At 49.0% G+C, this 70,729-nt stretch overlaps 1 protein-coding gene across 2 annotated transcripts; it reads left to right on the forward strand.

Annotated features, from left to right (window-relative positions):
- Positions 1–13,954: 13,954 nt before the first annotated feature.
- On the forward strand, positions 13,955–31,526 carry GATA3 (GATA binding protein 3). 2 transcript variants are annotated; one of them, XM_068987528.1, is made up of 5 exons: positions 13,955–14,195; positions 16,508–17,044; positions 22,056–22,201; positions 26,481–26,606; positions 31,242–31,526. In XM_068987528.1, exons 1-5 carry the CDS (start codon positions 13,955–13,957, stop codon positions 31,524–31,526), a joined length of 1,335 nt encoding a protein of 444 aa, XP_068843629.1. The 2 variants fall into 2 exon arrangements, with proteins under 2 accessions (XP_068843629.1, XP_068843630.1); XM_068987529.1 differs by having other exon boundaries at positions 22,059–22,201.
- Positions 31,527–70,729: the final 39,203 nt, after the last annotated feature.

The raw sequence follows: 70,729 nt of genomic DNA on the forward strand, positions 1-70,729 counted from the left end.
CTCTAAGTGGCGGCACGTTCTTAGAAAGACTGGAGATTCCACCAGTGATTATTTCTTCCTACGGGGTCTCCTTTTTCTTCATCCAGCAGGTGAAGTTCCTATCTGTGTGGCCATCGCTGAGATCGGGGACACAGTGTTTCCATTATCTGTTAGTCATTTACTGATCCATCTTCCACCGCCACATGCCCAGCGACTTCCCTTTATGTTTAAAATCCAATCAAATGCCTTAGCTTGTGGGGTTGTGGTCCAACCCACCACGGAACTGAAAGCAGCCGATGCTGGTGCCAATTAGAATGGCATGGTTGCCTCCAGGAAGAACCCCAGACCCAGCGCAGTCCCCAGGCCCTGGAGCCACACAGAACACTTCTAGTTCAGCCTCTGAATCCAACTCCAGGAAGGAGGATCACCTGCCTTGGGTTAAGGGGCTAAAAGGCCGGTGGTATGTGCTGGGGGTGCGTTGGGGTGGCGAAGAGACAGGGGTGCAGGCACAGGTGAGCTGCCCCTGAGTGCCCTCTGTATGTGCCAGGGAGCTGGGTTCCTGCCTGCTGGTCCTGGGTACTCACCAAGCAAGGACATGTCAATAAAAAGTCTCACTTTTGAGTTCTGAAACCTTGGGAGAGAAGTCACCCTCTCCCTTTGGACTTGTTAAGATGGAGCCTCTCCCAAGCACCTGGGGATCCGAGGCCCCTCAGCTTTTAACACTGGCAGTTGCCCCCTGAATAAGGGAGGGTCTTTTTTTTTCTGTCTCTCGTGGGCAGAAGTACACACACACACACACACACACACACACACACACACACAAGCACAGAGACCTGAACCACAAATCAGCAAGCCAGGGTGGCAGCTTTTAAAATTCAGGAAGTGACTTGTAGCTTCATTAAAGTCACGTCTTTACCGTGTGCATGGGCCAGTGTCCTCGAATCCCAAATTAATCTTGAGCCCCTCTGGATAAGTGGCCAGCGTCTTTCCTTCACTTTGTTTTCTTCTCAGGATAAATTCTATCCTCTCTTCACCCCGGTGCCCACTCCCCCCAGCATCAAATCTCCCCCCAGCATCAAATCTCCCCCAACCATCCTGGAATAATTCTCTCCTGGATTCCTAATTAGCAGCATTTTCCACTGCTAAGTCCATCAAGATGACAAGAAATGCCCAGCTGGCATTTCTTCTCAGAATCTTGCCCCTTACTGGACATTGAATTCAAAATCGGTTATATTTTAATTAAGTCCCCCCCTTTTTTTTTAAGCCCCAGTGTCTTTGGCAGTCGAGTGTCCTTATATTAAACCTTCTTTTGCTAAAGGTAGAATTAGGGCGATGTGCAAGCGATCAGGTTTCTTAGTCCCTTAACCAGAAAGTCACTTTAGACTGGAGACAAGCAAGTGCCCGCGTCAGCAGAAAAGGAACGCGGGCAGGGGCCGTCAGATCGGCCGGAACCGGGCGGAGGGTCACAGGCGCGCCCCGGGGACCGGGTGACGAGGGTGTGGGTGCTAGGGGTGACGGGGAGAGCGCGAGCCTGGAGTCGGGGGGCGGGTGCAGGGCCGAGATCCAGATGCCAAAGGTAAAAGGCTGGCAGGTTGGAGGTGACTCTGTGATGGGGAAGGGAGGAGATGGAGGGAGGAGACCCTCGGAAGGGCGCAGAAGCTAGAGGGGGGTGCAGAAACAGGCGAGTAGCCCCTGGTGCACGGCGAGATGGGGGGCACAGCTGACATCCGAGTTAAGGAGACAGATGTCGCCATCTGGGTGGCCGATGACCCTCCCGGGCCGGGGGGTCTTGTTGCCCACAAGGCAGGAGTGAGGAGGAGCGAGTGGCCGGGGAACCCTTAAGGGCTCCACCCTCCCTCGGCCGCCCTCCGGGCACAGCCCGCGGCTCCTTGACTCACGCCGGAGCAACAGGTTGGGGGAAGGAGTGACCTCTCCCTGACGCCCTCGAAACGCGCAGCCGTGCCGACTCCGCGCCTCGGCGCCAGAGAACGTGGCTCTGCCGCTGGGTGGCGGCAGGCAGGAGGGCCAGGGCCGCCGGCGGGGGAGGGGCTGAGCCGTGACGCGAGGTGGACCTCGGAGCTTCCTCGGGGGCAGGGGGGCTCCCGGCTCGTCTCCTGGCCATCTGGGCAAACGATAAGATACCCCGCGCCCGTCCCGCATGTAGCTTAAACCTGGACCCCGGAGGATGCTGAGCGAGGCGCAAAGTGGGGCGTGCTGTGTCCAGGTCCGGGGGCCTTGAGCGGCTGCAGGCAGGCTAGGATCCGAGGCGCAGGCAGCTGCCCTTCCCGGATCCGGCCGCCGGCCGCCGGCCGCCGGGGCAGCGCTGGGCACCTGCCCGCCTCGGCGCCGCCCCACCTCTGCCCACTCGTTCTGGCCCCGCTGACCAATGGCCTTGTCCTCGCCGCGGGGGTACAGCCACCCATGAACACTTGGAACCGTCAGATCGTGCCACTCCCTCCTACCGAACTGGTTCCAGCCCAAGAAACTTCTTGACTTCCTGGCCCAGCGGTGGACACATTTTCTTTTTTATTTCTCCCCAAAGATTGATTTATTTTTAAAGTCAGTCTCCATATTCCTATTGTATAAATATTGTGAAGGGAAAACTCTACCTGTCAAAACAAATGGACGCTGACCTTTCTACCCCAATGTTTATGGAGTTTCGTTTTACTCTTGCAGAAATTTTATTCATGGCAGACTCCCTCTGTGGATTATTTTGATCTCCACCCCCCCTCTCCCTGCAGAAGTAGGGATGGTACAGGCGGGCGGGGGGCTTCTGAGGCTGAGGGCGGGAGTTTGTTCCCTCTGGTGGGGTAGACGAATAAGATCATTTTCCTTCTAACATTTTATCTTCAGAGTGACCTCTGATTCTTGCTCCTTTCCTAGAAGGTTAATTTCTCCCAGAAGTCTTTTTGGAAAGAGTTGGGACCCCTCGGGAGACTCTCCCCAAACTTCTACTTAGTGTGTACACGAGTGTCGCTACTTCGCATGTTTTTATGGCCTCCATGAAGAGCTAAGCGGTAGCCAGTGAGCCCAGGGTGAAGTCACTGACCTTCCGGCTTCTCCTAACTTTCACTGGCCAGCTGTGGCTAGAGGTGCTGGGCCGTGGATTGCATTCATTTTTGAATCGTCAGCCGATACCGAGCCGGGTGGAACAGCCGGATGGAGGGGTGGCAGGAAGGATCTGGGAGGCTGAGACCATGGCCTAAATGTGGCCATGAGGGTTACCTCTAGATGCTTTCACTGAGTCTCCAATTCCAAAGTGGGAGGGAAACTCTTCGAAAGCTTTTCCATCTATGGTTGCTGGTGACCCACTCAACACTACTAGTGACATTTACAGTGTTAATTCCAGCCCCGCCAGAGACAGTGGACTTTGTAGGCACCAGGGGGCTGGTCACATTTCAAACAGTCTTTCCTCATTCCCCCAACTCTGCCGGTGTCACTTACTCCTGGTGTGCCGGGTGCGTGTTTGCAGAAGGGGGGTGAAATTCATTCCTCCCTCAGCCTTCCTCTCTCCCTCCCTCCCTCCCTTTCCCTCTTCGCAACCCGGAAGAGCTCTGCTCTCTACAGTGAGCAGGAGGCGGGGGAGGGGGTTCCTAGGAAGGATGCACATCACCCTGGTTTTAGTTCTCGCTGGAAGCCTGCGTGAGATGCCGTAAGCAGCTGGGGCGGCGAGGACCGCGGCAGCGACAACAGTGGTCAGGTCTGCCTGTCATTTCTGCCTTCAGATCTCTAGCAAGTCAGGAAAAATAAAAAAATAAAAAACAGCTGGCCGCCGAGAGCAAGCTACCCAGGTTAGTGAATATCATTATCTTCTGTCTCTCGCTCTGCATGGGCTTTCCCTGCTCCACGTGGAGAGAATTAACAGGCGGTCTCCCCTCCAGAAGGACAGCTGCCCCTGGAAGAAAATGAACTAGACCCCAGTCCTTGTTGTTCTTTCTGGTCCCTGGAAATCTTTGACTTTCTGCAATGACCTTGGGAGAGTATGGTGTGTGCATGTGTGCCTGTCCATGTTTGGAGGAAAGAGCCAGTAGAACTAGGCATGTGGAGAAAAAATTAAACAGAAAAATAGGAGAGGATGGTAAGGCTCGGGAAGGGCTGAATAGGTTTTCCTCTTCAGGGAGGGCAGAGGGTTGAGGAAAGAACCAGTCTGAATGAGCAGCTCAGCCTTCTCCCCAAGGTGGCTGTGGAGTGTCAACTTCATGTGTATTTCCCTCCGCCCACAAGTGCCTGATTAGGCTCATTGTCTCTGAATACAATTAAAGAAACAGCTGTGGCTGTGGGTTGAAAGTTGGAGCCCAGATGTGTGAGCATCTGACATCGCCTGGGGAGCTAGTGGCTGGCAGGCACCTTTGATTCCAGAAGCACTCTAAGGTGGGTGAGAAAACCGTTCCCCTGGGTGCTAGGGAACTGGGGAATGGCAGGGGCGGAGGGAACTAGGATTCTACTTTCTCCAGGGACATTGGACCAGCATACCTCCAAGAAGTCACTCGTTGGGAAGCAGTTCCCAATGAAGACAGATAACGTTAAAATGCAAGAGAAGTTGCATTCTCAGAAAGTATCTGAACAGGAGAGTATCTGAGCACAAGAGTTGCTTTTATTCACCTCTCCTTCCTCTCAGACACTGTGGGGTGCTTGGGAAGTGGACATGGGTAAGTCTGTCCTGAGCAGGGATGGAAAGCAGTCTAACCTTCAGGATCTCCGCTCCGCTGGGTTCCCAGCTCCCCTGTGCTTTTTGTCTTCTTGCGTCACCCACATTCACTCGAGTGCTGGGGTTCTGGGTGGGGGTTGAGAAACTTTAAAGGGACAAATAATAATAAAGTAACAGTTGTAGCCCTTTCATCCCTTAGTGCTCGTGGCTGAAAAGATGTGGAGAGGGCGGCTGTCGTTGCATGACAGGCTTGAGGTAGGGGGGTACCAGCCAGGCTGGTAGAGTCAACACAGGAAGGGTCCTGGTTAGCAGATGTTTGCAGGAACAAATGGCTGGTCGTGGGGAGTAGGCTCACCATTAAACCTTTAAAATGTGTGGTCCTGAGGAAATGAATTGCTTGCTGCCCATCTGAATCTGGGGTGGGATTCAGTGCCCAGGGCAGACAAATGAAGACCCAGGTGGGAGTAGGGTCTTAGGGGCCCCCATACCAATTTCCTGGGACCAGGCAGGAGGCCCAGCCCTCAGCGTTGTCCCACCAGGCCTCAGGTTCCTAGCTGGAGAAGTCAGCTGGGGTATGAGAATCTGGCTGAATGGCTCTCTGGACACAAGCCCCGCACCCCACACTGCCCCTCCATGTGCATCCTCCCATCTACACTAGAATCTCCACCAGTCCTGGGGAATCAGAATTGGGGTTGGTCTTTTCCTGCCAAAAGCCGGAGACTGGGAAGCTGCCTTTTTGCTTTATTTGATGTGGCCATCCTGTCTTTTGCCAACGATATATGAGGTGTGGGTGAGTCCGGGGGTGCAGCGAAGAAAGGGGAGTGGGTGCCTCTAGGGCACATCAGCGGAGCCTCTCTAAGGCGACGCCCAGCAGCGCAGGGCCACCCAGAGAGGTCGGGAATGCGGCAGGTACGCAGGGAGCCGGGTGGCTGAGAGCCGCTTTCTCGGAGGTTAAGGCAGTACATGCCGGAAACCGCAGGAGGTCCTGAGAAGGCCGTGGGGCTGAATCCGAAGGCCCAGCACTGTCCCGCAGCCGGCTATTCTAACCATTTCTGGGCTGCGTTCAGGTGTGATCTCCTAGTCCGAAGCCTTTCGCGCAGAAAAGTGCATTCCTTTCGTGGTACGTCTTTGTGTGCGGACCAAATATTTCTGATCAACTCTTTTTCTTAACGGGGGGGGGGGGGAGTAACTAGAGATCGCTTTACCCACCGCAGGGAGCGGGCCACAGGAGCCCCAGATGTGAAGTCCGAGCCTCCCTTTTTGCTTCGGGCAGCTGGGACTAGAGGTGGTGGTGGCGATGCGGCTGTTGGAAGGACCGGAAAGAAACGTGGCCCAAGGCGCTGGAGCGGAGTTCTCCCTGGGTGTCCGTCGCTGCGGGTGCGCTGGTACACGTGTGCGGTTGCTGTTTTGTTTTATATAACAAATTGCTTGGGGGCCGCGAGGTGACAGGCAGCGGAGAGCCGAGCGCGGGCCGGCCGGGAGGGGAGAGGCGGCGGCTGGGCGAAGTGTGAACCCCTGAGAGCCGGGGAGCTCCCGAGATTTTACCCGTTGGTCTCCAGCGTGTCCAAGGAAGACACGGACACTTGGTGCATTTAGAACCTCGCCTCTGCTGTCTCCTGGTCGGCACAGATTACCTTTCTCCATTTCCCTGTCCGGGTCATGACTTCCCTAGCCCTCAAAGCGCACTGTCATTGTTCAGCAATCGACACCCCAGTTTTCTGGCTACTCTAGGAAAGTAAAAAACACAGTAGCCCCAAGAGAAAGCCCTTCTCTTCCTGAAATGTCAAAATGAAGTGGTCGGAGGAGAGTTGGCCCGGCTAGCGCTGGGTTCGAGGCTGGCCTGGGGCTTCTAAAGGTGCCGGGCGGTGAGGCAGCCACAACAAAGCAGGACACTGGGAAGTGAAGGGAGATGGAGCTGGCGCCCCCACAAATGTGAAGGCCTGGAGTTGACGTGAGTGGATCCCTCACCGCTGACTCCTTCCTCGCCTGCGGCGGCTGCTCCCTTCCCTGGGTGTCTTGAAGGCTTCAGCCATGACCTGGGGACGCCACATTGTGAGAGCTTGGGTTTAGGCGGTGTGGACTGCTTTAGGAAGTCGATGGTGTTGCTGGGTGGGACACGCGGCCTGAGCCCGCAGACACACCTCGGGGACCTTCAGGAGCAGCCCCCATCCTTTCCCTTCTCTCTTGGTTCCACCTGTCTTCTAGGCCCCTAAAGCCAGGAGGGAGGGAGAGGTTGGAGGTGCCCCCTTCCTGCAGGGTGACTCGCAGTCCTTTCGATCCACCCCATCAAGGGGAAATCTTTCTCACTCATCCAGCCCCCCGGGGCTCCCCCTGTGGCCAACCCCTCTGACGTGCATTGGTAAACTCGAAAAGAGAAATCCCCTCTTCTCTCCCTCCCCAACCCCCCTTTCCTCTATACCCTTACCCACCCAATTTTTATCTAGCTACCATCAGGGTTTTTTCTCGACCGGGGAGAAAAGGGTAGCTGCAAATGGAGGGCCAGGATCCTCGAAGCTGGAGGGCCCGGCCTGGCGCTGGGGGCGGATTCTGGGGTGGCGGGGGGGGGGGGGGGGGGGAGGGTAACCTCCTGGCTTATCTCCTCTCCGACTTCTCTGATCGCCCATCCTGTCCCAGGCGGGTTTCCTTCGAGTTTTAAACGGTGATAGATGAATAAGCGAGAAAAAAAAAAAAAAAAAAAACCACATACCATCCCCAAAGCCCTGGCTCATTTTCCAGGGCTTCCTGGGCCTGGGCGGGTGGGCGTGGGAGCCTGGAGGAGCAGTGCGCGAGCCGCGAGCGCTTTTCGCCTGCGTTCGCCCGAGTTTCCCCCTTGCTGCTTCTACTTCGAGCGTCTTTCCTTTGCCAGTCTGTTTTGGGATCCCCTTTATCCTGCGTCCCTGCTGACTAGCTGTATTTCATTTGAGCAGCTCCGTCAGCATTGCCCACCGCCTGCTTCTCTCCATCATCCTGTGATCCCACTGCCCACTTTCTGCATTTCAATTCATGCGGGAAAGAGAAAGGGGGCTTGAGAGGCGGGGGAGCTGCAGAGATGTCTTGTAATATGTGTTTATCCTGCGCTGTCTCGGACGCGGCGCCCGAGCGGGCTCCCCCGCCGTTTCGCTCGCGCAGCCGGGCCTGGCGGTGGCGCCTTGAGCCGTGTCCCCCGCGTAACCCTCTCGCCCGGCAGCCGGCAAGCTGTTTATACAGCTTTACCTGTGCTATTCTCGTATCCAGTAGAAATCCTCGCTCGGCCACGGTAACCTAATCCGAGGGCCGAGGCAGGGAAGGGGGTGGCGAGGCGTGCTCGGTGAAGAGCGAGGTGCGTACGCGCGAGAAGGGGGTTCTCTCCTTTGCCCCTCCTCCCCCGAAGGGGAAGGAAACTGGGATGGTTCGGGTGATCGAGAGGGGGGTCCGAAGGCTAAGAAGGAAGGAGGCCGTTTTCCACGTCCCTGTCCTGTTTGCTTTTCTCCCTCTAACAGGCAATCGGGGACCCAAGCCGGACGCGTGCAGCCTGTGGGCGCGGCGGTTCCGGCGGCGCCCCGCGGGGCTAGCGAGACCCGGAACGGGATTCTCCCAGTCCAGGACTAGGGTGAAAGCTCTCACTCCGCTTTCAACTTGCCCCTGGAGAACTCCCACATCTAAGACTAGACTGGCAAGGCAGGGAGCCGGCACTTAACCAGATCTTCCCTCCAGGGCCAGCCACTTCTTCCAAAGCGCCGCAGCCAGCGCACGGAATCGAATTAAACGCCTCTTGGCGCTTATTGTCTCTCGCTAATTGCTCCAACAATGGCCACTATAAAAATGGAGACACCCAATTGAAGGCCTTGCCGGACTGCGCCGGTCTCCCGGCGACGAACTGGCCACCGGCCTGGGGCTTGCAGACCGCCTGGACGCGAACGGGACTGGTGCAGGGCGCTGGCGCCAGCCTCGGCACCTCTGGCCTCCACTTCCTCCCCAGACGCACAACGATCGCGGTCGGTTCACACCATTTTTATTGACCGATCGCAGCCCAGGAAGATTGATCGAGCTGTAAGGGACTTCTCCTCCCCCAGCCCCAGCTCGCCAGGGCCTAGGGGCCGCCCTGCAGTTTTTGGCCTTTGCTGTGGCTCTGCGCCCTCCCTGCCCCCCAGCCCCGCAGGTTCCCGGCTTCATTTCTGTCTTCAACGGCGCGGCCGGGTCCGCCCAAGCCGGCGCCGCGGCTCCGGGGGGAGGGACGCGGCGGCGCGTCCGGGCTCCGCTTCTTTCTCTCGCTTGCAAATATTTGCTGCCTCTCTGGAAATCCGACTATTTCGCGCGCGCTCCGCTTGCAAAGTCCTTAAGTAAACACGCTCAAATGACCGCCCCAGGCGGCCCGAGGCACGCTCACTCCCCCTGCACGGGATTAGTAACTTTATGACTTCGACCCCGAGGCTCGGCTTTTCTGGTTACCCTCGGCGGTCCGCGCGCGGGCACCCGGGGCCGCTCTCCAGACACCTCGGCCCCGCGGAGCTCGCCTGGACGCGCCTGTCGCCAGGCTCGGGTGGGTGACGCTGGCCACGTGGATCTCCGCTCTCTGGGTCCTGCGACCCCAGGGGTGAGCCTGAGGACGGGGGTGGGGGAGGCGCACGCTCCTCCTCTCTACGCCATGGGCTCTGGCTCCTTTGCGGGATTGGGTTCCCCACTTGCATCCGATGAGAGCATCTGAGCTCCCGGGAGGGCGGGTGGGAGGGACCTCAGCTGGGGGGCATGTGTTTGGGAGTGTATGTGTGTGTGTGTGGGGTCCCCGCTTACCCCGATCGAGGAGAGAAAGGAAGGCTCCATTTCTTACCCTTTCCCCAAGAGGGCACACACACCCCGCTCAACTTGACGCCTGAAACAGCCACCTCGAGGCCTGGCGTTTCAGATAGGCCAACCGGCTCCCGCCGCCCCACGCTCAGCCCGGGTACAGGTTCCGGGCGACCGGGGATGGACGGTAGCCACGCCGTCGCCTTCTCGGCTCCGGGATGCTCGCCCCAGGGGTCCCAGGCATCCAGACATCGGCCAGCCTCTAGTTCTGGAGAGGGAGGCCTAACGCTCTGCAGGAGCCCAGGGCCCTGTTGCGGCGGCGGCGGCGGCGGCAGCATCCTTTCAGGTCTCCACCTCGCTTCCCTGACCGGAGCTCCGCCGGCCGCTCCAGGAGAGGAGAGGAGGGACGGGGGCTCTCTAGACCGGTCCGGGCCGGGGTCCTGGATAGAAGCCCGGGAGGGGGAGCAGGGGGCGATTCAGATCTGCAGGAGGGCGCTGAGGCGCTTCCGCAGGAGGCTGCGATTAGCTTTGCGGGCTAGGGCAGAGGGGGGCTCAGTACCACCTTTTCTTTCCTTCACCGGGCCTCGAGCCCCCACGCTCCCCCCGCCCGCCCTCAGAGGAGGAAGCCCTGCCTGCATTTGCCCGCGAGGCAGGTCAGGCAGGCGCCGGGCCTGGCCTAGACTCCCGCAGCCGGCTCTCCGCCTCAGGCCACGCGCCGCAGCCTCTCTCCGGCCTGGCTCCCTTCCCCCTTCCTTCCGCGTGGGTCCCGGGGCCGACCTCGGCCCTCCTTGCTCGGTAGACCCCTCCTCTCCTTTTCCCTCCCCCCAGCTCTGTGCTCCTGGCTCTGGGGTTGGGCCCGTGACGTCAAACCCAGTGTGGCGTCGGCGAGACTGGCCGGCGCGGGCCATCAAAAGAGCAACGTCCTCTTTCCCAATTACCCACTGTCAGTCCGGGAACAGGGGCGGACCGGCTGGGAATTAAATGTTAAATACCCCCTACAGGCTGGCTCCATTACACCGGGCACCCAGCAGCAGGCCCCCACCCCTCTCTGCTAGCTCCAAACCACCCAGACCAAGAAGGGGCCTTCGAGATCTTTTATTTTTCCAAGGGGTTGGGGGTGGCTCTTCAGGTCAGTGCAGCCAGACTTGGTGCACGTGATTTAATTAAAATGAATAATACCTCCCCCCAAAGTTTGAGCATTATCAGAGGCGCCACTACACCGGAAGGCCTCCTTCTCAGGGATATTTTCTCTTTGTCTTTTAAAATCGGCTTTAGCCTCTGAAGTTAACGTTTTTAAGTCCTGGCGTCAGCAGCGTCTCTTTCCGAGGATGGTTCCCTTTTATTTCCTGGACTTTCAGGTCTCGGCGCAGAGGACCAAAGAGCTCCGTTCGGTATTTTCCGCGTCGCTTTGAACTGGGGTCCGGCTAGTGTCGGCGGGCCCTAGATCAACGCGCAAAGATGCGCTTTTCTTTCTTCTTTTTTTTCCGCCTCTGCAGCCATCCTTAAGCTGAATCTCGGGACTTTTAGCAACAATGTGTACGAGTCCGTTGTCCTTGTTTATGGAGCGGTTTCCGGTGAATGTTGGACAGAAACTAAATAATTAAACGGTTTGGAGAGCGCGGTGAGCAGGAGAGGCTGGCAGCTTGACTGGCCCTAGAGAGACGTGGTCAGAATGAAGGAAAATCGATGCTCCTTTACTGGGCCGCCCTAATAAGCAAGGACTAAGTGGGCTCAGGAGAAACATGGGGAGGGGGGTTAATTTAGGGACTTTCTTACCGTTCCGTGTCTAGAAACTCAAGCTGATGTTTCTAACAAACATCTAACAAAGGTCAGCTTTAAGAAAACGGAGACTCAAGAAAACTTCCACATCAGGAAGAGCCACGTTTCCACTATTTCTTCCAAATGAAATTTGTTAGTCTTTCTATGAGGACTGTATATTAAAGCAGGAACCCCCCCCCCCACACACACACCCACCGAGTTAAGGTTGAATATGGATGGTTTTCTTTCACCGCAAGGAAGGAATCCTCTAGCACTTATTTTCAGGGACGGTCTCTTCTATGTTGACTTTTTTAAGGTGTATTTGTAGGGAATTGTTACGGGGTGGGGTAGAGAAACGAAGAGGGAATAATGCCTTCCAATTGAACCCCAAATCAAACTGTCAGTACCGTCCGTGGGAAAGCCTGCGGGAGAACCCACGCTCTCTCCTTGCACACATTGCCCTGTGGAGAGCCGCGGGTGGAACCTTGAGACTTCGCTTCCCGCCCGACTCTAGCACACCCGGGCTGCGTTCTGGGGCCGGACGGCTGCAGCAGCCTGAGCGCCGCTAGGGGATGCAGTGGCTCAAAGCACGGAGACCCGCCGGGGAGGTTGCAGCCGCGGGGGCCGGCCAATCGCGGCCGCGCCGCAGCCTCGCGCGCTGATTGGCCCCTCCCCGGCCCCGCCCCGGGAGCCCCGCCCCTTCGCCGGGCTGTCTCTGATCTCTGCTGCCTCCGCCCGAGGCTGCGAGGCCGGACCCAGCGAGTCCCGCGAGCTGCGGGGCCCCGGGGAGGTCGCCACAGTCCTGCCCGGCGGCCCGGGTGGGGGCCGCAGGAGGGGGCTGGGGAAAAACGCCGGGAGCGGGAGTAAATAGGGCTCTGGGCGGGGAAGAGGGAACAAGTTGGGTAACCGGAGCAAAGACCCGACTGCTTGGGGAGCCAGAGATTCTCGCCTCCCCTCCCCTTTTCATCCATCACTATTGTCACTCTGGTCAAAAGCACGCATTGATTACGAATATTAGGTCTGGAAGGGACAGCTGCAACAGCTGAGACATTCTTGCCAGGGGGTTATGAACGCCAGAGGCTGGGAGAATGTTGACCACGACCACCAAAAAGTTGCTACCGACATTTCAATCAAAGTCACATTCCGCTCCCCCGACCCTCCCTCTCCCCACCTCCCTCGCCCCCCCAACTCTCCCCCGCCCCCCAAGTTCCTCAATTTCTTAGGCAGTTCTCAAGAGACGCATATCTCCATGTACTCTGACATTACATTTTCTTTTCCTGACCACTTTTACTTGCAGAGACCCCACATCAATAAACGACCCAATACCTTGGAATGAATGCAAAAAAAAAAGTTTGCTCATTTAAAACGTCTGAAAAAGAAGGGCAGTCTGTAGAAATAAACTTCATGAATGGGGCAGACCGGTGTCCCCGGTACGGAATAATCCATCGAGCCGAAATGAATTGGCAGGAGCCTGAGCCACATTTAAAGGGCCAGAGCGCGTAATTCCCTTCTGCCCACCCCCTCCGCCCCGAACCCCCTGGCGCGCCTAGCCCACCCTCTCCGCGGCCCCTACACCCGGGCCGCCCTCCGCGGCGCCCCTTTCCGGTCAGTGGAGGGGCGGGAGGAGAGGTGGGGGGTGGGGTGGGGGGGTGAAGTCCTGAGCGGGTTTGGGTTGCAGTTTCCTTGTGCTGGGATCCTGTCCCCTCCTCGCCAGCGCCAGGCTCCTCCCCCGGCGGCGCGGATGACACTAGAACCTCCTTAAGTTCCGTCGCGCCACAGCTGTCTGCGAACACTGAGCTGCCTGGCGCCGTCTTGATACTTTCAGAAAGAATGCATTCCCTGTAAAAAAAAAAAAAAAAAAAAAAGAGAGAGAGAGAGAGAGGAAAAGAGAGAGAGAGGGACGGCAAGCGCGCGAGGCAGAGCGAGCCACGCAATCTGACCGGGCAGTTTCTGCTCTCCCGGTCGCACGCCTCCTTCTCTTCCTCTCTGCTCCTCGCTACCCAGGTTGGTACTGGCGACTTTTTTTTTTAAACTTTGATTTGTTTTGTCTCTCCATTTGGGAGGACTTTAAAACACGGAAAACTCAACCCTCCTCTTTCGGAGAGTTTCTGGAGGCTGAAAAGTCGGTCCTGGGACCTGGGTCCCCGGAGGGAGGGAGCTGTCGTTCAAGTGGGAACCGCTCAGTCAGTCCCGGGATCCCGGGAGACCCAGGCAGCTGGGGATGCGCTTGGGAGTCGTCGGGTCCTTTGCTGCCTCCCGGTTTCCGAGCTCCGGAGGGGGCGTGCGTGAGTGCGCGCGAGTTAGCGTGTCCCGGGGGCGCCGGCGCGGGGCAGGACAGCTCGGGGGGAGGAGATGCCACTTCATCAACTCAGGTGTTAAGTACTTAGGGATCTCATCCAGGTCTCCCCTTCTTTCCTTTGCAGGTGGCCCAGGAGAGACTCAGTCTCGGAGCCGCCGAGGAGCCCCCGGTGCACAGGAGCCTCACTTGCAGAGTTCTAGCCAGTCCTCGCTTCTCTTTTACAATTTGGCCCTTTTTTGTCTTCCCGTACCTAATTTTGGGAATTTTTTTTTCTTCCTCTTCTCTTTGCTAAACTACCCCGCAAAGATTTATTAAAAAAAAAAAAAAAACTCATTTGCTCACCTTTCCTTCCCAGCTTTCTTACTCCCCCACTGAAAACAAATCCTTAAACGACCCCCGCCCCTCCGACGGCAGGAGCACCTGCGGAGCCTCGGAGCCTCCGACCGCCCTCTCTCTCCGCGCGCGGGTTCCGGGCCCGGCGAGAGGGCGCGAGCGCAGCCGGGGCCATGGAGGTGACGGCGGACCAGCCTCGCTGGGTGAGCCATCACCACCCCGCGGTCCTCAACGGGCAGCACCCGGACACTCACCACCCGGGCCTCGGCCACTCCTACATGGACCCGGCGCAGTACCCTCTGCCCGAGGAGGTGGATGTACTTTTTAACATCGACGGTCAAGGCAACCACGTCCCGTCGTACTACGGAAACTCGGTGAGGGCCACCGTGCAGAGGTATCCTCCGACCCACCACGGTGAGTGCTCCCCGGGTGCGAGGACCACCCCTCCCCCGACCGGCTGTCCCGGCTCCCCGGGTCGGGGAGGCAGGGAGGGACCAGGGGGTGGGGAGAGCCGGCCAAAGCCCCCCACAAGTGCCGCTGCTGCTCCATTTAAAAAACTGGGGCCCGGAAATGGGCGAGGAAGGCGTCTTGATCGTCTCTAGTCTGTTTTTCAAAACAGTCGCAGCAGGCGCCTTTATGCGGCTGCGGCCCGGGGGCCTGGCGCTCACCTGGCGGGCGCCGCGCGGCAGCCCTCTTTCCCCGCGCGGTCGCGGCTTCGGGGGCCTTGGAGGTCCGGGGCGCCTGGAGAGCCGAACCTCCGCCTCCGCCGGTCACCGCTCCCCAGGCCGGGCATCTGGCGCGGGCCAAACTTGGCTGGGGCTTAGTTCTTTCTAGGGGCTTCTCTCCCCCATTTATCCCGTGGTTCTCTCTCGGGGGCTTCTGCCGGCGTGCCTCGGTGTGTTTCTCCAGCACATTTCCAGAAGGGCCCAAGGAATGTATTTATTCCCCTCGCTGTGTTTCGGCCTTTCCCTAAAACTAGTGCATTTGGTTTTTAGGCATATCTCCTAACTCCTAGGCTCCGAAGAAGGGAATTCTGGTGCTTGACCCGGTTTTGATGGAAAGACTACCATTTTAAGTTTGGGACATTTGGGGTTTCCTAGATTCCCGCCTGCACAGAATTTTCCTGCGTCTATGCTTTTTGGTTGCCTCCTTGCCTGCTCCCGGCAACTCTTGCCTTTCTCTCTCCTCCTGCCTGCAGCTGACCCATAGGGTCCCAAAGAAGATTTAGGATCTATCAGGGTTTCCTTCTATGAATGCGATCCCAGTATTTACTTTTTCCTTTCTCTTTTCATCTTGAGAAGTTCGGGGGAATTCTGAAATGGTAAAGAGAAACCCAGCCCTACGTAGCTGAGGGGGAAAGCTCTTAAACTTTCCATCTGTAAGTGGGTTCCCAAAGAAAAAGTAGGAGCAACATTTTAAGTGGAGGAACTGTGCATTGCTCTCCTGGAGATCTGCCCTGGTTCCCCTGCTTAGGTCGCAGGGCTGGGGCTGATGACAGAGCCCCTGTGGGAGCTGGCGTTCTCACCCTGCTGTCACCAGGCTTTAAACAATTGTTTCTGCAGAGGGGGTGCTCTTTGCCCTCGTTCTGTGCACATCAGCAGTTAAGTGGAAATGAGGTAAATGCAGCCTTAATATTATTTACTATAGGACTTCCTGCATAATGTGAAGCGTGACCCTCCGTGTTCAGAGAACTCTCCTTCCCCCTCGTCTCCCCTCCCCTTCCTCTCTCTGAAGATTTTAGTTTCAGTATTGTTCTTAATGGTTAAATAGAATGTCAAACGCTGAGACAGGTACTGGATTAAAAGATCAATAAGTGTGAGGATTTGCACTTGCCGTTTAGACTTACCCCTCTCAGAGTGTCTTTTGGTCTGAGTTAGGGCTGCCTTACCGCTCTGTATTTTAAAGGAGGACTCAGTTTACTGCGAAATAGACACAGAAACTGGAATTTTGTGTCTCTGGGGCTCAGGTGAAAATTCTTATATTACACTGGTGAAATCACAACCTTGGGGTTGAGATGGGCCTGTTTTTTTCTCACTAGGATTTGGGAGGTGACAAAGGCAGACAAAAGTGCCATACCAGGGTCTAGCCTTGGAAACTTTCTCCATAAGCCTGAGCAATTAATTTTCCTGCAAGTCTCATTTCAGGCCTGGTCATTTATAAGCCAGCAGTGAAGTAAGGGTACGTGGAAGTCACCCTAAAATGGTCCTTCCCCTCTCTTCCAAGCCTTATCCTTCCTGCTGTGGGCCTGGGCCGCTGGGTCCGTGTGTTCTTCTGGTTTTGAGCGGTCCTGCGGCGGGCGCACCCCTTTAGGCCTCATCCTTCACAGCCCACCCTCTTATCAGGCTGCCTGGGATTAGGTCTGGGCTGGGGGCCACTGGGTCATTGAAGGAAACCAATAAATCAAGTCAGGTTCCAGAGAGGGACCTCGGGGCTGTGATTTAGAAAGTGTATCTGGAGAGGCCAAGAAAGCCAGGGCCCCTTCTTGCTCCATCGCAGCAGGTCTCGAGGGTCAGATGCAGGCCCTTGATTCCCTGGATCTGGTGGGACCTTGGTGTGGGAGACAGGGGTGAAGAGGGTGTGCTGGCCCAGGTACTGCTGGGGCCAGTCTGTGTTGAGGTTGTCCTGCTGCAGGAGAGGCAGGGGTGGAGGGCGTGAACGCCCCCGGTGCCTTTGGGGGCTGCTCTCACCTGCCTGTGTCTCTCTCTGGCCCCTTCCCTTCCCTACAGGGAGCCAGGTATGCCGGCCACCTCTGCTGCACGGATCCCTGCCCTGGCTGGATGGTGGCAAGGCCCTGGGCAGCCATCACACTGCTTCGCCCTGGAACCTCAGCCCTTTCTCCAAGACGTCCATCCACCACGGCTCCCCGGGGCCCCTGTCGGTCTACCCGCCGGCCTCATCCTCCTCCCTGTCGGCGGGGCACTCCAGCCCGCACCTCTTCACTTTCCCGCCCACCCCGCCGAAGGATGTCTCCCCAGACCCATCCCTGTCCACCCCGGGCTCGGCCGGCTCGGGCCGCCAGGACGAGAAGGAGTGCATCAAGTACCAGGTGCCGCTGCCCGACAGCATGAAGCTGGAGTCGGCGCACCCCCGTGGCAGCATGGCCACCCTGGGAGGGGCGGCGGCCTCAGCCCACCACCCCATCACCACCTACCCGCCCTACGTCCCCGAGTACAGCTCTGGACTCTTCCCGCCCAGCAGCCTCCTTGGGGGCTCCCCCACCGGCTTCGGATGCAAGTCGAGGCCCAAGGCGAGATCCAGCACAGGTAGGAACCTTCTCTCCCCCAGAGACCCTTCTCCTTTGCCCCACAGCCCCCTCCACAATCTGAAATCCCAGGCAGGGACGAGAGAGCCCGCCTTCCCAGTTCTTCCATGGGGAGAGAAGGAGGTGTGTCTTGTCTCGGTCCTGTCTTCAGAGCAGAGGGAAATGGGATCTGGTTGAAAAGGCCCCCTTAGAGCTAGAGAAGGAAAAAGATAAACAAAAACAAACCCCCATCTCCTGCTTGTCCTGCGGGGGTACTGGTGGTTGCTGGCGGTAACCTTTAGTCAGTTTGCAAGCCCAAATGGAAGGCGAGGGAATAAGTCTTTAGTGTTTAATGCTAAAACGAAACCTCCTGAAACCCAAACAAAACAGGTCCCTCCTCTGACCCCCTTGGCCTTTGTGTCCTGGCTCTCTCCCTCTGCTCAGCTCAGAGGGGGTCAGGCAGTCACCGGAGGACAGCCCTTGACACAGACATGTATAAATAAAGTATGTGTATATTTTTCGTCGGGGGCGGGACCCTGGCAAAATCAGGACACACATTCTCTGCGTGGCAAAGGGGGCTCGAATCCTGACTTCTGGGTAGAGAGGGGAGCTCCGCTCTGGGGAAGCAGTTCAGTGAAGATCAGAAGGGCTTGTTACCTGCAGTATCTTCGGGTACTGGGAGCCCATTACTAGGCAGGGGCAGGAAGGCGTCTGATGACCTACTCCCCGATTGATCTGAAGCCAGAGAGGTTAGGAAGGACGGAAAAAGATTCCCCAGGTGCCTGTCTCTGCTTCTTCTGCTCATCTGCTTACAGAAGAGCACCCTGCCCACCCAACCCCCCCCAAAATTGAGCTGCATGTGTATTCTCTTGGTGTAGAGGCTAGCATGAAAGGAAATGCAGAGCCCACACAAAATATTTTTTATGTTTTAAAAATAAAATAATCCACTACCCATGTCGAAGTGGCTGAATCAGTCAGGGGTTCTTTGAGATGCCTTTTCACTGTATTCTTTTTTTTCCAAGATGGTTTTGGGAAGATTGGCATGTCTCCTTGGGAAATATCCATTTCAGGGTGGGTGTCTGTCCTGGTCTGTCCTAACTGGCTACCCCCCCCCCCCCCCCCCAGCCAATCTCTCTACAGACTCTGTAGACACTGAAGTGGTGGAAATCGCTTGTCTTTTCTGGATGAGACAACCAGTCTTGAAACAGAGCTTGCAAAACCCGGGTTTAGAAAACTTCCGAGAGAGGGCTCTGGGCGCCCCAGTGACCATGAGATCAGTTTCCAGGGTTTTTTTCCAGGGTGACATTCACTCCGACTGCCTGGGCAGGACTGTCTCTATTTAGTTGATATGTTTCAGCTAATCCAATTATTTTCAGACTGCTGCACGCGACAGTTGCATTGTTTATCCCGAGCCAGGAACTTCACTAGAGCCCGGATGCGGTTAGGCTGACAGAAAAACTCAGACCTGCATGTTCAGTACATGAAAGTCGGCCGAGGGAGAGGGAGGCGGCAGGAGGAAGGGAGGACAGGCAGGAAAGCGGGGAGCGGAGGGTCCCCCGAAGCGGGGAGGGGGAGGTTGTTGATCAAGGCTGGACGGCTGCTGGCAGTAAGAGCCAAACCTGTGCAGTTTTGAGGTCAGAGTGGGCTTTTTTTTTTCAAGTTCTCTTTTCTGGTAGGGCTGAAAAGTTGGGGGGAAGATCGTGGTCTCTGAGGCTGGGGAGGTGGTTTGTGTGGGGGGAGAGGACAGAGTGACTTTTCCAAATGCCTTTGGTCCTCTGCCCTCATTTCGAAGTTTGATTCCCCCCCACCCCCACTCTGTCCTGTGCACCTCCTGCCTGTCTTTGTCACTTTCCTGGAGACTCGGGACATTGGGGAGGGGAGGGGGAGAGGGTTGTGGTTTCCCTAAACCAGAACCAGGGGCACCTATATACCTATTTTCTTTTTTTCGGTTGGGGAGAGAGGAGAGGAGCCGATTTAAATTTGGCTTTTGACTTCCTCCTCCCTATTCCTTTCTCACAGTTTGAAAAAAAAAAAAAAATCCTGGGCCGCACACCTGGGCAGCGAGGGAGTTGGGACTTTTGGGAGTGTGGAGTGTGCAGAGGAAGTTTCCAGACTCCTAAGGAGGGTGCAAGGGGTGGGAATTCCTGAGAAGGGGACTCTCTTGGTTTTCGTGGTTGCTTTTCTTTTTTTTTTAATTTAACCTCTTCTTCACAATTGCCTGAAGGAGGAGCCCAGAGAAGAGAGGGTTGTCGCATTTTGGAGAGACGGTTGAGCTGTGGTTTAGAGCATCTATTGCTTTTCTAACGCCCAGGCTGTCGGGCTGGGATGTGTCTTTGCAAACAAGAGACTATAAGCCGTTTTTCTTCAGCAGGGGAGGGGGGGTGCACCAATTCTTAGCTCTCCCCGGATCCCTTCCATCGTGGGGCTTGCCACTCCCCCCTTTTTCCTCTGCAATTTCCGTACCCCTTTCCATCTAACTCCAGGCTCAGGCTTATAGTCAGAGGCAGAGGGGTGTCTGAAAATGGCTGTTGAATGCTAAGAGGCCTGCGGTTGTCACCTTAGCGCGAGGTGTCTGAGCAGCTCACACCAGGCAGTGAGCGTGGAGAAAGAGAGCAGGGGACAGTCAGGGCCTCCCTAAGGAAAATTCGTTGTTTGCTGAAGTCACAGATTAGAGGCAACAAGGAGAGAAGGGAAAAAAAAAGAATAAGAGAAAACCAACGTGAGGCAATCGCGAACTTGCCGAGTGAATCAAGACAGAAAATTGCTCTAGTGTGCAGAGCCTCGCTGGAGAGGCAACCGTTGCTGGCTTTCAAAGTCCCTCAGAAAAGGAAGCTGTCATCCTCCCCGCCACCTGACAAAGGAAAGGAAATCAGACTGATGGTGTCAGGCGGGGACATCCCCGGCCCAGGTGGCCCAGGTGCCCGGGAGCGGGGCAGTCCAGCCCAAGCTGAGGGTGATGGAGGAGGCTTGGGGTCCAGGAGACACCCGCAAAGGTCTGGGGGGTGAGACAACGGGGAGCCCGAGGCCGCTGTCTCTGAAGGTGGGGGAGTAGGTGTGGGCTGGACAGTGGGCACGGCTGCCCCCAGGAGAGGCTGGGCCTGCCCTGCAGGGGCCAGAAGGGCTTGGGGGCCCCTAGCTGCCTGTGGCCGCTCCTCGCCCACTTGCCCTTCCCTCCTTCCTCTGCGCCTCCGCACCTTCAGTGGCCGCATCCCTCCGGCTTTTGACCCCAGAGCAGAGGCGTCTGCTTGTGACTCAGCCCAGAGTCTGCTGGGTGCCTTGCAAGCCCTCCTGGCCCGCTTAGGGCCACGCTCGTGTGGCTCATTGCAGGGCTGCGTGGAAGGCTGTCTGTAGACCCCGGGTTAAGAACCTTTTTGGAAGGGGGAACAAGGAAAGTGAAATCTCATAACTCCTTCACATTTTTTTTTTTTTTTTGAGAAAAGCAAAGTGGACGAAACTCCTCAGAGTACCTCCAGCTTGTAAAAGGAGGCCAGAGCCACTTTCATTTCCAAAAGTCCATTTCCTTCCCCAGAGCCCGTTTCTGGAGAAGAGCCCAGGCTCTGGGGGTGTCCATTCCCTGCCACCCTCATGCTGGGTCTGGGGCTTTCCTAAACCTGAGCAGGGCCCGGGCCCTGGGCTGGCCTTCCCTCCCCCACCCCACCCCGTCTTCCTGGTAGTTTGGGGTCAGCTGATTAATCTTTAAAAACAACTGTTAGGGACTCATCTTTCCCACCACCCCCAAGCCTCCCCACGGCACCTGGGAGATCATCCTGTTCTTGAACAGACCGGCTCCGGTTGGCTCCGTCTGGGAGGGCTGTGAAGCTGGTGTGCCTTCCTCAGGGGAATGAGCCCCCCCGGAGTTGGGCAAGTTCTCCCAGAAACCTTCCTTCTCTTCCTCCCCCTGCAGAAGTTCAGAAGAGCTGGCAGGCAGTTCCTACAATAGCATCTGGAGGGCTTCCCCCTGGGGGCTTCCCCTCCAAAGGTGGGCCCGGTCACTCTCCAGCCCCTAGAGTGAGCCTTGTTCCAACCTGGCCTGGCCGGTTTTTTTGTTGATTTTGTTTGTTTGTTTTTTTGGAAAAAGAGCAACTGCAGGCAGGCCTTGGTTAATGAGCCTACCCGAGGGCCTCCCTTCCCCCGCCCCAAACTGGCCCATCCTCCTGACCCACTCCTCACCTGTTAACACTTCCCTTGGTTCTGTCTCCTTCCCCCCTCTCCAGCTCCCTGGCCTTCAAGAAGCCTCTGTGTGTCTCTCCAACCCTTCAGACTGGAGTCTCGGGCTGGGAACCCGCAGAAAACCTGGGCCTTTTCTAGAAAGAGAGATGGTGGGGAAGGAGTGGGCCCTGTGGGGTCTTCATCTTTTCCTTGCTAGCCAGGGACGTTTACAGTTTTATTGGAAGTAAAACCTAAAGTCCTCGCTGCTAAAAATCCGTCAGCCAATCGATCTATCTGTTCATCTGTTTATTATCTGTTTTCTCAATCTAGCCATTGATGAATCTCTCCTTTGGCCTCATCCTGATCGTCATTATTTAATCAATCTGTATAGACAGGCGTGGTGATGAGAATGGATCATCTTTGTTTTCCTCTGAGGGAAATGAAAGGGGTGTTTAGCTTTTGCCATTGTCTGGGGCTCAGGATTTTCCCAGGGAACTGTTTCAGGTTGAAATCCGCCTTCCTCCTGGGCTCTGCTTCATCTTCCCCATCGAGTGGGGCTGGCCCTGGACAGGTGTCTGTTGCTTCTGATTCCTGTGTCACTTCTTGGGCCAGGAAGCTGTGTGTGTGTGTGTGTACGTGTGTGTGTACACGTGTGTGCCTGTGCGTACGTACATGCATGTATGTGTACATGGGAATGGTCAGGACATGAGAGGGCTGTACAGTCATTCTTTTTCAAGGGAGCTGGAGGGGAGAAAGTTCCGCAAAAGAAGAAAAAGAGAGGAAAAAAAAAAAGTTGTCTATTTAGCTTTCATTCCCTAATTCTGCTGGCAGCTTTATCGTGTGTCTGCCTTCCATAAGTGACTTATGTGTGATGTTGTTTTCAGAAGGCCGGGAGTGTGTGAACTGCGGGGCGACATCCACCCCTCTCTGGCGACGAGATGGAACTGGGCATTACCTGTGTAATGCCTGCGGGCTCTACCACAAGATGAACGGACAGAACCGGCCCCTCATCAAGCCCAAGCGAAGGCTGGTGAGTTGTCCCTGGGGCAGCCCTGACCTGACACTCTCCATTTTGTGTCTTTAATTTCCCCTCTTCAGGAAGGAGCGCTTTCTGCAGGAAATTGGCAGGACAGCTCAAAATCGTGTCAGCTGGCTTGGGGTAGCTTTCCCCTTGTCTTTGTTTTTTCTTTTTTTCAAATTAGATATACAGGAAAGTGTTCTCTCTCTCTTTCTATCGCCCCCTCCATGGTTCTTAAGTCACTTACCACGTTTTTAAGGATGCTGACTTCTGATTTATCCAATCTTAAATATCTTCGCTGATAGAATGATTGCTTTAACGGGACCGGGGTGACTGATTGGAAGTGTGTTGATAGCCGCAGCCTCACAGAGAAGGTTAGTAGGGGGGTGGAGGCTCGCAGGTGCCACCCAGAACTTGTTTCTGGAGCTGTAGAAGGGGTCTCCCAGGAAGTGATGATGGTCTCAGTGTTGCCTTAGTGCCCCCGATGAGATCTCATGTGGCCAGGGCTGTAAGATGAATGGGGCCTATTAGCTGCATTGCACAAGCAGCAGCCGGTGGCCTTTGTGGAGTTTTCCTTCTCCCATGGTCTGTAGAATTGAGGAATTGCCACAGGTAAACACAGGAGAAAACTGATTTCCGTCCTGCTCCCTGGTCTCTCCTAGCGTCTAGTCTGATTTTCCCTTTGAACTCCTGCCAGCCCGGTGGCCGTTTCCTCTCTCCCCCTCTTTTTTCCCTTTCTTAAACCTCTTGACCCCTAGGAATACTTGAGAAAACCTGGCACAAGCAAGCACGTATAAGGAAAACTAGCCGGAGAGGTTCGTTTGCAAACTTGTCTTTGGAACCTCAGGCCAGATTGAATAGCAAGTGTATGTAACAGACAAATAAAAGCAGGCTTGGCAAATGATAACTCTAACCACAGTCAAGAGATCAAAATGCTTTTTGTGGTGATGACATTCACCAGGTGGAGAGGGGAGGAGGGGAATTTCCCCGCGCCGATGAATGGATGAAGTAGCATCCCTCAGATTGTAAGGTGGACCCCTCCAAATCCTCTGCATTCTTTTTAAAGAATAATTTGTTTTCCTCATCAGATTTTAGTGCAAATCAACACCTTTCACATCCTTTTCCGAAGAAGGAAAATCTTTCTAGGGATGGCCATGCCCACGTGACTTTAATTTTTGGCCATCCTAGGTCTCCAGGCTTTATTCTTTCTGATCTTTGCCCCCGTCTCCAGCTTTCTCAACCTTCCCCCGACTTGTCCTCATGCTCTTTGGTACTTTTTTTTTTTCCTTTCTCTCATGTGCAAAGCTAACTTCCTAGGAAAAAGCTGCCGGATATCTGAGCTCTGGAGATAACTCATAAACAACAACTCAGCTTCCCCAACCTAAACATCAAGATGTTTGAACGTATCAGAACAAGACGTTGTTTGAAAAAAAAAAAAAAAAAGACTGGAGGTGTTAGTGCAGAATTAGTATGATCACACCACAAAAGAATGTTCTGAATCACTCCAAACCTGGCCTTAGGAAAAAAGAGAGAAGGGGGGAGAAAAGAAAAGAAAAAAAAGAAAGAAAACTAACAACAAAAACTTTCTTTTTAAAATAAATCATGATATCATGATAATCGGGCTCTTTTTAAAAGGTAAAGAAGAAATAGAGAGCAGTAAATTCTCAGACCCCGTGGTTGTTTGGTTGATGAGCAAGAATGCATTTGACATTTTCTCGAGGTTTCTTCTGTCTGGGGCGGATTGCCTAGGAGGGCTAGACTTGCATTTTATATAGTTTTGTCCACATTCATCTTTCGTAAGAAATCTCTAGAACTCTGAGTAATAATCGCTTATAATTGTAGAGTTCCTTTGCTGTCACATGTGAAGCTGTCTTTTCTTTCTTACTCATCTCTTCTGGGTGGTTTTATATTTTTAGTTCCATAGAATTCATATGCTCCAGAGAGACACTGGGGGCCCATTCAGGATATATGTGCATATATTTTTAGCACTTAGATGTATTTGACTTCTGAGTATCTAGAACTTCTTTTTTTCTTTCCTATATTTCCCTGTCTCTCCTTCCGGCTCTGTCTCTCCAATTTGCAGTTTCTGCTTTGGACTGAAGACCACTCCACCCCTTGGTAGATGCATACCTAACACCAAATAAACTCAGGCCATGCGGACATAGGAGAAAGGAAGACCCATAGAAATTTTTATTCGTAGTGGTGGAGGATTTTCATAAATCTCTAGCTTGCTTTATTAACATACTTTGTCTTCTCCTAGTGAACCAAACAGTGTGACTTTCAGAGCTTCTGTATAAGTTCACTGAAAGTCTGAGCTTGCTTAGATTCATGATACCGTCAAGACACTGCAAAGGGCTATACCACGAGCCTCGTCACTCCGAACTCTTATTTTGTCGGCTGGTGTTTTGTGCTTGAACCATCCCTTTCCAGTTGTTGGGCTGAGAAATCCAGCGCTTGAGTAGATATTAGGCTGCTATATCCAAGTATTTCTTTTAAAGTGTAGAAAACCAGTCCAGGATGATAATAATCATTGCATGGTAATGTAATTGTCAAAATCCTTAAGCATCAATTTCATAACTTCATTTTCTTCCCAAAGGTGTACAAGAACACCAGTTAAGTCTTAAACGATCATGTTTCATAAAGGCAGGTGGACAGAGGCTTGTGGAATGAGAGACAGCACTCTTGGACTGCGGTGAATTATTTTCCAAATGGACTACTCAAAAGTAGAAACTTCTCAGTTATGAGGGAGAAGGGCTATGTTTCCATTCTAGTTCCACAGAACACAGAAACTAAGAATTACTGGGGGGAAAAAAAAAAAGCAAAAAAAAGTGCCATAGCTCTGCTTTTTAAACCTGTAGAAAAGGGGAGCGTCTTTGGGACAATTTAGTAGCTTTGAAAGGAAAGGAATCACCCTGGTTCATTTGGAATTGCCTCTGGGTTTTCCATAGCTGGCCACTTTGAGTGTTTGGCTCAAGTTCTTGCCGGATAAAATATTGATGGAAAATCTCACCCTGATCCCTGTCATTTTGTTCCATGCTCTCATAACCATGCCAGAATTTTCTTGATCACAGATAAAGAGCAGCTAAATTCTTTCTGTTTCTCTTGCCTTTGATAATGCTTTTGAGTCCAGGGACAGAAATAATTTTGCAGTTGAAAATTTCTTTTTATGTTACAGGGGGTAGTGAGGAGCTGAGAGAGATTACCAGGGACCCACCTTCATTTTCTTTCAAAAGTTTTTGAGCTTAAGTTTATTTTTTTTCTGAGTATGGATGCAGGGAATAGCCCCCTGATGCATTTAAGTACGTCAAAAAGTGAAAGAAATATCTCCCTTTTAAAGGAAATGAAGGCCGTGACACAATCAAATAATTAAAATTCAGCTTGGGACTGACATCTGACCTGTGACCATTTGGCTCTGTGGAGAGCGTATAGGAAACTTTCCAGGGAGTCAGATGAATTGAAGGCAGAAGTGGGGCCCGTGCTCCTGGTGGATTGCAGAAGTCCTTGTTCTTCTTAGTTTGTTTCATTAACCGGAAACCACTTAAAGAGGATGAAGATGGCTGTCACCACGAGTTGACCGAATCTGAAAGTTTGGGCCGTGCACATTTAGGATAGCTGCAGATGGGCTAGGTCTGGCTCACTTAGGATGTTCTGGTGTGGCGCTTTCTCTGTGGCCCACCCCGTGTGTGTCAGTCACATATGCACAGACATTCTCACACTGCCTGCTCTCCTTATCATCCAGCAGTTCTTTATTTGGGATCTAGAAGGCACTTCTGATGCTTGGGTTTCCTCTTCCATGGCTGATAGGCTGTTGTGATGACCAGTATCCTTATTGAGAGCTGTTTTTCTGGGGAGTAGCTCTTCAAAAGGACCTCCTGGAGGCCTGGTGAAGAAAGCTACAGAGAGCTTGGTACCCAAACCTGTCTGGTTAATTCCAAAAATTATTGCAACCCATAAAAATGAACCATCTGGTGACTTTGTAGGAGGGGGGATAGCTTGTGATTTAGAGAGGTAGGGTCAGCTTTCTGATCCTCCCAGATTCTTCACCCTGGGGGACAGCAGGCTACCTACTGACCACCGGACCAAGGTCTGATCTACTCCTAGGCCGGTGGGTCAGCTGTAATTTTCTTCTTGACACAGCTTTTGGGGATCTTCATTTCTTTCATGTGGGCCACTTGCTAGTTTTGATTTCAGTGATAATTTTTTTCTTTTTTTTAAGTTGGTCTCCGTGGTTCTGCAAACCCATTTAACATTTGTTTTGATTTTTATCCTCCCCTGTCTACCCCCTCCCCAGTCGGCAGCAAGAAGGGCAGGTACGTCCTGTGCAAACTGTCAAACCACAACTACGACTCTGTGGAGAAGAAATGCCAATGGAGACCCTGTCTGCAATGCCTGCGGGCTCTACTATAAGCTGCACAATGTAAGTGTCCGGGGGTCCCACCCCCCAGACAGTCTCTTTCGGTTGACGCACAGTGCAGGGCATTCCCCTCCCCTGGTTCCCTTCTTGATTTTTTTTTTTTTTTAAATTTTATTGGCATAGAGTTGATGTGCAATGTTGTGTTAGTTTCAGGTATTCTGGAAAGTGATCCAGTTATACGGATACATGCATCTGTTCTTCTTCAGTTTCTTTACCTGTATAGGTTGTTAGAGAGTATTGAGTGGAGTTCCCTGCACTCTGCAGTAGGCCCTTGTTGATGATCCATCTGAATCACACAGTGAGGAGCCTCAGAAAAATCATGGCAGTAGGATCCAGTGTGGGAAAGGACTGGGCACAGCGAAGCCTTGTCAAGACTGCAGGGTTTAAAATAGATTGATCCCAACCTCTTAGTTTGTATTGGAAACAGAATGTGTGGTAGACCTCGTCTGGGTTTTTAAAGGGGAAAAAAAAAAATCTTCCCCTTAGCAAACCAAAAAGAAGCTGCCACACATATTTTGATGGTTTCTTGCATTTTAAACTTTTTGCAAAAAAAAAAAAAAAGAAAGAGTGTGCCAGAGAGTGGAAGAGAAAGGTAAATAGGATTGTGATGCACGAGGCAGGAGCTCAGGGCGATTCAGTTACTGTGGGGTAGAGAGCTTGGCATAACCTGTGCTGTGAATTTTAAACGGATTCCCTGTATAAAAGATACGAGATGAAATGGCTGAGATATTTCATCTGCTGAGTTTGTCCTCCCCGGGAGAACTCCTGAGAGGCAGCCTGCGGAGGTTATCCTTTCCAGGGAAAAGAATGCCTTTTTCCTTATAGATCATACTAGCAGAATGATAATTGCCAGTCAGTCACGTGAGTTTGGCCGTGTCAGTTTTGATCTTTCAATTCGGGGATCCTCTCATTTTGTAATATCTCTACCTTTAAAAAAAATTCAGCTATTTCTTTTTTTCCCCCTTGTACAACTCTGGCTGACAGGCTGTGACCCTAATGACGCCTGATGTTTATGTTAATCCCAGAGAAAGAATTTGTTCTCTCTCTGTCTGTGTCTGTCTCTCCCTGTCTCTCTCATATCATCCCTGTGGTTCTGTCTGGTTTTCCTGAGGTCTCTTGGCCAGTCTGACTGGTAGGGTCTGGGAGTGAACTGGGGACAGGCAGAGGGGTTTGCGCAGAGCCATCCTGGCAGTCAGCGAGTCTTACCCAGAGACACTTGTGAATTGTGGAGGAAGATTGGCTGGTTAGAGGTTTTGAATCACAGGAGAACTTCCCAGGGTACTACCTTAGCAATCTAGTCCTTTGGTACCTCTTGGGCATGAGTTGATTCCTGGGGACCCTGTAATACACCTCCCTGCCAGCATGTCATCTCCGCTTGATACTCAAGGCTTGGAGCTGATGGAACCAGGGTCTTATTACAATCCATCATTTCTGTCTCTTGCATCCCTAGATTGTGGTCTGTGTACATTTATCAGTGATGAAACCCCAGGCCTGTTTTCGCTTTGGGGAATTTCCTTGCTCACTGCCATGGAGAGAAGCAGATTTGTGATTAGAATCTGGAAGGTTTGGGCCCGTAGAGTTCTTGTGCTCACCCAGTGGTCGTCAACAAAATGATTTTGGGGGTGTGATGTATGGTTTGCAAAGAACTTTCCTGTTGTTTGACAACATTTGAGCCTCAAAGAGTCCCATGATGTAGACAGGGCAGAAATTATTCTGATTTTGTTTTACTTGAAAAAATGATGACTCAGAGAAACAAGGATGAGGCTGATGAATTAGAAGGGCCCGGATGGATTTCTGAATAGCGACAGACCTTCCAGGGAGATTAGGAGCTCAGGACTATTGGGGACCAGGGAAGAGTGAGCTCCTTCTTATTGTAGAATACACCAGAGATCTGTTTGGAGTAACGGATTGTGTGTGTGTATGTACTTCTTTCTGATTTCCACAGAAGTAAGGAATTATGAGAAATGAACCAGCTATAAATTTCTTTGACTGCTCATCCACAGTGAGATGTGATCTCAGTTGTATCCAATTGAAAACCCATCTATTTCTGAAAGATATGCTTTTCTCATTAAATCCAAGAGACGTCAAGGGCCCTTCTTCACTGCTTACTCCCACTCTCTTCTTTTTCTTTTTAAAATATTTATTCATTTATGTGGCTGTGTTGGGTCTTAGTTGCATCGTGGGAGATCCATCTCTCATTGTGGCTCACAGGTTTAGTCGGTTAGTTCTCCAACCAGGGCTCGAACCTGTATCCCCTGCATTGCAAGGTGGATTCTTAGCCCCTGGAAGACCATGGAAATGCCCTCACCCTGTCCTGGGCCCCAGTGTCTGGGAGATAGACGCGTGCTCATCCTCCAGAGTGGTTTTTCTGCCTTCTCTGGTTTAGTAAGAATTCACAGAAGGAGGCGGATTTGTTGTGTATTTAACAATAAGAGATACTAATCTATGAACATTCTCATTTTGTTGTGTTTTGTTCTGCCCATCGAGATACCAGGCATGCCCTAAGTTAGTTCCTGTCTCCTTATCTAGGTGTGTAGATAACTACCTATCTCAGTATCAGTGCTGGGACTAGTTATCTGGCTTTGTGTGGCTATCTGTGTAACTAGATATTATATTTAGATACCTGGCCCTGTATATCTAGATATCATCATGAAGAGCATGTGTCTAGGTGATATCTCGGGGGAGATTTGATGTGACAGTAGATTCCTATCGCCTCTGTAGGCTGCGTCTTTATCTTGATTATAACTTTGAGGAAGAAACCCTGAGATGTTCTCTGCCGTCACTCAGCTCGGCCTTCCTGTGTGAGGGGCAGACCTGGGGTCAGCACCCCAACCGACCAGCTCAGCCCCTAGAAGCCGTGCGTTCGCTGCTCCCAGAAGTGTTGTCAGCAGCCTGGCCCTCTTGACTTCTGGGTTCTCACTTCCTTCACTATCTCGTTCTAGCTTTTGGAGCAAACAGGCAGATCTTTGAGTCATGAAATCTTCCCTTCCTCCACCCTTGAGGACCCTGGAGGAGGAAGTGGTTTCTGCTCCAAGGAGTCAGGAATACTAAGACCCTGACCTTCCCGCCTCGAGTCCCTTTGCCCATTTCCCTGGAAATGGGACTGAATGTGTGGTTGGTTTGCTGTGTGGGGCAGGTGGCTGCTGTTGAGGTCAATCTGATTCTGACTCCTCGAGGGGAATGATCTTAGTTTGCTTTGTCAAGTTCCCCCACCCCCACCTTAAGCAAATATGTATTTGAAACAAAACACGTGGGGCTTATCAGGAAGAGAGTGATACCCTGAAGACGAGAGCAATGATCATGAGAGTAGGTGCTTGCCTTGGTCTTTTTCCTCAACTTCATGCTTGGTCTTTTTTTTTTTTTTCCTAAATCTTTTGTTTACTCTGGAATTGTATTTGTTTTTTTGCCACTTGGAGTATGGGATATTAGCTCCCTGCCCAGGGATCTAACTCTTGCCCCCTGAATTGGAAGCTCAGAATCCTAACCACTGGGCTGCCAGGGAAATCCTTCATGCCTAGGCTTTGCTTTTTAGGAGGAGAGTGCTTTCAGGCTAGCACAGGGCTTTGTACCCACTAAGTGAATATTAAATTCTTGTGGATTGGTTGTTTTGCTGCTCATCTAGTTAGAAGTGAATCGTCAGGACCAGGTAGAAATTGCAACTTCATCATCACAGTTGCTATGGCAGGGGCAAGAGGTTACATTTTTGCAAAGATGCATTATATTAAATTCCGGCCCCAGAATGTACAAATTTCAGGGGAAGATTTTTTTTTCCCTGTGTTTAAAATGACTTAAAAAATGTTTTTATGTCTAATGGAAGGATAATTGCTTTACAGTGTTGTGTTGGTTTCTGCCATATAACACCCTGAATCAGCCATGAATATATACGTGTGTCCCCTCCCTCTTGAACCGCCCTCCCACCTTCCGTCCCAGCCCGGGGTGGCCACAGAGTGCTGGCTTGAGCTCGTTGTGTTATGCAGCAGCTTCCCACTAGCTGTCTATTTAGGGGGAGATTTTACAGCACCTCTTGTTTCAAAAGGCCGTTAGAAGAGAGGCAAGCAAAAATTACTTTGAAGCAGTCTGGGCCTCTCAAGGCAGAGAGACAAAACCCTTAAGACCGATTGCCTAGTGGTGCCAAAGTTCTAAGTCAGATTTTGGACCAGTAGACCAGATATATTTCCCTCTTGAAAATCCCTCCCTTGCCTCTCTTCTCCTGAAATCGTGTAAGGTAATTCTAGGAAGAAGACAAGTTATTAGATTTTAGTGAAGCAGAGAAATACAGCCATTTTGGGTGGCTCAAGAGTATGGTCCTTGGGGACAGAAAGTTCCCTGAGACCAACTTTCCCCCCAATGACTGGTGCAAATGAACAAAACAAATAAGTCCTGCTAGGAACATCTTACCTGGGGCCTCTTGGCTTTTGAAATTGATAGAGGCTGAGACCCTCCCATTGCAGAACCCTCACTTGCAGAACTCTGGGGTCTCTGGGAAGGAGTCAGGGGGTATGGGGAGGAAGGAGCCCCCTGAAAGCAGATCCCTGATCTGGGGTGGTCAGAGGAACCTGTGCCTGGGTGTGGAAGTCTGCCCCTTCTCAGAGCCAGCCAAAAAAAAGTAAAAAAAAAAAAAAATTGATCTCTGTTTAGATTAACAGACCCCTGACTATGAAGAAGGAAGGGATCCAGACCAGAAACCGAAAAATGTCTAGCAAATCCAAAAAGTGCAAAAAGGTGCATGATGCGCTGGAGGACTTCCCCAAGAGCAGCTCGTTCAACCCCGCTGCCCTCTCCAGACACATGTCTTCGCTCAGTCACATCTCGCCCTTCAGCCACTCCAGCCACATGCTGACCACGCCCACGCCGATGCACCCGCCGTCCAGCCTCTCCTTCGGACCTCACCACCCTTCCAGTATGGTCACCGCCATGGGCTAGGGTCCCTGCTCGAGCGACACTCACAGGGCTCCCGGCGAGAGTCCCTCTGGCCCCCTTCTACGTGCATTTTCGCAGGAGCAGTATCATGAAACCGAAACCCGATGGATCTGTGTGTTTTTGCAGGCATCAAGCAACCTGATGTTGTGGCCACTCGGACGACGCAGCCTACCGTGGTGTCTGTTTTCTCACTCCCCGAATCTGGATCCCATTTGTGAATAAGCCATTCAAACTCACATTCCCTATTGAACAGGGTCTCTCTAGTGCTGTGAAAAAAAAAAAAAAAAAGTCACCGAACATTGCATATAACTTATGTTGTAAGAAATACTGTACATTGAAAGAAGACTTGATTGCCTCTCAGTCGCTGTCAGGAAGGCACGGAGGACGCCATGCCTTTGAAGGACGATGGGGGGAAAATAAAGAGTGGCGATTAAGAAGAAACTAGGTCTGATATCCAAATGGACAAACTGCCAGTTTTGTTTCCTTTTCCTGGTTACAGTCGTTTGATGCATTACAAGAAAAAAAAAAAAAGGAAAAAAAAAAAAGAAAAAATTTGTAGGCAAATCATTCGTTCAAAGCTGTGGGCCTCTGCGTAGGAAATTCTGTTACTCCAGGCAATGTGTTCCACTCTCAGGTTGCCCTGGAGGGTTCAACTAGACTTTCCCGGGCCTTCATGCTTTGTGAACATGTCCCTGTAATTGTTGTTTGTATGTATAATTCAAAGCACCAAAATAAGAAAAGTTGTAGATTTATTTCATCATATTATACAGACTGAATTGTTGTATAAATTTATTTCCTGCTAGTGTTAAGTACTGCTTTTTTTTTTGTTTTTGTTTTTTTTGTTTCTGTTTTAATATTTTCTTTCTCTCTCCATTTTTGGTTGAAAAAACTGGGTGACGTTCAGTTGACCTAAGGTGGTTGTGCTCCACAGGGCTGATTTTTTTTTTTTTCCATTTTGTTTCTCGATGATATTTATTAAATAGCTTCTAAGGGTACAAGAGCATATGTCCTTTGTCACTTCTCCCGCAGCCTGTGCTATGAGGGTAGCAGTGTATGAGCTACCTACGTGCATGTCAGCGGCTCAGGCCCGCCAGCCCTGGGTCCTGAGAGCAGCCTGGCTGAATGTTAGCGCCTGTTGTGTTCTGTGTTAGTGATCACTGCCTTTCATGCAGTCTGTTGGAATAATAATATAAAGAAATAATAAAGTTAAAATATTTAAGAAACAACCAAATAACATCGTATTAAGAGTGGTGGCCAAGCTCTTCTAGAATCTGGTAGCTCTAGGTAATCGAAGCAAAAAGAGTTTAAACAAGATAACAGAGCCCACTTGTGTTCAGCTACACACTGGGAGAGAATGCAAACCCTAGACAGGAACATCGATGTGTTTGGGAAACTGGGCATCTTGGGAGCTCGAGATGCAGCCCAGAGGAAGGCATCCCCGGGGCTGGAGGAAGTTCTGTGGTCCGCTCTGAGTTGCTCTTCCCTCCTCCTGGTCTGGCCTCAAGGAGATCTTCTCGCCAGAGAAACGGGAGGAGTTCCTTGTTGAGATTCTCAGGTGGGCAGGTTGCAGCTGAGATTCCTCATGATTCTCTGCAAGATGGAAAGGAGCTGGGCTGGGTCTTGAGATTATGTCTGTTTTGCTTTTCTACTGTTGAATCACACCACAGTGAAGGGTGGATTGGAATGTTTGCGAAACATGAAATAACCGTTTTGTAACTTACGCTGTATAGTTTCCTTTGACTCTGTTGACAGAATGTGTAACCCTGGCACACATTTGAAAAATCTCTGTTAATTGCCTCTCTGCTTTCTTAGCAAATATTTCAAAGCTAAAGCTCAATGTTGAAATAAAGAAGTAGAGAATTACTGACATGCACGTGAAGATCTGCCTGGCTCCTAATTCAGACGTGGTTTCCAGTGACTCCTGAGGCACCCAAGGCCATGGGCCGTGGCCGTCTGTTGCCATCGTAAACTTGGGAGCAGTTGTAGCTGGAGAGTTCCAGTGTCTCAGGGTTTGCCACTTTTTCCCTCCGTACAGATTTGAGCTGATGCCCTTTCACCTTAAGAACAGGGAGTTCAAATTCTTGACATTCTTGGGGGTGGGAGAAGGGCAGGCGGGAGTTGGGGGCACACACAGAAAATTCCCAAACTCAACAATCAAGTTACATTTTGTCTTAGGTGCTGTAGCCGTAAAGGCACCTTGGATCCTATTCCTTCTTCAGAGAAACGTCATTATATAATTCAATACCTGGATTTAACATTCTAAGATATTTCTGGAAGATGATGCAGAAGATTTAAAAAAAACTATGTTCTCCAGTTTCTTGATCAGAACATTATATGTTTTCATAGTTTTGAATTATCTTGTTCTTTCTTTTCTTCACTTAAAAAAGTTGCACTAGAACAGTGACCCTGAGATGGGGTTTCCTCTAGAAAAACAGAACAAGATTGCAGATCTGAAACACTGCTCTAGTATTCTTGAGTAAACTGTGCCCCTAATTAATTTTCCATCTCTTTCTCCCTCTCTTTTGAAATAGTTGCGCTTAGCTCATCCATGGGAATATATGGGCACGTTTGGATTATTTCTTGAAAACATTTTCATAGCCAACACAGTACAAAAAAGACAAACTGCGTAGTTGTTGAAAGATTTTGCTATGTGTGAACTCTTCAAACACTGAACTTTCATGATGTAAACATTTTGAATGGAAGTACTTCTTTCACTGATTCAGCAGATGCCTATTGAAGATCTAGGATGAAGTCCATTTAAGAGCTATTTAAAAAAAAAAAAGCAGTGTAGGAAATAGAGAAACCAAGGCTCCAATGTCTCAGTCTTATGACATTTACAGGTTACTCCCTTTTGAAACGAACGACGTGAGCTGTGGTGAGCTTCCTGGTTGGGCCTCGATGTTGGTCGCTAGGCACAGTCTGCCTGCTGAGAGCAGTATCTGTTTTCTAAACCTTTGAAATTGGAATTATTTTTAGTTTAAAAATATTTTTAAAGCTAACTCCTCATCCGGGGACATCATTTTAGGATTTCTGAAGGCTAGAAACAGTTTGAAAGCAGCCAGTTCTCCCCAGGTAGAAATGGACATCAGACCCAAATTCAGGAAAACACCTGTTCCTTAAACTGAAACTCAGAAACACCAGTGCCATTCATCCCCAGCTGTGATGTCTTCCTCACAGTGGTGAAGCTGCCCCGTTTACCTTCCAAAGGTTTAGAAGCATCAAGACTACACACTCTCTTGCAATCCATCCTCCGTCCTCAGCCCCGAATCCATCCGAAATCCTTGAACCATTTTTGTGATCCTTCCCAGACAAGCACACATTACTAATACCCCTTCCATTTCCAAGCTGAGCAGAGATTAAAGTCTTTTTTTTTTTAATTAAAAATTTTAAAATCACAGAAAGGTGCAAAGAAAACGTCTGCGCAAGAACATTTTTGTATTAGAGTTTTATCTGGAAAGTAGAAATGTTAACCAGGATCCAGAATAGCTGAGTAATAATACACCAACCCCTTCCTGCACTTTCAGATGAAATGAGCTTCTGAAAAACATTTTCATTTTCGCTTATTCCAGCTTACTCAACCGGTGTGAACACACCCTCAGATTGGGACTCGTCTGCTCTTCTTTGCAAAAACCCAGTAAAAGGAAAACCTCAGAATTCAGAGAAATTGATCGTTTGAGACGTGTGACCACCACAGTCTTAGGAGTCTGGGAACTTGGGTTTCATTCCTGGCTGTGCCACTAACGATCAGGGTGACCTGAGGCTATTTGTTTGATTTCTTTGAAGCTGGACTGTTTCTCTGCATCATTAGAAGAGATGCTAAGACTCATATGAGAAGAAAAATGCTACAATTCCATTGGATTTTTAAAATATTTTGGAGAACATCCTTTACTAGGAAAGACATCCTGACACACCCCCTCCCCCCGCCCCCCCCCAGTTAAAATCTTGAGCAGACTATCCTAAGAGCCTGCAGCAGCACCGGTTCGTAAAAGTCCAGTTGGGCTGGGAGTCATTCCATTCCCATCTGTCCTTACTACTATCTTGTGAAACACAAATTAACTTGTATTTTGTGACTGTCACCCTGGGACAGGAGTTAGCATCCCAGCCTGCAGACTCCGGGCTCTTTCTGAAATGTGTCCTGGCCCCTCTTGAGTGGAATACACAGGACTTGCTTGTCCAGCTGATGTTGGCAGCATGGTTCAGATTTCAGCCAATCCATTGTGTAAAGAAATTCTGCCTGAATAGCTTACAGCCTATTTTAGGGAGATAGCCAGCGCCTAGCCTTTCTTCTTCCTTGTGCTCTCTCTCCATCTCTCTCTCTCTTTCTCTTTGGAGAAGAGGATCAGCAGAGGAGATAGGTCAATATTCCCCTAAAGCTGCTCTTTTGGGGGTGCTCCATCCAGCTTCTGCTTTCTCTGAGCGGTTCCTCTCTCACCCTTGGCCTTCTTTGCAGGGGATCCTGGTACATTAGCCACATTGTTTGGGGTGTGTTTTGACAATCCCCTGTCATGTCTGTGCGCACAGTTTGGCGTGGGGATTTGGAGAGCAGCCCCCTCCCCCCTGGCCTCCCCCAACCCAACCCACCCCACCCGCTCGGTCTCAGGCTAAACAAAAGGCATGCAGTAGGAAGCACTGGGCTGTGCTGCTGGGGCCCAACAACATCCCAGAGGCCTGCACCCACCTGGAGGGAGCCTCAGGTTCTGAACGCAGCGGCTCTGTGCCCAGTCTTGTGCAGTTTAGGGATGTGGCGTGGAGACACACAGGGCCGCTGGCTCCTGGCCCCGGCTCCTAATGCGGCGTTGTCCCTAAGGGGCCCCCACTGCAGAAAGATGGTGTCAACTCCATGCCAAACCACCAGGGTGTTGTTCAGTTGCTCAGTCGTGTCTGACTCTTTGTGACCCCATGGAGCGCAGACTGCCAGGCTCCTCTGTCCATAAGATTCTCCAGGCCAGAATACTGGAATGGGTTGCCATTTCCTTCTCCTGGCAGTCTTCCCGACCCAGGGATTGAAACTGCGTCTTCTGCACTGACAGGTGGGTTCTTTCCCACTGAGTCAACAGGGAAGCCTAAACTACCACCCCCTTTATGGAAGCTCTTTTTTTTCCTAACTACAGAATTTACCAAACTTGTAAAACACCCCTCAAATTTTTTGAATTAATTTTTTAAATTTTTTCCCCCATTTTTTTTTTTTTTTTAAATCAGAAGACACAGGATTTGGGATGCTGCTGAATGGGCCATGTGTGGTCTGGTCTTTTTAAGTTTTTTTTTTTTTTTTGACATAGACCAATTTGAGATAGCATATTGAAAAGCAGAGACATTACTTTGCCAACAAAGATCAGTCTAGTCAAGGCTATGGTTTTTCCTGTGGTCATGTATGGATGTGAGAGTTGGACTGTGAAGAAAGCTGAGTGCCGAAGAATTGATGCTTTTGAACTGTGGTGTTGGAGAAGACTCTTGAGAGTCCCTTGGACTGCAAGGAGATCCAACCAGTCCATTCTGAAGGAGATCAGCCCTGGGTGTTCTTTGGAAGGAATGATGCTAAAGCTGAAACTCCAGTACTTTGGCCACCTCATGCGAAGAGTTGACTCATTGGAAAAGACTCTGATGCTGGGAGGGATTGGGAGCAGGAGGAGAAGGGGACGACAGAGAATGAGATGGCTGGATGGCATCACCGACTTGATGGACGTGAGTCTGAGTGAACTCTGGGAATTGGTGATGGACAGGGAGGCCTGGCGTGCTGTGATTCATGGACACGATTGAGCAACTGAAATGAACTGAACTGAACTGAACTGAATTTTAAAGTCTTTTTTGAATTTGTTACAATATTGCTTGTGTTTTATGTTTTGGTTTTTTGGCCTTGAGGCATGTAGGATCTTAGCTCCCAGACCAGGAATAGAACATGAGCCTCCTGAACTGGAAGGCGAAGTCTTAACCCCTGGATAGTCTGGGAAGTCTGTGATCTGGTCTTTAGAATAGTTGGTCAGGAACTAATGTTGGAATCCAATGGACTGGGAGATGGGGCTGAATGGGGAGGGGGCTTGGGTAGAACCTGTGCTTTCTGAGGGTCATTACAACTCCATTTCATAAATTGGGAGGGATTGTTGGGTACAACCCACCTGGTTAATGCAGCCACTCCCTCCTCCCTGGAGGGCCCAGAGTGGACCTGTCTTCTATGAATTTGAGAGCTGAGTGCACGCAGCCCTCTGCCCTTCTCTTGGAACATTTCAGGGCTTCCTGGTGGCCTCAAGCTCAGCCTCCTCCAGAGAATTCCTTATATCCCAGTTGTCAACCCATGATGTTCACGCTTCTAAAGACCCCAGGATCCCTGACAGTGGCCTGGAAACATGAGGGCCTTCTAGAAGGACAGAGGGCAGGTCACTGGTCCCATCTGGCCCTCGTGGCTCACGTAGACTGGATGATAAGAGGACTGAGAGTGAGAGTGTGGCCTGGAGGCTGCTGTACTGTACATGTGGGCTCTCCACCAATGCTTAGGACCCGCCAAACTGCAGAGGGAAGATAGCCCAACTGTGAGTGAAGTCAACCCTCCTCTTAAGAGCTTTGCAGGTTCTTTGGGGAGCTGAGATGTGCCTGAGAACCATTACACTGGTTCACTGGCGGAGTAGATTCAAAGGCTGAATCCTCTGCCTGTAACCAGGAGAAGAGAGGACTTCCCGTCTTAATTGGATCAGGGAGCCTGCAGCTGCCTCTCAGGCTCCTGCCCTGTGATGGGTGGTGGCCTGAAGGCTTGGAACTCAGAGCTTAATTCCCTGCATCCCTGATTCCATCTGAGGACTGATTATCCTGATTATTCTGATTATGAATCCAGACTGATTATCCAGTCTGGGGATCAATCAGGCCCTTTCTGCAACATTTCTTTAGAGACTGAAGAGCCAGCTTGTTTCTCAGCCCACCCACTGGGAAATGGGGAAGAGAAATGAAAACACCCCTGCCAGCTTACCTGACTCGTCACCAGCAGCTCTGATGAAGGTACCAGTTTTCAGACTCTAAGGTGAGGGCTGGGGATTAGGTATCTGCTTTGTATTACCACAGATAGAAGAGCTGGCAGGATGTTCACCCTCAGAGCCAGCTGGCTGGACTGAGGTGAAAGGAGAGGAGGAAAGAAAGAGGCATGTATCAATCCACTTTTTCCATCTCTGAGGCCTTCGGAGGTACACGGTTGGCCCTGTTTCCTCGCCGTCATGACCTGGGAAACTGAAGATGGAGGGACATATCTGAGTTACCCAAAGACGCAGAGAAGCCTGTCCCCGAGGGGAGTCCTGGGGTGTGGGGCTGCTGGTGTGTCTGTTGTCAGCCTTGACAGTAAATGACAGAAAAGCCTACACTCTTAAGTCTTAACACGTCAGGGAAATGCTGCTTTGATTTGTTTACTGCTGAGAAAACAATGTTTGATATCAAGACAAAAATACCCCTGTTTAAAGATGTCACTTTGATTTCACATCCTTTAAAAAAAAAAAAAATCTACTTATTTATTTGGCTGCTCTGGATCTTAGTTGCAGCCCTGGGAATCTTTGCTATGACAGGTAGGGTCTCTTAGTTGGTCCCAGTGGGATCAAGTTCTCTGATCAGGGATCAAACCCAGGCCCCCTGCACTGGGAGCGTGGAGTCTTATCCACAGGACCACCAAGGAAGCCCCTTGATGTCACATCTTAAACAAAAAGTCCCATTCCTGTCCAGGAACGTCTTAGTCTCATGCTCTGCTCCCATCAGCCACTGAATTTAACATCGGTAATATGTGACAAGAGGGAGTCCCGGTTCGATCTTTGGAATCTCCATGGAGTCTCATAGGAGACAGACAGCTGGAGTTCAGTGAGAAAAGATGCTCACTGTGGGCCCAAGTTTGCAAATCAATACAATGTGTTGGCTTGCTCAGAACTTCCCCATTTTGTTAAGGATTACGTTTCTACATGGTTTGCAGACTAGATGTTAATCAGTGGCTGTTGGCCAGAGAGGGCCAACCCTACCAGCAAATAAATGCATTTAAGATGTTGAGAGTGACCGTTGAGGAATATGTGCATGGAGACCCGGAGAATATGAAACCAGTTAAGAACTCAAAGGTCATTTTGTTCAGGGCAAAATTCTTGTGCATGGTGCTGACAGTTTGCCCTCTGGGTGTTTTCAGAGCTTAAAGGATCAAACTCGTCCACATGAAATATGGAATGTCTAATACAGAAGCCTCGTGCACGCCTTCAGCCCAACCTTTTGGCCCTGTAATTAACATGGCTTCAGCTTCCTGGTGGGTACCAGCCTGCCTACAGCTCTGTGTAGGTATGGCCTTGCGGAACTCACGAGCTGGTGCCTCCAGGGGAGGTTTAAAGAAGGCTCAGTTCCTACAGCAACATTTGGGCTACAGGCAGGGGAGGGCCCCTTTGTCCACGTCTGAGATCAGTTCCCAGAGACCAGGAGTCCCACCCAGGAGGGTCTGAGGACGGCACTGTCAGATGGACTTGCATGCTAAGAGAGAGATCTCCTTAAAACTTAAACCAAGCACAAGATCCCCATAGGAATTCCAGGTTCCAGGGATCACAGAATATTTGGGGGCAAAGGGGCTTTTTGATGCCTTTCACCACCTCAGGGCTATCTGTTGAATAATCCTATCAGCTAATGCATAAAGTTGCCACCTCATCTGGAAAGGTAGCAATCATTTTAGCGCATAAGGAAATCGCCATCAATAAACCAATGATATATTCTTCCACGCTTAGGGGCTGCCCTAAGTGTTGAGCACTTACTACGTGCTTGATATATGTGTGTGTGGGTGTTAAGTCGCTTCAGTCCCGTGCAACTCTTTGTGACCCTGTGGACTATAGCCCGCCAGGCTCCTCTGTCCTTGAGATTCTCCAGGCAAGAAAACTGGAGTGGGTTGTTGTGCCCTCCTCCAGGGGATCTTCCACCCTCAGGGATCGAACCTGCACGGGCCAGCGTGATCTTTACCACCAGTGTCACCTGGGAAGACTGCTTGACATATGCCTCTCACTTAATTATCCCAGTGACCCCAGGCTGTAGGCTTACTCTTTATCATCCCCAGTTTACAGAGGAGGACAGAGCTCAGAGATGCTAAATAGGTCAGGAACACTCAGCTTGCCAGACTCTAGAGCTATTGCCGCTCTAGAGTCCCTGCTTCTCTGAGAGCCTCTCCTCCTCAACCGAAACCAGGAGCTGAGGAAAGGATGCTGTGCGCCCATGTCCTCAGGCTTCGGGACTGTGGGGGAAGCATTTTCCATTGGTTTGTTTCTCTGGTGGCTCAGCCGGTAAAGAATCTGCCTGCAAAACAGGAGACTCGACCCCTGGGCCAGGAAGATTCCCCTGGAGAAGGGAATGGCAACCCACTTGAGTATTCTTGCCTGGAAAATCATATGGACAGATGAGCCTGGTGGGCTACAGTCCATGGATGGGGTCACAAAGAGGTGGACATGACTGAGTGACTTTCACTTCATTTCCCATTGGTTCTTTAGGCTGAGTGATTCATCTTACAGTTTTCCCTTAAAAGGCAGCCTAAAACCATTTACCCTCTCTGCCTAGAGGTTAAGTTACTTGCCCAACATCTCACAGTGGACAAAGGTCAAAATCCAGGTGAAGACTCACAGGCATGCACAGGGCCGGTGTCCCTCGGGGAATGTTCTGAGCAGAGGTAGATTCTGTTTAAATCCGGTTGCTTGTGGTCACTGGGGGCTTTGGCAGGAGCCCAGCATAATCTCAGCATGGAAGGTCTGGTTTTGAAATCGGTTTCAGAAGAGGAAAACTCAAATGGGAAAAGATACGTGCACCCCAGTGTTTGTAGCAGCACTATTACCAATAGTCAAGATATGGAAACAACCCAAGTGTCCATTGACAGATGAATGGATGAAGAAGGTGAGGGACATATAAATATACAACAGAAAACTGCTCAGCCGTAAAAAATGAAATAGGGCCATTTGGAGCAACGGGGATGGACCTAGAGATGATCACACCAAGTTAAGTCAGACAAAGACAAATATTATACGGTGTCACTTATGTGTGGAATCTAAAACAGTGAGCTTATTTACAAAATAGAAATGGACTTACATAGAAAACAAACTTATGATTACCAAAGGGGCAACAGGAGATGGGGGATAAGTTAGTAGTGTGGGATTAACAGATGAATATTACTATATATAAAACAGATAAGCAAAAAGACTTTCACTGTGTAGTGCAGGGAACTATGGGGCCCCCAGTGGCTCAGAGGTAAAGAACCTGTCTGCAATGCAGGAGACCTGGGTTCGATCCTGGGTGGGGAAGATCCCCTGGAGGAGGGCTTGGCATCCGTTCCAGTATTCTTGCCTGGAGAATCCCATAGACAGAGGAGCCTGGCAGGCTGCAGTCCCTGGGGTCACAAAGAGTCCGACAGGACTGAAGCAACTGAGCATGTATGCACACATGCGCAGGGACCTATATTCAATACCTTGTCCTAACATAAAATGGAAAAGAATCTGAAAAAGAACATGCCTATATCTATATCTGAATCACATTGCTATACACCTGAAACTAACGCAATATTGTCAATCAACTTGACTTCTATTTTAAAAAAGTCCCCTTCCATGACCGGAAAAGGATGTGATTTCCCACTGGACGACCTGCAAAGCATGGCCACTGCCTTCAAAATTGCTAGCTTGCCCACAGACTGAATAGCGGGGTTTCAGTCCTCCTTGGAGACCTGCCGCTCTTAATTATGTCTTGGAGGTAAAATGTAACCCAACTAATCACAAAACACTCAGTCCAATAAAAGGATCCACTTTTTATAATGGAGAAATTAACCGGTGTTGAGCAGTAGGGCTTAAGGAAACTGCCATAAAATATAATTATGATAGTAATAATATGAAGAGTGGTACACAGAACATAACCTCCTGCCTTTCATCCCAGATCTGAGGGTGACTGGCTAATGTTAATTAATATGACTTGCCCAGTCAGAACCATGTGTGGGTCTAAAAAATAAAGCAGGACTTCTTGTTTGTTTCTTTGCTTTTATAAGTGGCACACTTTGGCTTGGCCAAAATGGAGATGGAAATGCAACATAGGAACCCTTGTCTGAGGACCTGAGCACCTTTTAAAGTCTTGTATTGAAGCTTCTAGGACTGGGATTCCATACTCCCTGAAATTGTCAGGACTTTTGTCACTGTATTTCTGTGACATTTGGGTCCTAAGGGAGATTGGAAGAGGATGGGTTTAACATGGTTCCAGCTCCCTTTGGGGTTTTAACAGAATTATTTGAGTGATACCTATCGGAGAATGGCAGAACAAATAGAAACATCTATGACAGACCCAAACTAGATAAAAGCCCAAATGACTGGCCTTTCAAGAGGTGTCTACGCGCCTTTTCCAAAAGCAGTGATCGAACAATGAAAGAACCTGCTGTCCCAAGGCAATGATAGGCATATAGAGGCTGCCAGTGGCCAGGAACTGGCCAAAAAAGTCGAATTTCTAAATGCCTGTCTGACACATCCTTTGACATTTTTTATTTATTTCTTGTTTTAAAAAAATTTTTTAAAGCATTTTATTGGAGTTTGGCTTGTCTGAAACACCTTGAAAAAATCCCTAGAATTTTAAGGATTGGTGGAGCCATCGTAAGCACAATTCAGGTTTTCGTTTGTACATTTCTCTGTCAGTGTTATAAAAAGGTGAGAACTACCATCGTCAGGATGAAAAGAAATGAATTATCTGCCCAGGGACTGGTTTGGATCCTTCAACTTCTTTTTATACCTCTTGGAACCATTTGGTTTATGACTGAAAGGGATGAAAAATGTCCAGAATTTTTGTTAGCGTCTCAGCCTTGGTTGTAACTTTCACGTGTTACGTGAGCCCAGACAAGGGGCTTGGTTTCCTTGTGCTAGTTTCTTCATTTCAAGACCATGGAATATCATGGTAATTACAGCTTATGAGTCCTTAGGTGAAGGGTGCATCGGTGGGAAAGCACTGGCAGTTCTGTCTTGGCCTATTTTGATTTTCCCAAGGTTGTTAGTTTGGCCAAGGATGAGGTCAAGTATTGTTGAACAATACTGAAAAGTGCTAGAGTGCTGTGTGACGCTATGCTTTAACCCAACGTATAAAATACTCTTGGCATCAGGAGTATGATACTGGCAGTGTGGATACTGGCCTGGACGTCAGCCCTGAACGTATCCAGGAGGAGCCTCAGAAAAATAAGTGAATTAAAGTCAACATGATCAAGACATTGGCCTCCAATTATAGGATCAGGTTCAAGTCATACAAAAGTAGATAGTCACAAAATTAAGTGTTTGTGCTTGTGCCTCAGAGTGTGTGTGCCGACAAGTTTGTCCATGGGTGGGCAGGTGTTTGCATGTTTGTGTGCTTATCTTGACAGTCCCGAATATATAAACATAAATTTATGGGATCCTCCAGGCAAGAAGACTGGAGTGGGTAGCCATTTCCTTCTCTAAGGGATCTTCCCGATCCAGGGATTGAACTCGGGTCTCCTGAATGCAGGTGGATTCTTTACCATCTGAGGCATCAGGGAAGCCCCAAAATATAAGTTAGTTTAGGTTTATTCATGATCTTGAACTGGCCATGTCTTTTTCCTCTTGCATCAGAGAAGCTATCAGGAGCCCAATATTTAGCTAAGAAAGAGAATGAATTTCAGGGTTGCCTTCTCCTTAGGTAGGGCTAAGTTTTCTGGAGCAAAAAGCTGGCTCTGATTCCTTGATGTCTGGATGGGGGCTGATATGTCAAGAGCTCTAAGAGCCGATTCTTTCTTGGGGAGACAGGCTTTGTTCTGGGTGTAGCTGCTGGCCTTGGGCTCCCGTGATGCTTCCTGTGGCCTCTGATGTGGCCTCTCATGGAGTCCTTTAAGGGTTAACCAATGATCTGACCTCTTATCTAAACAGCTAAGAACTGTGGTCAACCATCACATAGACCCAGGTCTCTGACTCCCAAATCTGAAAGAATCTCCGGGCCCTAGAGTGGATAAGGAGTCACATTCTTTCTCCTTTGCACAATGGGAAGATGTGTTTCCATTTGAGCAAGGCAAACTTGTCTGATGACACATCACAGCTGGGCATGCATAATAATTCAACTACATCCTAAAGGAAAAAAAAAATTCAAAAAGTACTTCAAGGCATGAAGTACTCACTGTCATAGATATTGGACTATGCCTTTAGTGGTGATCTGATGGTTTGTAAGATGCATAAAACTTCAAAACTGAAAATGAAAGGATTCAGACGCATTAAGACAAACAGGTTTGACTGCTTTTCCTGCCCCTGGTATCGGATTGACTTGTGGCTGGAGCTGATTAATAGCAGTGGCAAGTTCCATATGAGTGGCTCTTCATAAAGAGAATTAGTGGCTGCACAGACTCAGATATTCTGGAAAATAGGCACCGAGGCTGTCTCGGGTCACTCCCAGAGCTTAGGTAGAGCTCACAGGAGCAGAATTGCTGACTCATACATTTTTTGGATCATAGAAAATTTCTTTTCTCATTTGTAAAAGGGGGATTTCTATGACGATTAGATGAGATAACACAGGCAGAACATTTAGCTTGAAAAAGTGAAAGTGAAAGAGCCACTCAGTCATGTCCAACGCTTTGCGACCCCATGGACTGTCGCCTGGGGATTTCTATAAAGATTAGATGAGATAACACAGGCAGAACATTCCGCTCAGTGCATGGCTCTTCAACAGATGGTGACTGTTCTTAGTGTCTTTAGAAAGGCTCAACCATCCATATGTTTAATACGTTGCAAAATGATGTGAGAGAGAACACGTGTTGCTGAGGATGTGGAGAAAATAGAAACTTCATACATCAAAAAACTAAAAATAGAATGACCGTCTGAGTCACTTCTGGAGATTTATCCAAAAGAAAGAAAATCAAGATCTTGGAGAGATATTGCCTCTCCTGTATTCAGAGCATCACTATTCACAGTAGCTGAGATAAGGGAACAACCTACATGACTATCAACAGATGAATGGATAAAGAAGATGTGCTCCACGCTTATAGTAGAATACTATTCAGCCCTGAAAAAGAAGAAAATTCTGCAATCTGTGAGAACAGGGATGAATCTGGGGGATGTTACACTAAGTGAGCTAGACCATCATAGAAGGACAAATACTGCATGGTTCTGCTTATATATAAAGAATCTAGTCAAATTCACAGAATTGAAAAGTAGAATCATGGTTGCCATGGGCAGGGGAGGGGAGTTGGGGAGTTACTCACCTATGGGAATAAAGTTTCAGTTATTTGAGATGAATAAGCTCTAGAGATTGCACCAAGATTGTACAACGTGTACTAGAGTCCATAATCATACTCTCTAAGGTTAAAAATGTGTAAGAGGGTAGATGTCATGTTAAGTGTTCTTAGGACAACAAGATAAAAAAATCAGTGAGGATAGCTGCTGCTGCTGCTGCTGCTGCTGCTGCTAAGTCACTTCAGTCGTGTCCAACTCTGTGCGATCCCATAGATGGCAGCCCACCAGGCTCCCCTGTCCCTGGGATTCTCCAGGCAAGAACACTGGAGTGGGTTGTCATTTCCTTCTCCAATGCATGAAAGTGCAAAGTGAAAGTGAAGTCATTCAGTCGTGTCCGACTCTCAGCGACCCCATGGACTGCAGCCCTGGGATTCTCCAGGCAAGAGGACTGGAGTGGGGTGCCATTGCCTTCTGCAAGTGAAGACAGAGAAGTCAGTTAAAAAAAGAAAAAGAAAATTATGCTGATGCTGCTATGTAGATGCCTGTCAAAACAAAGATGTTTATTACCGAGATGTTTGGGTCTAGAACTCTGTAGATTCAAGGAATGATCAGAACATTTTTTCCAGCTGTAGAACTGAAAGATGCTTCCTGAGAGATGGCACCAGGCAAGACTCAATGCTCAAGACCTAAGATGTGGTCTTGAACCTTCAGGGGGCTTAGAATCTAGGCGGGAAGATGAATCATGCCATGAATAACCATGCTTTTCTTTTTTAACTCTGATAAGGAAGGTGCAAGGGAACCAAGGAAGATGACAAGGAGTGGACCAAGGAAGCTTGCGGAGAGTAAGTGTCGTTTGTACTGAGTTTGCGGGAGAGTAGGATTTTCCTGGGCAGAGTGAGGTGAAGGGCAGAGCACAGTGTGCAGAGGAAAGCTATGGCGGAGGCAGGTAAGGAGGAGGGTCTTACCTGGAGTCGCCCCGGTTTCTAAGTCTGTGGAGGACATGTGGAAGCTAAGAAGAGATGTCAGGGCCAGATTATGAATGGCAGGTCAGAGAGCAGCGGCTTTCTTTACTCCTCAACATGGAGAGATGAAGGGTCTTTGGACAGAGGTGTGGTCTGATCACAACTGTATGTTTGATGACAGAAAGTGGATGGGTTGGTGGGAGAAAGATGGAAGAAGAGACACCAGCTGAGGGGCCTGCTGCTGCTGCTAAGTCACTTCAGTTGTATCCGACTCTGCGCGACCTCACAGACGGCAGCCCACCAGGCTCCCCCGTCCCTGGGATTCTCCAGGCAAGAACACTGGAGTGGGTTGCCGTTTCCTTCTCCAATGCATGAAAGTAAAAAGTGAAAGTGAAGTTGCTCAGTCGTGTCCGAGAGGTACTCAAGTAGAAGGTAATAAGTGGCAGCTAACTCAGGACAATAGCTTGAGGAGATGGGGATGGACAGGAGAGATCTTCTGAAGGAAAAATCAGTCAAATCTGGAAACTGGTGAGATGAGATGGGTGAGGTAGTGAGTGTCCACACAGGTGTTTGTTCTCAGCTCTCCTCATCTGTGTGGGACACCTGGCTTCTTTACGCTCTGTTATAGGCGATGTGTAATCCATGCAGTCAGGCATGGAAGGGCAGCCTTCAGCAGCCATGGCCTACTGGCCATGTGTAGCCCCTGGTCCTTGTGTCCCAGAGTGACATTCAGAGCTGCAATTCTATAAGGACACAGAGCTGGGCTGGCGAGAACATGAGCCCAGATGATGGAAGCCTGTCGATAATCTTGCATCAGTCTGGCAGAGTTGAACACTTGAGGGAGGAAGACCCTCAGGTTCAGATTTAAAGCCATGTTCAGCATTGGGAGGTCTTTGGAGTTAATCTCAGGAAGTTCAGCTGAAGCTTTGAAGGACCCTGTAAGAGAGAGAAAAAAGGGAGTCGTGATGTAGATTGAGAGCATGGAGACTGGACTCTGAAGACCTGGATTCAATTCCACGAGGGTCTGCCAAACAACTCTGCAGCCTCAGGACCTCAGCCTCATCATGGGTAATATGGTCACATCTAGCTTGAAGCTTTACTGAGGAGATAGAAGAGATAGTCTGCAAAAGGATGGTCATAACACACACCTTACAAACATTATCATGTGATGTCATAGTTGTTTGTTTTGAACATTTGTCTCCCCTACTGGGTGATGACGTGCTTGAAGGCAGAAGCCTCATGTCCTCACAGGACACCTTATCAATAAATAGTTGTTGAATGAATGTGTCCCTGGACAGAAACAGTGAGCACTCGTGAAGGGCTCATGCACCGGGTTTGGTGCACATGCTATCCTATGAATCTTCACAGCAGCTTGACTGGGGACATACAACTATTATTTTACAGATGCTGCGGCCGAGGGAGGGTCCGTGACTGGCTGGTGGTATAGTGACCTCTTAGCCCCTGTTCTGAGCTGTCTCAGGAGAGACGCTCAGGGGCGGGATGAGGCTTCCACCGAGGGGGTGGATCCCAGGGCAGGATCAGCCACTGTGAACCCCAGATGGGAAGATGCCGCATGGGGAGCGTCCCTCTCATAGTCTTCAAACTGTATCTCCTGGAGAACCACAGAAAGAGAGGAGGCCCCTTGGCCTGCTGTGTATTAGGCCAAAAACCATTTATGAACAATAGGCCCTAGGAACCCCATTATGAGGGTGGCAGGCGACCCCCTTGGGGTGGGGGAACGGAGCACTGTAGTGGGGCCAGGTGAGCCCGGGGCCTTGGAAAGCTGCTGGCTGTTCCCTGCTCCCAGGCTGTGTGATGAATGGGGCAGTGGAAAATTCCTCTCTTGGTTCATTTTCCCCCCCCTGAACTGAGAACTCGATTTAGGAGCCGTCAGCGCCCCAGGGTGATCCTTTCCCATTTGTCAGGACTCCACCCTCACCGGGATGGGTGTCTGCAGATGGGCCAGGTGGGGTCTGGACCTGCCGGCGGCTCCCCAGGCTCAGACTCACTTGCCCTGGGGTGGGGGCGGGGGCGGGGTGGGGAAGGGGCCCAGGGAATGAGGCTGCGATCGACCAAGCCCCTCGGCCTTCGGCATCTTGCTCCATGGAATGCAGTCCTACGGGGCAGGAGCCAGAGCTGAGCACCACGGGTTCCTTGGTGTGGGATTACAGTGTCCTGCCTTTTGAGTTGCCCTCCTGTGCCCTGTTTCAGAAAGCAAGATGGTGTCTTCCTTTAAAGAACCCCAGAAATAGCGCCCCCAAATGAACAGCAGTTAACAGTCTGGTGTGGTGGTGAGTGCACCTACTTCTTCGTACTTAACTTGCCACGGTCCCTGCAGGGATTCCTGAGTTGCTGCAACAACTGAAGAGTACAAGGGAAACTCTGGCAGGATGTTAGCCTTGCTCTGAGCTCTCCCTTACTCCTGACTGCACATTTTTATGGGGAGAAGGAAAAGCTGGCCTCCCCCTTTCTCTGAATGGACCCCATCTGGGCTTACCCTTGAAACAATCCTTGGTCCTTTAATTTTACAGCTTCATCTAAAAAAATCTCAACATGGGGCTTCCTTGGCAGTCCATTGGTTAAGAATCCACCCTTCCAGTGCAGGGGGTGCCATTTTGAGCCCCGGTTGGGGAACTAAGATCCCACATGCCTGGAGGCCAAAAACCAGAAGCATGAAACAGAAACAATATTGTACCAAATTCAATAAAGACTTTAAAAATGGTCCGCATTAAAAAAAATCTTTAAAAAAGCCCCAATAAATCTAAAAATATTAATTAGACTCTGGGGATGGGTTTCGTCTCAGTCGATTTCTGACTTTCCCTTCCTTTTCATCAATCCAAGACACTGCCTCTTGGGCCTTCTCACTAGAATGGTGCTGCTGAGGATTAGTGAATATTTGTCTTTGGATACCATTTATTCTTCACCATTGGACAGGCTTCCTTGTCCATCCTGTTTATAATTGCTCTCCTTTCATGAGATTTCTCAGAAAACTTTTATGTGGGGACATGATGGTCAGGGCTTCGCTCTGGTGAAGATGGAAGAAATTAGGAAAAAAGTGAATCATCTGATTCATTTGCCCAGTCCACTCCCCTCCCAATGCTTCCTTCCCATCTCTCCCAAAGTAACATCCTTTGTGGAATTTGAGCTGTGCTTGGAGTAATGTGGGGATTAGCTTTCAGAACAGACAACACACTTCAGTTTACGTAAAACTGATTTAGGAACATCGGGAGGCATTATTATTTGCTTTGCAAAGAGATGCTTTACTAATAGAAAGGATTCACTGTAGGATTACTTACTACTGCCAACTTCCTCATCCATTCAAAGGGCATCACTATAAAAATTCAATATAAATACAATAGTGCAGAATTTGTGGGGAGTAAGGCATAGTTGCACTTTTCTGAATTATGATGAACCCCAATGTCATGTTTCTCTCTCTCTCTTGAGACTCTGTGAAGACGTTTTATCCTAAAGATGATATTGCTGACAATATAATTCATACTGTAGTTAGCAGTGAGGTTAAATGCATAAGCTCCATGCTTACAGCAGTATTCTGTATGCAGGCTAGGAGAGAAGGGCTGACTAATTATAATAACGCTAATATCAATAAAGCTAATGTCTTCTTCTTAAGCTGTAATGCCAGTTTGTCAATTCCTAGTGTGTCTTCTTTAGTTTTGTTTGGTTTGGACATTGTGTTTATCCTTTATTGAAATATTTTGCAAAAATACCAATATTAAAATGATGTTTTCTATGCATAGGTATTTATTTTATTGTAATAATAAAGAGGATATTATAGAAAACTTATAATACACAGACATGTCTATACATGATTTGTTGTTTTAGTCATTAAGCTGTGCCCGACTCTTTTGTGACCCCATGGATATAGCCTGATGGGCTCCTCTGTCCATGGGATTTCCCAGGCAAGAATACTGGAGTGGGTTGCCATGCCCTCCTCCAGGGGGTCTTCCCAACCCAAGAATTGAACCCATGTCTCTTATGTCTCCTGCTTCAAAGGCGGGTTCTTTACCACTAACGCCACCTGGGAAGCCCTAATACCCTGATTCAGTTCAGTCCAGTTCAGTCACTCAGTCATGTCCGACTTTTTGCAACCCCATGGACTGCAGCGTTGCCAAGCATCCTTGTCCATCACCAACTCTCGGAGTTTATTCAAACACATGTTCATTGAGTCGGTCAGGCCATCCAACCATCTCATCCTCTGTCGTTCCCTTCTCCTTCCACCTTCAATCTTTCCCAGCATCAGGGCCTTTTCAAATGAGTCAGTTCTTTGCATCAGGTGGCCGAAGTACTGGAGTTTCAGCTTCAGCATCAGTCCTTCCAATGACTATTCAGGTCTGATTTCCTTTAGGAGGGACTGGTTGGATCTCCTTGCAGTCCAAGGGACTCTCAAGAGTCTTCTCCAACACCACAGTTCGAAAGCATCACTTCTTTGGCACTCAGCTTTCTTTGTAGTCCAACTCTCACATCCATAGATGACCACTGGAAAAACCATAGCCTTGACTAGACAGATCTTTGTCGGCAAAGATCTGTCTCTGCTTTTGAATATGCTATCTAGGTTGGTCATAACTTTCCTTCCAAGGAGTAAACGTCTTTTAATTTCATGGTGGCAGTCACCATCTGCAGTGATTTTGGAGCCCAAGAAAATAAAGTCAGCCACTGTTTCCATTATTTCCCCCATCTATTTGCCATGAATTGATGGGACCAGATGCCATGATCTTAGTTTTCTGAATGTTGAGTTTTAAGCCAACTTTTTCACTCTCCTCTTTCACTTTCATCAAGAGGCTCTTTGGTTCTTCTTCACTTTCTGCCATAAATGTGGTGTCATCTGCATATCTGAGGTTATTGTTATTTCTCCCGGCAATCTTCATTCCAGCTTGTGCTTCATCCAGTCCAGCATTTCTCATGATGTACCCTGCATATAAGTTAAATACCCTGATCGTGTGAGTACAAATCGATATACACTTGTCAAATGTAATTTGATAACATGTTTCATAATTTATAATGTATCTGCTTTTTCACCCAGTGAATCTGTTACCAGTAATTCATTTTAGAGACATGCTTGTGCATACAGACAAAGCTAGTGTGTGTTCTTGAACAAGTCACATGGTCCTCGAAACCTCATTGTTCATCTAATCGGAGTATGGCCTGAATAGTCCCTGAAAGTCCTTCTAGATCTGATTTCTTTAGCCTTTGACCACATTCAGCTGTGTGAATGGGCAATGAAGGCTCTTTTGGGAGTTGCTCAGCAATCTTGGAGCTCTTTCCTCTCTTTTTAGTTCTATTTTTTTTTTTTTTAAGAAATTTCACAGGAGAATAGAAACAACCTTTCTAGGAGATGGTAGTGTTTAATTGTTACATCCTTTAAGGAAGGACTTTAGACGCTTAGCCTAGATTGACTCAACATTAGACATTCCCCTTCTCTCGGCAGGAAGGACAGGGACGCACGTTCTCAGCTTGACTTACGGGACCTTGACGAGAAGACTGGTTATCAAGGCTGCTGGGCTGAGAAAGGTGGGTCAGATGGAGAGGAAGACCAAGGATGTCCCACCTCCATAATGTAAGATGTCTCACTGCTTCTCAGGCAGGTTGTGGAAGAAGGGATGCAGGCTGGGGCTTAGTAATGAGGGATCGTCATTGGGAGGGACCCCCAAACCCTGGTTGACTGCTTCTGGAGAGATGTTCCCTTTACCCAAACATCTAGTTATATTTTCAGCAGAAAGAACCGGGGGGCCGTCTGGCATTTCAGCTCAAGTTTAGACTAGTGGAGCAGGATCTGAGCTCGTTCACGTCCAGGATAGACGGGTCACGAGCCCTAAGAGGGGCCCGAGGCACAAAGGACAGCATTTTGCCCGTGTCTCTCCCTCATTGCTTGTTTCCCCTTCTCTTCTCTGTCACATTTTCTGCCCAATCCTATCCTGCCGCTGCTTCTTGTTTCCTTTGCTGCTTCTCCGACTTTCCTTCTCTCTAACATTGGAACCATTTTTGGTCTTTCAAAAATTATGATTATTTTTAAGTCTTTGGGTGGGACACTTTGGTCATCACTACCAACCACGTGTCACCTCCCTTTCCCCCTTCCTCCACCCATACATCTCTGCCAGCCTCCTAGGGGCCTTCCTCAGGCCATTTTCTCCTCCATGCTTGCCTTTTATCTGGGAGATTCATTCTGGAAGGTTTAGAGCTTCTGGGTTCCCTCTGTTTCCTTAGAACAGGTCTTCCATGAATCGATTGCTTCCTCCCAGGGAAACATGACTCTTCCTGGGTCACGAAGAAGCGGCCTTTCTCTGGAGTTCCTGGGATGGACTGGGAGGTGGCTGGTCATCCTGTGGTGGGTTGATCTCAGTCTCCCTGGGATTCTGCTTCACAGCCCTGAACTTGTGGGGCCAGGAGGAGGGGGTCCATGGATGCACATGGTGGCTGTTTCTAGGAAGGGCCCTCGTGTGTCATCCATTCTCCTGATGCTGTCCTTTCCAGATTAGCCGTACATGTTGATTCTGGACCTGAGGTTCTCCTCGAAGAACTTTTAGAACAGATCTGATGGTTCTCCCCTATCCTCTACCTTGAAGAATCCCCTTTCCTCTTCCTCCTCAGCAAGCGGACCAAACGTAGGGGAGAAGAGGGATGCTCTCCAGAGTCCTGTGTGGTCCAGGGTTGGATAAGATTCAGGAGCAGGGACTCAGGCATTTGATGGAGCCAGAGCTTCAGGGTGGGTTGTAAACCTAAGGAACCAAATCGCGAGCTCTTAGGGCTCATTCATTTGGTAAGGCCCGTACGGGAGGTTCAGAGCTTCTGGGTTCCCTCTGTTTCCTTGGAACACGGCTTCCTTGAGGCCACAGCTGCCTCCTGCAGGGTACTGGCTGGCACCAGATTTGAGAAAGAGGACAGGGGTCATGGAGGAAGCAGAAGTTACTGGAAGCCCTGAAGCTCCTTGGAGCTGGTGGGGCTGGTGGGGAAGGAGGGTGGGCAGCCAAGGTTGGGGTTTAGGGGCCCAGCCTTCTCTCTGGGAGAAGAGTTGGAAGGAAAGGGCCCTCCCTCGGCCACCAGCCCTGGGGGGCCCGAGGGTGCGGCTGGGACACCTCCCTTGCCGCCCACTCCCACTGGGAGGAAAACAGGAGTGGCGGGAGGCACCTGCGCTGGCCTCTTGCCCCAGGATGAAAGGCGGGCCCAGGCACCTGCTGGGACGTGGCCCCAGCACCTCCCTGTCCCCTCCCCAAGCAGAGGAAGGGGTGCAGCTGCTGCTCACCCGCCTGAGGCAGTGGGGAGCTGGGCGCTGGGCTGGGGTTTGCAGGGTTTAAAGAACCAGAGATCTCAGGGTGGTGGGGTTCCCCTCCTCCAGAATGGTCCAGGCCACGGCCGTGGTCCCTACTTCAGAAGGTTCAGAGTCTGGAAGAATGCGGTTCTGGAAGACTCCTTTGGGATTCAGACCTGCCAGAATTTGCCCCTGTGATCTAACTCTGCTCTCTCCCCACCCAGACCATCTTCTCAGCCCATCTCACCCTCCTGACCATTCCCAAGGCAGCCTCCTGCCTCCTGGGAGACACTGGGTCACCAGATGGATGAGGGTCACTGGTTCGGTTGGAGCCCAGCCCGGACCTGCAGGTTGGCCTCCAAGCTGGTGTTCAATTCACCCTGTAACCCACAGCCCCAGGCTCAGCAGACCCTGGGACCTGATCTTGTTTTCCTATGCAATTCGTCCTGAGATGTATGTGTGGGTGGGTGCGTAAGTGTGTGCATGAGAAAATTTGACTAATGAGAGAATGTTTTTCTGGTCCAGACATTGAGCCTTGGAATAAACCCCTTCTCACCCCAGAGCAACACAAGGACCGCTGGCCCTCAGGCAGTGCTCGGGGAGAGCTTCCAGAAGTCTGTTTCCTTCTTACACTTTCCAACTCAGCCTGGCAGTTTGGGGATTTTCAGTGACTCAACAAGCAGGATGATGGGCCAGTAGGTGCAGCTCCCTGAGCTGCGGTTCAGCCCCACTCGCCATCAGTCTTCTTCCCCGGAGAGTTAAGCCGACCTTCAGTTACCTGCCAGAGAGAGACATGGAGACATCCAGGCTGGTGGCTTATAAATATTTGTGGTCAAATATGAAATAGGGTGAGACTTCCCTGGTGGCTCAGTGGTAAAGAATCTGCCTGCCAAATGCAGGAGGTGCAAGGAATGCTAGCTTTATCCTAGGTTAGGAAGATCTCCTGGAGAAGGAAAAGGCAACCCACTCCAGTATTCTTGCCTGGAGAATCCCGTGGACAGAGAAGCCAGGTGGGTTAGAGTCTATGGGGTCCCAAAAGAGTCAGACGAGACTTAGCAGCTGAACAGGCATGCAGTGAAATAGTGTATTGAGTTTAACCCCCAGGCTACATTTTACCCAACTAGTTAGTGAGACCCACACAGAAATTCTGTTCAGTGGGGACCCGCAGAATGTATGCAAGCCAAAATCTGAACATTCTACCCCTTTGGTTTCTTGAAACAATAGGCTTCTATTGGGTGGCTGGAGACTTACGTTCCCTAGTGTAAAAAAAAAAAAAAAAGAAAGAAAGAAAGTTTTGCTTGATGTTTGTTTTTTATTTTATGTATTTATTTATGGACACTCTGTGTGGCATGTGGGGTCTTAGTTCCTCGACCAGTGATCGAACCGACACCCTCTGCAGTGGGAATGCAGAGTCTTGACGACTGGACTCTCAGGGAAGCCCCTGATGTGTGTTTTTAAAAAATGGTACTAGCAACTTCCATGCAGATTGGTCCTGGGAAACAGGTCCAGGATGGGGAGGCCTCCAGGATGGAAGTCATTCTCAAAGGCTGCAGGAAAGCAAAACTGAGTCAGGCCAGGAAACTGCAGTCACCTTCCTTATCCTCAGGAGAATCTCGGACATCAAAGTGACCTGGCATTACGAGGGATCAGATTCCTACTGGGATCAAATCCTGGAGGAGGCTCCAGCTCAGGGAGCTGAAACTTATCATCTTGGTCATTATCTGATTCTGGCAGAGGGGAGCCTTTGCTGGCTTCCCTGAGAAGGACCGGGGGGCATTCTCCACCTGTTCGGGGCAGTTACAATCCTGCTGAATGCACAGTTGGGCTTTCTGCAAACAGTAATCAGAATGATGAACCATGCAGCCACCATCGCCCCCTCACAGCACTTCTTTCTCTCGCCAACCCTGAACCTGGACCAACATGGAGGAAGAACTTTGACGATTCTCCCAGACTCAGATCTGGTGAGATAACCACATCTGTTCATCGTGTTCAGGTGTGGCTTGAAGGGAATCAAAGCTGAGAAGAAAGGTGTTAATTTGAGTGGCAGCTTTTAGATGCCTGCCTTGTCTTGGGCTGCCCTAGGCTTGTTTGCTCTAGAAGCTTAAGCTTGAAAACACACAGGCACAGAAAACAAGCCCCAGCCTTCTCTCCTGGCTCTGAACTACATGCTGGCCTCAGAGGTGATGGACCGGTCTGGGAGGGCAGACCCTTCCTCACTCACCGGTGATGGTTGTAACTTCTCTCCCAGCCCCCACTACTCTCCAGTGGAAAACAAGCAGGCACATGGGATGTTGTATCTTTTAGGGCAATCCCTCCCCCCGAATTCCAGGCTTTTTAGAGGCACGCAATGAAGTATCTCTCTGGGGGACACTTAGATTCCTCCTTTATCCTTTCCAGGAGGCACTCAGCATGCACACTCCAGCTGGGAGGAGAGCCTTGTGGAAAAGTTACACCAGTGAGCTTCTCTTTCTGGGTGAGGTCACTGAGGTGCTCAGGCACTGAATCCCATCCAACTCCTTGCAACCCCGTGGACTATAGCCCACAAGCCTCCTCTGTCCATGGGATTTCCCAGGCAAGAATACTGGAGTGGGTTGCCATTTCCTCCTCCAGGAGATCTTCCCAATCCAGGGAAGATCTCCTGTGTCTCTTGCATTGGCAGGCAGATTCTTTACCACCTAGCCGCCTTGGAAGCCCTGAGGTCATCAAATGATCATGAGACAAAGAGCACTATGGTAGTAAAAGCAGGTCCTGTCCAATAGTTGGGATATACTGATCCAAAATGGTTATTTACCTGAAATTCAAGCTTAGCTAGGTGTTCTGTATTTTATCTGGCAACCCTAGGCATGAGGGATAGAATTTAAACTCTTACAGAGCCAGGGTACCTCTCAAGATTTGCTTCACAGCAACTTTCTATAGCAGAGGATCCCAGGAACTTGTGCTTCTGGTATATTTCTCTTCTGTGACATCCTCTCAAACTTCTGAACTCAAACCCTATTGTCTCTACTCAGGGGCTTTGGGATGAGAAAGGGTTAGGGTTGGGTTTGGGCCTCTCTGGGCTTGGGAAAGGCTGAATCTTTCTCTGTTCCATGTCACACAGCATTTTTTAAAAAACATTTTTATTTTATACTGGACTATAGGTGATTAACAATGCTGTGCTAGTTTCAGGCGGACAGCAAGGGACTCAGTCACACACATACATGTGTCCATTCTCCCCCCAGTTCACCCTCCATCCAGGCTGTCACAGAACACCGAGCAGAGTTCCCTGGGCTATACAGTAGGTCCTTGTTGGTTATCCATTTTAAATACAGCAATGTGTACAGGTACATCCCCAACTCCCTGACTATCCCTAGTCCTTATCCATCTCCTTTGGCAACCGTAAGATCATTCTTTAAGTCTATGAGTCTGTTTCTGTTTCATAAACAAGTTCATTTGTATCATTTCTTTATAGATTTAGCATATAAGGGATGTCATATGATATTTTTCCTTCTCCCTCTGACTTATGAAGTTACCCAGGCTTTATTTCTTAGCTCCTTTCACCTATGCAAGAAATGAAACCGAGTTAAAGGCCAACTATCTGTGGGATCTGAAATCCACCTTGAGTCTACCCGGTTCAAGCCTGGACTATTATAATAATCAAGAACTGTTACGCTAATAGCGTTTAATTACTTTAATTCCAATAGTTAATTCCATAAAAACAAAACAAACCGAAAACCCCTCTTCGATTCCTTATTCGGTGTGAACTCACCTCTTACTTACGCGTAAGGAGGGCATGTGTGACTTAAACAAGAAGAATTCAGTTGTTTCCCCTGGCCTTTGCTTTGGGAACCACATTGAACTAACTGACCCCTAACAGGAAGATCTTAATTTTGTCCTAAAATGTGATCTCTGTTCCAAGTTTTCAGCCATGTTGCTAGTGAGCATAGGATGATCTTGGCTGCACACCTCAGGGAGCTAGAAGCGGAAGCATTCCTAGGCTGCGAACCTTAAGGATCTCAGGGCGGTGGGCACAGGTCCATTTTCATAAGTTTCCTGCAGCACAGAAAGCATTTTCTCTTCTGGAAGGACAAGAAATGTGTTACTTCCCAGGCTTTGAGTGGGGGGCGGCCTACTGCCCCTTCTTCCAAGAAGTCGCCTATGGAGGTATTGTGATTTACAACAACAGAAAGTTGTCTTATTTAAAGGTTAATAAACATCCTTTTCTTCAACTCTGTGCTTTCTTTTCTTTAAACATTTATTTATTTATCTGGCCGTGACAGGCAGTGCGTGGGGTCTTTGATCTTTGCTGCGGCAGGCAGGGTCTTTACTTGTGGGATGTGATCTCTCAGCCATGGCTTGTGGGATCTAGTTCCCTGATCAGGGATCGAACTCGGGCCCCCTGCATTGGGAGTGTGAAGGCTTAGCCACTGGATCACCAAAGAAGTCTCCAACTCTGTCCTTTCTTTGGGTTGGGTCCCCTGACTGGCTTCTCTTTATCTCTGTGACCTCATGTGTGCATAGTGTGGTATGTCCTCTGAATATCTATCTGCTGATGACCCCAAACCTCTAGGCCCTACAGATTTTGAGCTGGCTGGGCCCCCCCAGAAGGGGTCCCCCAGAATCTACCAAATCTTTCCTGTGCTCAGGATGCCCTTGGCTTTGGTATTTCATCTCTTTTCATAGGCCAGAGGGCCCAGAGACAGGTACTTCGCTTTTATAAGAATCTCAAATATTTGTTTCTAGTTCTGGTATTAATAATAACTGCCCCCCCCCAACTTGCCAAGTTGGATAAAGTGTATGGTTTTATTTTGTGTTAATAGTTGGAATCTGCACTCAGACATCAAGAGTCTCGGGTTTTCTTTTGGATGGTTTGAGTCATTTAGTTTCCTGCCAAACTACTCCATCAAAATTTTCTACTTAGCATCTAAGAGCAGAAGTATATCCTGATCGTTTTCTACATTACGTTAATGTCACTCGGCTGTGGTTACTTATCATTATTTCTGTCACCAATTGAGGATTCTCAGAGCTTAAAGTTTCATCACGTCTCCTTTCTCTTTCTCTCTCTTGCATCTTTTTAGCTTGAGAGGAAGCTGGTGAGTGGCCAGAAGTGGGGAACAATATTTAATTTGCTCTAAACTGCCATAGACTTTTCACATATGCTCAGAAATGATGTATAGTAGAAAACAAAACCCCATGGCAAACCCGTTTGTTTCTTTTTTGTTTGTTAGTCATTCCCTTTAGAAGCTGAACTCAACTTCAGCCCGGAGACTGACAGAAGTATTGAAGGAAGAATTACACACATCCCTCCAAAGCTGTGCAGAGGCCTGTCCACTCACTCACTCAGAAACTATTCATTTAGAATAAGAGAGGTGTGGGGTATAGCAGCTTCAACCCAGAACTTGATATCTGCAAACTGACTCTAGCCTGTGGCAACTCATCTAAAATCTGCCTCAGTTTCCCCATCTGTAAAGTGGGAATTATAACTGTAGTCACTAGGGCAGGGCTGTGCCTTAATTAGTTAATGATTGTAAAAGGCTTTGAAGAGGCTCGTAGAAGCGGCAGTTTACGTGCTAAGTATTATTATTAAGTGGACCACACCATCCAGTAGCCAGCCCTGGGGTGACTAACCATGGGTTTGGAGTCACTTCTTGGCATTCGTAGAGGTTGTGCTCCCGAACACCAGGGTCCCGGGGAAGTGACAGGGGACGGCCCTTGCTTAGACAGAGATCGACGGCATGCATTTCTCTCTCTCTAGAACAACAAGAAATATTGCTGCGTCCTGGCAGGTGCAAAGCACACCAACCAGGTGAGAAGGGGGCCAGGGGAATGGCAGGAGACATACAGGGAACGTTCATCATTTAACAAACACTGATGAAATCTGTTCTTATTTATTTATTTGCTCAGTCATGTCTGACGCTTTGCGACCCCATGGTCTATACTGTCCATGGAATTCTCCAGGCCAGAAGAGTAGAGCGGGTAGCCTTGTCCTTCTCCAGGGGATCTTCCCAATCCAGGGATCCAACCTGGGTCTCCTGCATTGCAGGTGGATTCTTTAACAGCTGAGTCACAAGGGAAGCCCAAGAATACTGGAGTGGGTAGCCTAACCCTTCTCCAGTGGATCTTCCTGACCCAGGAATCGAACGGGGGTCTCCTGCATTGCAGGTGGATTCTTTACCAAATGAGCTACCTGGGAAGCCCTGATGAAACCCCTTTCTACTTGCTAAATACCAAGGGTGCTTAAGACAGGAAGAAGACACAGTTTCTATTCTCAAGGAATTTACATTCTGGTTTGATGTCACAAGCACAGATATCTATCCTCTTCCATCGCCAGAAAAAAGAAAAAAAAGACAGAAAAAGCTTTAGAGGCAGTTCCTGAGGGTGCCTTGGGAAAAAACAAACAAACAAACAATCAAACAAAAAACCCTGGGACTGTTCTGCAAATGACTCAAGCTCTGGAGGGCTTTCAAGTAGTCAGAGGTAGGGGACAAGCTGACCGAAATAAAGCCATAGAGACTATCTTTCATCTGATGGGCAGTCCTGGTCCAGGACTTATCCTTGCTATGGATACGGTGGTTGACTTTGAAGAATCAAATTTGATTTGGTAGCTAGAGGCTTAACCTCTAAAGAAAAATGTTTGTTTCTTATTATGAGTTGTTTAGTCGCTAAGTTGTGTCTGACTCTTTGCAACCCCATGGACTGTAGCCTGCCAGGCTCCTCTGTCCATGGACTTTTCCAGGAATAAGTTGTCATTTCCTCCTTCAGGGGATCTCCCCCACCCAGGGATCTAACTTGCGTCTCTTGTGTCTCCTGTATTGGCAGGTAGATTCTTTACCACTGAGCCACATGGGAAGTCCTATTATAAGAGTAATATAGGTATATCTTTACCCATTTAAAAATATGGAGAATATATGAAAATCAACCTTAATTCTACTACCCGGATAGCACAAGTGCTAAGATTTATTGCCTCTCAGTTTGCTTTTCCCATTAGATCCTGACTGTCAAGTGTAGATAGATTTTGCCTCCCTTCCACAGCTGTGGGGACTTACTGTCCCAACCTTCTTGATTTCAGTGGATGTCTTCTTCCAGCAGAAAACTTTCTCCCGCAGTGCATTGAGACCACAGGGGCCCTGGAGGGCGATGAGTGGTTTCAAGATCATCTGTCTGCCCCCCTGGGGCTGCTTTAACCTCCAGTCCTAAGGAGAGGCTGTGTTTTGTGCTAAAACACCCCTAATATAATCATCTAACCATTCTGAAGCAATACTGAATGCATTCCTAATGTACAACCATCACCATCATCCATCTCCAGACCTCTTTTCCTCTTCTGCAAATGAAACTCTACACCCAGGAAATAATAACTCTCCTCCTGCTCCCCCTCTTACTCTGAGCCCCTTTGCTCCTGGATGGCTCATCTCTGGGCACCCTTCTCTTCCTCGCCATGTGCCCCAAGACCATCCGCCAACAGCTGTACCCTGGCCTAGGAGGGGCCCGGGCCAGCCTGTGGTGCTCCTGGCTGGTGATACTGGTCCATTTGGGTTCCCTTCCCGGGGCCCAGAGAAGGACGTTGGATACTTTTTGGATGGGAGTCTGGGGAGCCACTGCCCATCCTCTGGAGCTGGTCCTGGAAATGAAATCTGTGCATCCTCCCACTGACTGGCGTGTGTTTTCCACCCCAGCCAGGCAGACACACTTGGCTTCTCCCATCGCCCGCTGCTGTGTTTTGCTGCTTCAATTCCCTCCCCTGGCTCAGAACTCTTTCTCCTCTTTTCTATTTCCTTTCCTTCTTGTCCCTTTGAGCTGGCACCATCTGTCCCCAAGCCTTATAATCTTTGCCTTTCTTAAGCACCTAGCTCTGATGCACTCATCTCTGTACAGATTCTGACCTACTTATTTGAGGGGCCCATCACGTATCAGATGCTCGGGGATGAGCTATCCTATAACTATTAGTGGTGATTTCTTTTTTTTTTTTTTTAGGTCACTGCAGCTATTATTAGTTAGGAATGATTTGTGTAAAGAAATGGATTGACACGACTCACATTGGTGCACAAGCCTATCTTGTTCCTTTAATGCAGATTTATTTCTACCTGATGGACTCATGTTAGTTCCACTTACTGATTGAAAACCCACTGAAGACAGGAACCCCCTCTTTTCTCCCAGCTTGGTACTCACACAATGCTTGGTGCATTAGCTTATGAGATTTTCCCAAATCCTATGAGATAGATATTTTTGTTATCTCATGTTATAGATAATTGCCAAGGTCATACAGCTGTTAAGGGACAAAGCCAGGACATGACTAGATTCAGGTCTAGGACTCTTTAGCCCATGACCTTGGGCCACCACTAACTTTAGGATCTAAGGAGTCATTTTAGTATAGCCTTGACATTGTCAGATGAGCCAGAGAGAGCCTTGAGAAATGAGTAGTTTGTCACGTTTCATGGCAAATGTCCATTCTAGCTAGAGTCCAGGCCTCTTGACTCCTGCTCTGGTGCATCTGATGACAAAATAATCATCTTGTTTGCCAGCCTTGGGTCTGCCTGACACCCCACAGCATAGCATGTGTGTGCATACTCAGTCACTTCGATCGTGCCTGACTCTTGGCAACCCTGTGGCTCCCCTGTCCATGGAATTCTCCAGGCAAGAATGCTGGAGCAGGTTGCCATGCCCTCCTCCAGGGCATCTTCCCAACTGAGAGACTGAACCTGCATCTCTTCTGTCTCCTGCATTGGCAGGTGGGTTCTTTCCCAAAGCACCACCTGGAAAGCCCACAGCATAGCATAGTGTCACCTATACGATGTCTGCAACAGCTGAGTCCCCTGCCTAATTACTTTAGTCATTGCGCTTTGTTCCAAGGATTCTCTTTAAACTGAGATGGTGTAACAAATAATGACCTGTCTTTTCAACTTAATGATATGATCCTTTAATCCATTATCTTTAATGATAGACAGTCACACGGAGACAAGGCAGCACCAAAGTCTAGGGAACCTTTGCTCTTCTAATTGTTCTTTCTTTTGGGTTCCCCACCAGCAGCTGAACCCCCTGGAAGCCCAGAGGGATGAGTCTTCAGTGGGACCCCATCTTGACGTCCTGGAGACTCAACAGGAGGACGGCGGACATAGATCTTCCTTTTTGGATTTTTCTCCCCTCCTAAGGGTGCTGCTTGACCCAAGACGGAATCTGTTGTTTATGTTTATGGAGGTTGATGCTATTAATGAAAGGCCCTTCCAGGCATCACCTGTCTGGTTTGCGGGTTGGAAGGTGGCAGTTTCAGCATCAGTCCCTGTGGTGCTGACAGTCCTGGACTCAGTTTTCAGTGTGGTTTCCTGCCCCCTCATTCTGCTTCTTTTTAAGCTGGAAGGCAAATCAGTGCCTATGAAGAGAAGTAGGAGCCCTTGAGCTCTCTCAGTGCTCCCTAGCCTTTTTGGTGCCAGACACTGGGACCCCTGTTCCAGCTGATCCGCCTCATCTTGTACAGACAGTGACCCCTGGGATTTCTTGAGCCTTATCTGCAAGCACTTCTCCCCAGCTCCCTTTCATTATTACCACATGGAAACTGCAGTGTCACTCCACGAGTTGATTCCCTTCATTCCCAAAGTTCTTCTGGGGCCATCCCTTCCCTCCAGCCAGAAGGAACAAGTCAGTTTCGACCCTTGACAAAGAGAACCTTGCTCTTTTCTGTTTCCTAATCTCCCCGGAGGAGGAGAAATTCCTTCCTACCCTCATAAAAAGGAGGCCGATGAGATAAGCTAGATCTATCTCTGCCGCGGACACAAACCGGTTCCCTGCCAACCTTTTCTAAAGATTTGCATAAACCACTCCTGAGACCCCCACCCCCCACCCCAGGCCACTCTCTGAAATATTAATAGTTAGGATCTGTCGAGAACCAATAAGGCACAGTGTGTGGCGCTTTATTATTTCATTCAGACTTCATCATCGTTCTGACAGCTAGCCGTCAGGAACTACAAAAGGAAGCTCAGAGGTAGAGATTAAGACATTGACCCAAAGTCACACCATGAGTGAAACACGAGGCTTCAAAACCAAGACGGCTGGCTTGAGAGCCAAGGTGTCTCCCATCACACCATGTCGCCGTGACAATGTGTGCTGAGGCTGATGGGGGACCCTTACCTGATCTGGGTTTGTGGGGAGGCCCTTATTTTGGAGAGCAGGGGGCCTCACCTCCGGATCTCTTGGGGGTGGTTTCAAGCTCTAGCCTATTCCATTTGTTCTGATTCCAGTCTTGGTTTCAAAGAGCCAAGTTTTGACTCTTCTCGAAATGGAGAGAATTGAGATGCACATGAGCTTGGGTGTCCCAGTTTGAATGTCAGGGGTTTCAAGGCATTCACACTAGATTGACCTGAAAACCAACTTTCTTTTCCAGGGGATTTAGCCGTGGTGACTTATTTAAGATCTTCTGATGGTCTGGATGGTTAGGGCAGTGTCCATGTGAAGGCTAATGGAGGATGAGCTTGAGTAAGACATATTTTCTCTTGAAGGAGTATAGAGAATCCAAGCTTGGAAGGGGCTTTGCTTTAATATGCTCATTTCACAGATTAGAGAATAAAGAGCCAAGGAAGTGACGTAACTTGCTCAAGTCCATAAGGGTCATCGTTGGTGAAGACAGGGGAGCTATATGGGCGCCCAGGAGGCTGAGCTTTCTATCAGTCTCTGCTTTTTCCCTTTTTGTGCCTTTGACGGTCTACCACTGGAAGATTATTTAATATTACATAAGTCAACCCCATTTTTGGTAGTAAAATCAACCCCCAAATATTAAAATTAAACAATAACAACAACAACAAAACCCAAACAACACCTTTTCCCTGGTACCCAGCTAAAACTGACTAGAACAATGAGAATCCACAGGGTAGGGAAGCTAGGAGGTGGCTCCTATGATTTCTGCTGTTTTTGGAAAAACAAAATGAATTCTCTACCTCACTAGCTTGTAAAGGGTGACCTGCACACAAACCAGATGCACTTCCTTTCATTTCTAAAAGGGAGAGTAGGAGAAGAGATAAGAGGCAAAACTCCTGGGGCAATGTGGACCCAGCCTTTGCTAACCAGAAGTTCTGGGTGACCCGCAGCCACTCCCCACACCAGTCTGATAACAAAGCTTTTACTGTCATTGGCAGCTTTTAGAACAGATGGTCATTGCTTTGCCTTCATTTAATTTTATTTAAAAAAAATCTGATTTCCTGATGGCGCTTTCACCCCACGCTGTCTCTGTGGTGTCTTGTGTGCCTGCCCAGCCAGGGCAAACAGTGCTCTGTGTTGGTGTTATCCTCCCAGCTCATCTCCAGTTTGGGATATCTTCAGCCAAATTCTGGCTCAAGATTCAGATCATCTCTAGAGGGAGTGTAGGGCTCAGGGAAAGGCATGGTGTGCACTGAACTCCCCTCTACCAAGTCTTTTTTTGGAGAGTGGGGGTGCTTTGCTTGTCCAGATCCCTGAATTAAAAAAAAAATTATTGAAAAATATATTTGATTCATGCTAATTTCTTCAGTACAGCCTTTCAAAAGAATCAATAATGCCATTGGTAGCACATGGGTGGACCTAGAGTCAAGCAAAGTCAAGTCAGAAAGACAAATGTTATACGATATCACATGTGAAATCTAAAATACAACACAGATCAACATATCTGCAAATCTGTTTTTTAAAGGTAAAATCATGTTAAAAGGACCCTGGAGGGAATTTTGAAGGAGATAAGCTTAACGGAGGCAAGACCCAAAGGATGTTGTGCTTTCTGTGTTGTTGGAGGCAGGTCTGCAGAGGTGGAGGCTGTGTGTATGAAAGGACCCCAAATGGTTTTTACCACATCGAGTGAATCTTTGCCTGTATTTCCCACTTCTTGGATCTTCATCAGCAAGAAAACACCACGGGCTTCATAAAAGCCCTGATTGGAAATAAGATGACTAGTCGTCCTCTTGCTTTAACTTAGAGATGTATCTGTCATAAACCCAAACTCACCCTCAGCTGCTTTATTTGCATATAGTATCTGCTGTTTTTATGAATGGGCTGTGCTGGGTCTCTGTTGTTGCCCATGGGTTTTCTCTAGCTGCAGTGAACCAGGGCTCCTCTCTAGTTGTAGTGTGCAGGCTTCTCATCGTGGGAGCTTTTCTTGCTGTGGAGCACGGCTGCCCGGGCGTGCAGGCTTCAGTCATCGTGGTGTGCAGCTTTAGCTGTCCGGCAGCATGTGAGATCTTTCTGGACCAGGGATCAAACCCATGTCCCCTGCTTTGGAAGGTGGATTCTTAACCACTGGACCACCAGGGCAGTTAAGCTGTTTTCTTTTGAGACAGAGAGAGACATGACAGATAAAGTCACGAATTTCCCAGAGTCATTTCCTGAAGTTTTATCTCTTCTGAAATGATCAGTTCTAGGAGAGGTGGCCGAAGGCTTGGTTGGTGACATTAGATTTGGAAAGATCTGTGTGATTGTGGCCAAATTCCATTCTTTGCTGAGTGTCTCTGCTTTTTTTAGTCATTGACATTATAGATGAAACAATTATGTTTCATCTATAATTACTACAGGCCTTTAATTTGTATCTGCTGATGTGGGAACTTAACCCCCGTGCTCAACTTGAGGATGTGGTAGGTTTGAGTTCATCATCCTCTTGTGTCCTCAATGCTAATATGAACTATTATGGAAAAAAGGACGGATGGAAAAGGAAGATTCTTAGTTTGCTCGGAACTGGGAAAAGTGAACATCAGAGAAGTCAGTTCTCCAATTAGATCTGGGTCAGGGAGCCTTAGTGGCCAGGTCTGCCATCACTGAATTCTCTTTCTAACCTGGGATGCATAGACATTCGACCAAATGGGGCAATGAGTTAGCTGCTGGTGGATAATGTATTGTTATGTTAAAAGTGAAATAGTGCCTATCTTGGGACTTGAATAAACTGACCTGATTCTTCTTGACCCTTTGGATTATGAAAACAACTTACTGGAGGATGAAGCCAAACCAAATATACACTTTTACATCCAGATGCTTGATCACCTGTTTATTTCCAATGTATAAGAAAAACAAAACGATTTCAGCACTGCTCAGAAATAGACTGAAAAGTAAATCATTTAGCCCTTTGAAAGCCTGGGTTTATTTATTTGTTTATCTATGTATTTGATTTTCTTCCAAAGAAATGGAATTAAATGGTTGTTTTGGCTGTAAATAGACTCAGTCAAAAAAAAAAAAATTCATAGCACCTGAAGTCAATATTCTTTCTTGGCAGAGATTATTACTACTGAGTGTGAAATTGTCACGTTTGAAATTACTGATGAAAAAAATAATGTTGGTAGGAGACCACACTTGAGACTCTGCAGTCCTAGGTCCTTCTCCAAAGCTTTGGGATGAGAGTTCATTTATATGGAAAAAAGTTCTTTAGTGAAACATTCAAAATAACAAACAGCAATTAGAGGCTGTGTTCCCAGTATGTCTTTCATCTTCAGACCTGGGAGCGCTCTACAAATACTCATTAATCCTTCAAAATGCTGCTGCCAGCCAGCCCAAGTATCTTCCTTCCCAGTGAGAAGAATCTGCTGGTTTCAGGGGAAATATTTCCTTTCCCCAAATCTTTCAGTTTTGGGTGCGCTGCGGTCATCCTTTCAAATGTACAATTCCCAAACCAGAAGATCCGAGGTGGATCTAGACATCTTCACAAAATGAATTCATATTGAGCCAGAATTCCTTAGTATCATAAAAACTGAGGAGGGACTTCCCTGGCGGTCCAATAGTTGAGACTCTGAGTTTCCACTGCAGGGTGTGCGGGTTTGATCCCTGGTCGGGGAACTGAGACCCAGTATGCCTGGCAGTGGGGGTCCAAAGAGTAAAATAAAATTCTATACACAGTGGACCACTTGGACTGTAGCCCTCCAGGCTCCTCTGTCCATGGGATTCTCCGGGCAAAGAATACAAAAGAGTGGACTGCCATCCCCTTCTCCAGGGGATCTTCTCAACCCAGGAATCAAACCCAGGTCTCCTACGTTCCAGGCAGATTCTTTGCCACCGGGGAAACCCATACACGGTGGAGATTTAACAAACCAAACCAAACCAAACTGATGAGTGGGAACCTTCAAAGAGTTTGGACTCAAATAGCACCAACCTTTCTCAGTGAGACATGCTGTATTTTCTGAGGCATGTACAGTTTGCCATTGAATGAATTCATTTCATGGCCTGTTTTTTCTTCATTATATACACCGTGCGCAGATACCCAATGGAAAGACACACATTTGGCTTTATTTCAGCCAAGACATTATAGGGCTTGGAGTCCAACCTCTGGAAACATTTGCATCTTCACAATGAGGGCAAAGGTCTCCCTAAGTAAATTCTTCCTCGAGTAAAGAGTGTTGCATACAGCTTCTGCTAACATGCCTTGACAACAGTTTGGTGAGTTGGTTGATTTACGCCCCAGGTTTCTGCCTCTCCTGATTAGAATTTCTTCTTGGTTCTCACCTTCGGGAGGAAAGAAGGTCAATTCAAGCTGTCTGAACAGAGGGGACTGGCATCAGCCAAGGAGGGCAGAATTTCCCGGTGACTGGCTGAAGCGTTGAGAAGTGGGATCATCTTGAGGTCAGAAAGAGCCACAGGCAGAAGGAAGCAATGGTAGCGTGAGCCACCCTGCCACCCAAACCAGCAGCCTGGCAGCTGTCCACGATTCCTCCTCATTCACCTCTAATTGGTCATAAAATCCTGCTGCTATTACCTGAAGAATGATCCTTGTGGCATCCGTTCAAACATCCTCCGTTTTATTTTTTTAACCTGGATTTTTCCAACAGCGTCTTGACAAGTCTCTTGCCTCTCATCTCCGTCCATTTCAATTATCTCCAAACTGCTGCCAGAGTGAGCTTTCGGCAGAGCAAATATGACTATGGTTCTCCCCTGTTAAACTTTCACCAGTTCCCCACTGTCTTCACAGGAACATCCCAACTTGACAGGATGCCCTAGTAAAGGATGCTGTCTGGTCTAGGCTAATATCCTCAGCCCCAGGGCTCACCACTCAGCCTGTGGGCACATTTCAATGCTTCAAGTTACCTGTCATCATCTTTGATGGCTGTGCTGACCCTTTTGCTTTGACTCAGGTATCCTCTTGTCCAGAAAACCCTCCCTACCATCCCTGCTCCACTCAGATCTGAATGAAGACTCCTTTCACCGGCTCCAGCAGCGCCTATATTTACCTGTGTCAAAAGCATATATCAGACACAGTGATGACTTAACTTTGTGTTCTCCATTAGACTGTGAGCTCTTTGAGAATAAAGAATGTCTTTTACCGTTAAAGCCCTACAGAGAGTGAGGGATAGAAGAGTGCTGAATAAGACCTTGCCAGAGGAGTGAATGAAGGGTTTATAGTTCTATTTCATAGCTTGTAGCAAGAGCTTTCAGAAATTATTATTTTCTTGCACTTTTTTGAATTCAATTATTTTTTGCTTCTTTAAATCCTTTTTAAATTAAAAATCTTAAATTGGAGTATAGTTGATTAACAATGTTGTGTTAGTTTCAACTGTACAGCAAAGTGATTCAATTATACATACAACAGTATCGTATTTTTTTTTTTTTTGAATTCTTTTCCCACTTTGCTTATCACAGAACATTGAGCAGAGTTCTCTGTGCTATCCAGTAGGTCTATGTTGGTTATCTATCTTAAATATAGCAGTCGGTACCTGTCCAATCCCAAACTCACAATCTATCCCTCCCCTGCATGCCTCCCCCTGGTAACTATAAATTTGTCCTCTAATTCTGTGAGTCTATTTCAGAAATTATTCTAGTGTCATATTGTGTTGAATGATATATTCACAATCTATCTGGTGTACAGTGTAGCATTCCTAAACACATTTCTATCCATTGTTTTGCTGTGTTGCACAGACTTCAGGACACCTAAAGAGCAAAGTTTTATTTCTACTTTGAATCAGTATCCACAGAATTTGTAGAAGAGAACAGTTTAAAAAGGATCCATTAGAATGTCCTTGGAAACTCTGAAAAGGAAAAAAACACACACACACACACACACCAAATCCTGCCTTGCATTTGGGATCAGCATGATTTGATGGACTCCTCCAGCTTGGTTGAAATGATTCTCTCTGCACGATTCTTGGAGTGCCTGGTTTATAGCGCCAGCATCTCAGAGAGAACTCATCTGAATCCATCTCCACCGGATTCTTCCTCCCCTGGTTCATCGGCAGAGACAAGGTTCATCTGCCTCCCTAGGGACTGAACCACAGACGAAAACACCCCCTTTAGCCCGTGTCCCACCATTAGTCCTTGCTCTTGGTAATATTTTTGTGGTTACTTACTGAGATTTTGAAATAGTGAAAAGGTCTCCAGAGACAAACGCTATTAGGGAGGCAGTGAAAGTTATTAAATCCTTGCATGAAATACATGCTTTTTAAATGGACACAGTGTGTTTTGATGGTATTTGTATGCTGTCTTAGGATGTGGTGGATGGCTCCCCGTTCCAGATTGCTCTATCCCTCCCTGCCTTCCAACTGGCCCCAGCTACTGGTTTGCCCACTGTTTGCAAGCAGATTGCTTTTCTCTGCAGTGCTTTGCAGTAAGAACGTTTACTAAGAGGGTAGTTCAACCATCACTAGCTCATGTTTCCATAGGCATGAAATTAGCTGGGGCACATGGACAGAAAGTATGCATTTTCTATGGCATATCTTTCTACTCAAGGCTTTAAAACAAAACTGCAGGGAGGCTAACAGGTTTGCTTTCAAAGTTCCTGCCAGCAATAGACTACTCAGATGAAAGTAGAGCTAAAATTTCCAAGGAAAATCTTCAGGAAAATTCCATTTTGTGCCTAGATTATTTTCTACTGCAAAATCCAGATACACAATAAAGTGCTATGCTTCAAGAAATGAAGATGACATTTCATGT

The sequence above is a fragment of the Capricornis sumatraensis genome, chromosome 15 (assembly GCF_032405125.1).
Source record: "Capricornis sumatraensis isolate serow.1 chromosome 15, serow.2, whole genome shotgun sequence".
Classification (NCBI taxonomy): domain Eukaryota; kingdom Metazoa; phylum Chordata; class Mammalia; order Artiodactyla; family Bovidae; genus Capricornis; species Capricornis sumatraensis.

Bases quoted from the DNA above. Each gene is read 5' to 3' on its own strand.
- GATA3 (XM_068987528.1), top strand. From the start codon at position 13,955: ATGGAGGTGACGGCGGACCAGCCTCGCTGGGTGAGCCATCACCACCCC. The intron at 17,045-22,055 runs GTAGGAACCTTC...TGTTGTTTTCAG, and splicing joins CAAGGCGAGATCCAGCACAG to AAGGCCGGGAGTGTGTGAAC. The intron at 26,607-31,241 runs GTAAGTGTCCGG...ATCTCTGTTTAG, and splicing joins TCTACTATAAGCTGCACAAT to ATTAACAGACCCCTGACTAT.